We start from the raw sequence: 72,089 nt of genomic DNA on the forward strand, positions 1-72,089 counted from the left end.
TTGACTAGGGTGATCCGTAGAAGGTTCACAGAAGAATAAGAGTTTCGGTGTATCAGAAAGGAAGCAACAACATGAGAATATACTGGAAGAACTCTGACATTAAGTGAGAGTGAACTGCCAGGGACCCGCTGAGAGAGTGTTCTGGGCAAGAATATATGAACATGTCCTAGGGCTAGAAGTGAACGACCATAGAAAAACTTCAGAAATAAGAAAGCATTAGTTCCAAATATATCCAAATTGTTGAATAAACAAATATACTAACTACTGTGGGGGTGCAATGATAATAGGCAGTTTTTGTCTTCTATGAGCTTTTAAATTTGCTCATCCTATTTGGAAGAAAAATTAAAATATAAGACTACAATACAAATTTTGACATTAAAGAGAGGTTGATATGCCAAGTCCTTGTTGAGGAAATACAGAAGGTAAGGATTGGTTGAAGGAAGGCTTTGTAGAGGCCAGGGGCAAGCTGCCCCAAAACGTGCCACTTTGGCACACAGATTGAAACAATCAAGGTCCAAAAGACTCAGGAAGAAACTTTGACATTCCCTAGATAACTGCCTAAAAGGAATTTAGTTGGAGGGTCTGCTCCAGGAAGAGAGCCATTACCACAGATAACTACATTATAATGTAATCTGGGGTAGCAGACAGACAGGGATTTAGCAAAGTCTGTTAAAATTCTCCTGTCCCATTGTTTCTGTAAGGCCCAGAAAACAATTGTTTACCAAAGAATTCTCTTTCATATCCTTGTGAATTGCTTCCCTTTTCCTTCAAGTCCAAACCCTCAAGCATTCTCCTTAGCTCAAGACAACATTTATACATCATTGTCCCTGACTGTCTTTGGAATCTCTTGTCTACGTGGATTCCCTGCATGTATGTGATTAAATTGTGTTTTCCCTGTTAATTTGTCTGTCAACTTAATTCTTAGACTAGCTAGAAGAACTTTGAAAAGTAGAGGAAAATTTTTTCCTCCCTCCAGCTTGGATACAGATTAGTCTTGGAAAGGTGAAGAAATGAGGGAATATGAGGAAAATTATGCAAACCACTCTGAAAAATTTTTTTTTCTTTTAAGAAATTGTTGCTGGAGTAATTTCAGTCCAAATGGGTACTGTGTTCCCTTAAATTCCAGCAGCAATTTATGAAAACATTTTTATTTCATGCTATTTGGAATTCTTGCACAGCTTTATGCAATCGTCTGTTTCATGTACACATCTGGCTTTTCAATTTGACTGAAATTAGGAGCTAGGTTTTCTTAAGTGGTTTTTGTTAGGTAGGAAGATAGGAGCAGCCGGGGAAAGGAGAAGGTTAAGTTCAAGGAAAAACTGCCCAAACGGCCCAGGTAGAAGGTCCCACATGAAGACAACAAAGGCTTTACGGAGACAACTTAATTTGCCTATCAGGACCGGGCCAGCCTGATCCCAGCCAGATCCCGACATGGGCGCGACGGAACAAAACTAAGAACTGTCCAAACAACACCTCATTGTGGGAAAGGACATGTGCACTGAGAGGGATAGCTATACAGGTGGACCTGTCAATCAAATAGCCCCACCTTGTTAATCAAAGAGGCACCTCCTCACCAGACTGTAATATATAGGCCTCCCGCCTAACCAGTGGAGGACTTTGTCTACATTGACGCTGGCCCGCCCCTCCCTTGGAGTGTGTTGTAAACAAAACGTTCGCTCTGCTTCCCTCTTGTGTCTCTGCCTTTCAGTTCTTTGTTAACGGTGGGACAAGGACCAAGGAGAACAAACTCTACCTGTAACAGTTCCTCACAAATAACTGCTATGATTTTCTGAACATAGAGGAGTTGGGAATAATTGAGTTAGAGGGGTCTTCTGAAATAATTGAAACCACTAATTTCATTTTTCTAGGAGACCTTGGTTTTGTTCTTTCTTATTTTTAATTACAAAATTAAATTCATGTTTTAATTAAGAAGTAATTGATTCTTTTTCTAACCTAATCCTCATGACCTAACATTCACTTTTTTCAACTTTCAGGTCAGAAAATGATTGTCAATAGTTTTTATATGAATCCTTTCATACCTTTTCTTTTTTCTATTCTTTTAAAAAATTAAAAAAATTCCATAATATTTTATGTATGTGTGTGTGTGTGTGTGTGTGTGTGTGTGTGTGTGTGTGTGTGTATTCTATCCATCACCTGGATGACTAACATTTGTTATTAGAAATCAATGTTGCATTATGTGGTAGTGCTTTTATTTCTGTAGTATATATTTATAGAAGTAGCGTTGCTGAGTCAAAGGGTATATACATTAAAATATTAATTTTATCAACAATGTAAGCAAATGTCCTTTAAACTATGTTCTTACTACTTTGGATGTTATCAGCTGTTTTAAATATTGTTAAATGATGGCAGAAAATGTTATGTTATTGTTCACTGATTTTGTGACATTAAACTATCTTTTTTATGCATAGTTTTTTATATTTTCTCTTCAGTGAATTGCTTATTTTTATAATTTCCACATTAGAAAATCAGTATTTTTGTCTTTTTCTTAATAATGTATAAGATCTTACATTGCATATATCCTGTTATGATTAATGTTATTAGCTTTTGACTTTGTTCAGGTTTTTTTCCTTGAATACTGAAGCTTTTTAATATTTATATAATCATATCTGTCAATTTCTTCCTTTATGGTGTTGGAGAGGAAAAATTTTCTTTGCCCTTCAAGGTTCTTCTAACTGGTCTAAGAATCAAATTGACATGAGATAGATTAGCAGGAGAAAAAAGCAGTTTAATTATGTGCTCATGGAAGCCCAATAATGAAATTGAGACCCATAGAAATGACTAAGGCAGGCAGTTTTTATATACTGTGAACTAAAGAAAAGTTGATCACTATACTAGGGAACACCAAAAAGATTTCTAAGGCCTAAGTATTGAAGGTTTTGCTAATTCTGGGAGTCTCAAAATGGCCACCCATGAAAACTAAAAACCATCTGTTAACTGAGTTAAAAGAAACACAATTGACATCTGCATTCCTGTTAGAGGATTAGCAAAATGTTTACTTTTCCCTTCAATTTCTGTTAGCATCAGGCGCCCACTGGGATGTGTATTGTCCCCAGACTCTTCTTTGCACCGCATATCTTACAAAAGTGAAATGTACTCCTTTGAAGTTCTTTCTTGCTTGCCTCCTTGAGGACATAAAACTCTTATATGATTTGGGCCCTTGGGAACATTTTTTCCTACCCATCTGTGGGAATCAGTGTTTTGGGTTTATAAATCCTAAAAATTTGGCCCAAATAAAACTGTCTTTATTTCAAGGTGATTTTAATGAATTTTTGATCAACAACATTTTAGACAGACAATAAATCTATGAGGAATTGATAGGACAAAGAAAAGGTATATTTGGGAGCTTCAGTTAGTAAGGAATTCTAAGTAGCATTTAGGCTGGGGTAGTAAATTAATGAAGTAACAAGATTTTTAAAAATGGCCTCTCGGCTCTCATTTGTTTATCTCTGGTGGTAAGGTTGCTTTCTACTCTCCAGGTACAGGGAGGGTGCTTTCCAAAAGGAAGATTAATTTCCTGGTCTCAGGGGATAACAGAGGAAGGTCAGAATGTCTCTCTTGCTCTGGCTGTTTCTCCAGTCGCTTCAATTCAAAGTAATCAATATGCCATTGTGGCACATCCTGGAGTGGCCTGTCCTGGGCCCCTATAATAGCTATGCATTTCTTATATTGTTTCAGATGGTCATCTTTATTACAATATTATAAAACTCTTCACTATTTTCTTCTAGTATTTTACATTTGTATACTTAAACTCTCTGAAGCTGAGCATTTATTATGGTGTTATATGTGTAATATTTCTTCTACATAGTCAGTTTTTCCAGCACTGATATTGAATAATTTGTCTCCCGATGAATTGACATGCCACCTTTATGATAAATGTTCAATCTGTTTCTCTTGACTTTTGAATTTGTTTCACTAATGTATTCATTTATTCCTTTTCTTATATGATACTGTAGTTTCATAGTACACTTTAATAATACATAGGTATCCCCAGTCACTAATCCTCATCATCATAAAGTTCTTGATAGACATTACGCTTTTATTTTTCCATAAAAATGTTGGGCATACTTTGTCTAGTTAAAAAAAATTTAATAGGATTTTGTTTATAATTGTACTTAATTCATGTATTAATTTGGAACCAATTGTTTTCATTTTGCCTATATATTCAGGTTTAATGTTCTGTTCTTCAGTAAAACATGTATTTTTTTTAAGTTTTGATTTTGCTTATGCTTGGGTATATTTTATATATATATATATATATATATATACCATACATATATATACATATATATGTATGGTATATGTATAACCTTGGGTATATAAAACCAGTGCTAACTGGTTTTGTTAGGCAGAAAAAGATATGAGTGGGTGGAGAGAGAATAGGCCAGTAAAGCCCACTAAAAGGGACCCAAAGAGTTAACCAGATAAAACTAGAGAGCCAGAAAGGGCTCACAGAGTTAATGAGTTAATCAGTTGAAGTTCCAAAGGCCAGGAGTAACAGAATGTCCAGATATTCCCCAGATAAAGAAAAGCATCTGAGCACAGCCCATGTCTTCATTGTGTCAATCAGATCATGCCATTGTAAGATTTACTTTAGCCTGCTAAAAGGCCCAACTTATTCTTTAGTTTAATTTATATGCTGTTTTTTTTTCTTTTCCTCCAGACCCTATTCAAGTAACTTTGTAACCAGAGCAGGAGACAGACCTCGGAAATGTAAATAAATCTATGTGGACAAAGAATGCTGAAGTCCCAAACCAACATAGTCACCTAAATAGCCTTATTCTTAAGATAAAACTTCAAAGGAATTATGAATCACCTGTATATATCATTTCTTATGCTGCCCCTTACCCAGAAAAGTCCTGTAAAACCCTAGACCCCAAACCCTTACGTGCACCTCCTCTCTGAGGTTGCCCACACTTGCCTTCGAGTGTGTCACTCTCTCTGTCTTACTTCAGATAAGTAGGGAGGGGCTGCTGAGAGCTCTGATTTGGGCTTGCAAGTTCCTGTCACCTGGGTGACTCAGATGGGACTGCAGCTGTACAATCATGCTCCTTAGTAGCCTGCCTGAAAATCTCTTTTCTTTGCTTTTGGGAACTTCTCAGAAGCACTCCATCTATTGCTCTGCAACTCCCCCAAGTCCTGGGGTATTAGGGACTTAGTTCCCATGCTTTGCAGATCCAAGCAGGCACTGGATGCCAGGTGATGCTGGCTTTAGGAGTTGGCAAGGGATTATGCCCTTACATGAAGCTGCAGTTCAGTGAGCTTCCCTCTACTCCATTTTTCCTTCCTCTGCTTTATTCAAGTAAACCTGCCTTTATCTGCTTTGACTCTGGCCCACTCTTCTGGAGTGTATTCAAATAAAATTTAAACTCTGCTTCACTACTGTGTCTCTGCCCTTTAATTATTTTTTGTGGAGGAGACAAGACGGAGGAAAATTAACTCACCGCTCCCCGCCCCCCCCAAGAATTTGGTATTGAGTCTTTTGGATTTTCTATATATATACAAGCAATTCTATTTTCTTTTTCATTAGTAGATCTTTAAAAACATTGAATACTAGAAATTAAATAAGATGCCTCTATCTAATTCCTGATTCTAGGAGAGATATTCCTAATATTTCACAATTTAAATAATTTTAGTGATAGTTTGTGGTATTTGTTTCATGTATAGTGCATTCCTTTTGTTCATTTGCAGCTTAGTACTTTTTGAGGAATAGTGAGGAATTTGATTGCTTTTAGCATCTTTTAATGAAATTATTTTATACCTTTATTTTTTAATATGTTGATTATTTTGATAGGTGCACTAAAATTTACGTGTCCTTTCAGTTCTAAAGCAAGCTCTTCACAGTTGTCATGTATTATTGCTTAAAAACTATTGGCTTTTATTTGTTAATATTTTATTTAGTTGTGAAGTTGTGAGCATCAGTTGAAATTTACCTATTTTTTAATTTTCAGGTATATCTTTATCAGGCTATGCTTACTTTCTTAAATGAATTAGGAAGCTTTTTGTCTTTCTTTGTCTAAAGGAATAGTTTGAGAGAAATTGCAATTATTCATTCACTGACGGTGAGATGGATATTGGAGACTAAGGGAGACTGTCCGTTAAGTGCCTCCAGTGTTCTCTGCAGCCCAGTCCGCTGGCGCTGGGTTGGGAGGTTCTGTGGCTTCCAGGGTCTCTTGGATCCAGGATCTGGTTTTCCCAGCCTTCTCCTAATCTGCTTGTTGGTTCTGAGGTTCACACTGTTTGCAAACAAGTATTTTTGTTTGTTCTGAGTCTTGAAACACAGTTTTAATAAAAACTTAAGTTCTTAAACTTAAAACACAACCCCATTAAAAAAAAGGAGACCTAGCCAGATTGTTAGGAACAGGCTGATTGTATTATTTATTTAAAAATATCCAGCATTTGATTGATTTATCATTTTTGTTACCTTTTTAAATTTTTTTATTTAACAACATGTATATAACATTTGTCAGTCACAGTACAAAGTCTTTACAACTACTAACTCATTTAATTCTCTTAATAGCCTTATATATTAGGTATTATTTTGTTTCCAATTTATGGATGAAGGAAATGAGGTACAAGGCGATTGTAACTATTACCCAAGTTACTCAGCTAGTACCTGGCAGAGCTGTAATTCAACACCATCTGTTTGGCTCCAGAGTGTCTATATGCTGCTTTTCTGGCCCTATAATATCAATTTTAACTTTAATCTGTATTAAGTTCCTTTTGTTTTTCTTCACTATTTTTCTAATTTCTTGTTTTCTATTGATTATGTTATAATCAATCTTTCATTTTAAAATATAAAAGCAGATGAGATATGCATTTTCCTATGATTATGATTCTAGAACTTTTTCATTGGTTTTCATATGAAGTTCTCATCCTTGCTGGTTTTTAACTAGTCTGTGATTTCAATTCCATTCCTTTGTGAGACTGTTTATTTTGAACAGTGCATTGCTCAATTTGTTGTTTATTTCTTTTTGTTATCTTTTTCACTGCTAATTTTTAGTTTTATTTTATGATGTCTAGGAAATGTAAAAAAATTTTTATACATTTTTATTTGAGTAAAGTAAGGTTGTAAGATTGCTTTCACTGGTCCAACAAATGATCATACCTTGCAAATGTTCTGATAATGAAGGAAGACATTTATTTGCTACAGGGTAAAATATTCTTAAATATGTATTTATTAGCTCAACCTTCACAATTGTATTATTCACATCCCACATATGTTTACATAGTTTTTCCTCTATGTGAGCTACCAAATAGGGAAATGTACAAAAAGCCTCTCATAATTTATCAAGTGTACTACATTTAATATTTTAAAATATATTTGCTTTTATTTTTATCCATAAATATATATTGTTAATACATATTCTTCAGAGATTATACTTTTTCAAAGCATAAAATACTATTTTGCCCTTAAATTTCACTTTATCCTCTATTACTCTATCTATACATCTTGCATTTTTTTGATATACTTTGTCTATTTCCTTTATGTTCGACCATTTTTTCCTTGTTTTTGGTATTTCTTGCCATTACTGAAAATATCATTATTTTGTTTTGTATGCAAATATTATTTTGATTAGGACTAAGATACCCTGATAGTTGTTTTCTCTTGAAAGATCATAAGTTTGTTTCTCTGTCTCCCAACATCCAGGGTTTCAGTGAAAAGTCTGATTAGCTAGAGTGTTGAATTTTACTTTGAGAGCCACATTTTACTTTGGATGGGTCATTTAGTTTTCTCTTTACTATTAAAGCTTAGACACTTCACAAGGACGTATTTAGATGTAGATTTTTTTTCTTCTTAGACTTGGGGATACTAATGTACTCTGAATTCATTTTCTTCAATTCAGTAGAATGTCCTATTATTTCTTTAATTGCTTATCTCTCTTGTATTGTTCTCCCAAAAGTTGTTTTCTTTATATGTCTATAAAATTATTTTTTAACAAACTTTATGTTTTAGAGTAGGTTTAGGTTCACAGCAAAATTGAGCAGGAGGTGGAGGGATTTCCCATATTAATCCTGCCCCCACACATGCCTAGCCTCTCCAATTATCAACATCCCCCATCAGACTGGTGTATTTGTTATAATTGAGGAGCTTAAATCAACATGTCATTATCCCCCAAGATCCATAGTTTACATTATAGTCAATGCTTGGTGTTGTACATTTGTTGAGTTTGGACAAATATAGAATGACATGTTTTATATAGTATCATGCAGAGTATTTTTACTCCTAGAAATCCTCTGTGCTTTACCTATTCATGCCCCCCTTCCTTCCAACGTGCGGCAACCACTGACTTTATTGTTTCTGTAGTTCTGCTTTTACTAGCATGTCACATAGCTGGAATCATATAGTATGTATCCCTTTCAGATTGACTTCTTTTACTTAGTAATACACATTTAAGTTTATGTCTTCTCAAGACCTGATTACTTTTCAGCACTGAATAATATTCCATTCTCTGGATGTACCACAATTTATATATTTAACTACTGAAAGACATCTTGGTTGCTTCCAAGTTTTTGGTAATTATGAATAAAAGCTGCTACAAACATTCATGTGTAGTTTTGTTTGTGAACATACATTTTCAGTTCATTTGGATAAATACTAGGGGACATGATTGCTATATCATAACTTAAGAATATGTTTAATTTTATAACAAACTGCCAAACTGTCTTCCAAACTGTCTATACCATTATGCATTCCTACCAGCAATGATGAGAGTTCTTATTGCTCCATATCCTCTCTGAATTTGATGCCAGTGTTCTGGATTTAGAACATTCTAATAGATATAAATTGGTATCTCTCAACTTTTTGTTTATGATTTCCTTAAATTTTTAAAAATTGTATGTAATAAGACAGCTTCTCCAAATTACTTCATTTCTTGGTCTTCTTGACAATGCATTTTTCCTTTGCTTATTCTTATATTGTATTTTAGTATTCATATATTGGGGTTTTTCTTTTTAATTGTTATTTGATAATTTATCCATTTACTTCAGTCTTCATTAGCCATCTCTTCTGTTTCTTCCATTAACTGGCCCAGTTGAGATACCTGAATAGATTGGCTTGCCTAACCTCCCTCCTTTGGATTGCTGAGTCCCCTCAAGTGGCCTTTTCCCTTATTTATGTCAGTGAATCTTGGGAGTTTTCTGTCCCGGGGCAGGTGGAATGGATGTGGATAGTAGATGTCAAAAGTAAAACAGTTATTTTCCTGTTGGACAGCCAACCTCAGAGGACAGACAAGCTAGAATCTCTGTACTGAGGCAGGTGTCGGTAAGCTGCTCTGTTTTTGGGTTTCTACAGCTAGGAGGGAAACGGACAATCAGACTGTCACCATCTTGTTCTATTCTCATTGAATTAGCCCAAGATGGCCATTCTCCTTCAGCACTGCAGCCCCTGCAGTTGGCCAGTCTCTCTCAGGTCAGCACATGAGAGGGATCCATTTACTGGGGGATCCATGCTCAGCTGATTGGGCTGCCTCAGGATCTGCAGTCTTTACCAGGGACTGAAGAGATGAGGAAGCGGCTGGTCTTCTGTCTGTCCTCCACCCAACAACATTGTTCACAATGATATCTATGTCTGCATTTAATGAAAAATTCAATTCTTAGATATATTTGTGACCTCTCCAAGCTCCTCAAGTAAGACTTACTATTTTCTTAATTGAGATATAGTTGACATATAGCATTCTATAAATTAAAGGTGTATGTATTGATTTGATTTATTTATATATTGCAATATGTTTGCTATCAAAGCATTAGCTAACAGCTCAATCACATCACATAAATATAATTTCTTTTTGTATGGTAGGAACAATTCAGATCTAGTTTCTAGTATTTTTAAAGTAGAGTTTCCTCAACTGGGAAGAAAAGGGGGACATAATCTTGTGATTAGGCTGCTATTTTCTCATCTCTCCTTCCTTCCTCATCACCTCCAATTTCAGGAATGGGAATCTGAAGCTCAGAGAAGATAAGCAAAGTGCTCAGTACACAAGATGAGTAAGTTGTATTAGGAATTTTAAAATATACTGAATGAATGAAGAAATGTAATAGACATGGAAGTATACTTATTATGATTAGAAGCTAACCTTTAGTGGAATGTTCTAAGTGTCACTGGAAAGCTGGGGTAGATATAAAAGTCATCTTCAGCTGCATGAGCAATTTGTTTGGGGTTTACATTTGGTTTACTTTTAGAAGTTAAATGGACTGGACTACCCATGGTGTAAATATTCTGGGCTCTCATGAACTTCTAGATATATGGTTGATTTGCCCAGTACCATCTAAGCCAGTGTTATCCAATAAATTGTTTGCAATGATGGAAACATTCTGATGTCCAAAGTAGTAAAGCTATCACCTTAATAAGACACATTTTCCTAATGAAAAATGAGGGATATCAAGTTGACTTGAACCACTATGTAAGTGAGTAGCTGTTATCAGCTTAAGCAATTAGCATTAAACTTATTAGTGACAATTAGTATGCACAGTTTACTCATCATATTCAATTAGCACCTTAATTTATTTGGATTATATTAAGTGAGAGGATGATCTTTTAGTGTAATTAGGAAGTTAAGAGCGTAAAAAATTCATCTGAGACTCTCACTAGAAGGACCCTGTTAATTTGCTGAAGTAAAACTTAAAAATTCTCATGAACTTCTAGATATATGGTTGATTTGCCCAGTACCATCTAAGCCAGTGTTTTCCAATAAATTGTTTGCAATGACGGAAACATTCTGATGTCCAAAGTAGTAGCCACTAGCCACATGTAGTTAATGAACACTTTAAAAGAGTCCAGTGTTGAAGAACTAAAATTTCAATTTAAACTAATTTAATTAATTTAAATAGGCACTTGTGGACATTATAGACGAAATCATTCAAATTGGTGCTGCCAAATTAAGTCACTTATCAAGCGTAAGGAGGAAGGTGACTTTTCTTAGATAATATTTTACACTTGTATCTTAAAGTTCATAAAGTTTTCAAAATGACCTTGTGTTTTAGTATTATTTTCATTTTGCAGTTGATGTAATAAAGGCTCTGAAACATTTATAGCTCATACAAAGTCACCCAATTCATAAATATGCTTTAATTTTGGTTTTATTATTAATTTCTAGTTTTATTGCCTTGGATTCAGAGAATGTTGCCTGTATTATTTTAATACTTTGGAATTAACTGTGATCTTCATTGTGGCCTAATATACTGATCATTTTTATGATGGTTCTATGTAAATAAAGGTTGCAGTTTTATTTCAGGGAACAGAGTTTGACATTTATTTATTTAGTCACTTTATTATATCATTTAATTCTTCTATAATATTGCTTAGTATTTTTGGCAAGAACAAAAAGAGGTGAATAAAATTCTACTACTTTTGTGCTTTTCTTTTTGACTCCTATGTTTTTTGTTTTGTGAATATTGATGCTATATCTTTTGGTACATTGATAGTCTTGACTTTTTAAAATCTTCACAATGAATATCTCCTTTTAAACTATATAGTGACCTTCTGTCTCCTTTAATATTTTACAACATTGCTTAAAACTACCTGATATTAAGGTTGCAGCCTATTTCTTCCTTTCTTTCTCCTCCTCTCTCCCACCTTTCCTCTCTCCCTTCCTTCCCTCCATCTTACTGGATGAACAACTTAGGTTTGAAGGTTTGAATTTATGTTTTAAGATAATGCATCCAGAAAGAGTCTGTCATGTTTATTATTTTGATCTCAGTGGCTAAATATATTTTTTCCAAAGCTCCAATCAGTTTCACTCCACTCTTGTCCTTGCACAATGATCTCTTTGAGAGCAGGAATCCTATCTGTCCTGCTCACCTTTGTATGTTATGTCATGACACTTGTATGACTTGAATATCAGGACACTGGCTGGCACAGTGAATATACACAGAATATACTAATAAAGAAATAGAAGAACAGTTTAGCTGCAGCTCAAATGTCATGTGCTCAAAGAAGCCTGCCTGTCTTCCAATCTGAGTTAGACCCCTACTAGAGTTTCAGACCACTCTGTTCTTTTCCTTTGTGCCATTTTTGCAATTTCTGCATTGGTATATTTGCTCACTGTCTGTATTTGTAACCAGACTGTCAGCCCTCTGAGGACAGGGACTGATTTTGTTTTTTTCAGCACTGTAGCCTAGCATGTTGCCTGGAGTAAAGAAGGCATTTTGAATGAATAGGATGAATGAATGAAAGCAACTGTGTAGATTATATAAAGATGTAATATACATAGTTATGATGAAACAGGGAAGATACTGGTAATTCACTTGTTTTGCTTTATTGATTCTAATCAGTGGTTTGTTATTGTAGTTCTAAAATCTTTGAAAGATAATTTTTTGGAAATTTTTATTTTGTGTTTCATATCATATAGAAATTCAGAATATATTTAAAAATAATGGCAGCTAAAGTGTTTGTGTGCAGGAGCAATGGTCCCATGGTTGGAAGGGCTGGTTTTTCTTCATGCACCTGTATTTTCATTCATTAACTTTGTGCCAAGTGCCTGCTTGGATCTCCCTGTGTAAAAGGGCAGATCATTCAAACTCTTCCAGCCCCAGTATCTTCACCTACACAATGGATATGCCGATAATTGTGTTATGTCAACCTACAGGATAACTGTGAGAGGAAAATAAAACTAAGTAATACTACTTTATAAACTGTAGAGTTCAAATAGTAATTTAAAGGCTTATTATATTTATCAGGACATACCGTCTTATTTATTGTGAACATTACCTTTCACAAGAAAAATGTAAGCACATTTCTGATTTATAACCTGGCTAATATGAATGTATATGTGCACAAATGTTTATACATATATATCTATAGGGAACAATTGGATCACAGATGTATTCAAATACATTTTTTACTAGAAAGGAGGTTTTGTTCTCAACTAAAGTGGGGGGATCCTTTGGAGGGAAATTTTGTTTTGTTGAGTTTTGCTTGGTACCCTGAAATGATTATAAGGTAATAAAGAACAGATCTCTTGTTTACCTCCTATTAGACACTATTCTTTGGTATTAAATAACATCCTAAGGTTCCCCAAAACTTAATTTTGTTATTTATATTTTTTTGAGTCACTGTCTTTATTTCTCAGAGTTCTAGGGTTAGTTTGTTAAGAGGTTTATATGATGGTAATCGCTGATCATAGAAACAACTGGGAAGACCAAGCCTGCATTGTCATTTCCCCCATGAATGATTAGGCTTCTTGGGACTCATCCAATTTTTGGGTTATTGCAGTCTGTGAAAAGCACTTGTGTGTTTATTAGAAATAAAAAAGAATTCCCACTCTGCCCCACAACAGCAATACTGATGTTTGATCTAGATTTGCTACTTTGTTGCCTTTTAAGAACATATTAAAGCCTCCAGCTTATTTCATATCTATGTATTGTTGCCAAATTGTTTCAGGGTATCTGTGTAAACACTAGAACTGAGTTCTGCCTCTTTCCCATTTTCCCACTGAAGCCTTTCTGAAAATTTACAGCTAATTTCTTTATGTAGTTCAGCCAGAATTTTTGGATACTCATGTTTAGTGGGCACAGGAGGAAAATATTTATTAAAGAATTATGAGGCAAAGTCTTGATATTGGAGAATGTATGATCTCACTGGAGGAAGAAAACAGGCACCCAGAATGGGGGATGACAGAAGACCAGCACTGCTTGGCAGAGCAGTGGTCCTGGGAGGGCGCTTCCTGAGCGGACCCGAGAAGAGAGAGTACAAGCTGGCCTAGAGATTTTAGGAGTGTCTTTATACAGCAGTTAGGTTTGAAATGCTGAAGTTTGTAATTTCTTAATAGTTGAAAAAACATCTTAGTTTGGAAGGCAAGACTTCAGAAAGAGGAATGGGTAAGTGAAGTTTTAGGCATTGTGTTCCTGAATTAAATGTTTTTTTTTTTTTAATTTAGAATGTCATGGTAAATTTAGAGCTTTCTTATTACTTATAGGAATAAAACCATTTTTTTCCATTAAGGAAAATTATCATCACATATAAAATAGATAAAAATGGAACTAGAGTGGGAAGGTGGGGCACATATGGAAGGCCCAGAAACCCACCCATTCTTCTTATCCTCAGTGTTGCCCTTGAGCCACTCAAGGAACCCCAGTGCTCAGGAAGATATATTTATACAACCATTGCTCAGAATATTAAAGATACTAATATGTTCAGAAAGCAAAATTATAAATTACTGGACTAGTACTTACTGCTCAAACTAGCATCTGAATAATAAGTGGAATGTTTTATGTTCTAATTGCTTTCTAATTTTTATTTCAATATCTTAGGGGCTTGAAAATTATAAAGGAAGGATTTATATAAGGCCAAATTAACATAATTACTCAAACCCTCAGGCAATTGTTTGGACAGTTACAAAATAAAGAGTATATACATATTTTTTAAATAAGGTTTTTGGTCTCAGAAAGCTTTTAGACATTAAAGCAAGCAAAGAAAAAAACCCCTCTAGCTAGAGGTCCTAATTGTCTACCCCAGAATTCTAATCTGGAAACTATATCAAATTTGCAACATTTCCCTCTCTACATGGTCCGTCTGTGGAATTACATTTATTCATATCACTTCCTCTGCTACTCAATTTATATTTGTTAGAGAGTTTTTAATATTGAGTTAAGATTTCTTGTAGGTTGAAGTTCTGTCTAATAGTGAATGCTCAGTTAAACCACATTAGTCTCATGGGACCCAAACATTTACAGTTTAGGTTGATATGGTTATAGTGTTGACATTAATACCTAATCTTTACTGAAAGCTTGCCAAGTGTTAGTCCCTGGGCTAAGTTTTGTGCATACATTGGCTCATGAAATCCTCACAGCAACCTTACATGATATATATCTGTTTTATGGATGAGTAATTTGAGGCACAAAGAAATTTGAAAACTAGAACAAATTCACTTAGCATGTACACATCAGGCTGGGACAGACCTAGGTCTGTGGACTTCAACACCTGTGATCTCCCAAGAGACTGGAAAGGCTGGTCTTGTGACACACACTCAGCGGCTGATGAGACTGGCTCGTTTGTCCTGCTCTTTAAATGCAACTCTTCCATTTACATGCATGCCCTTACCTTGTTTTCCATTGAGAACATACAAGGTCTACTTTTTAACTGGATGTCTCAGCACACTGATTGCAAAACAGTGGCTATAAGGAAGATCAGGGAAATTATTCAATTATAAGAAACAGAATTGGGGTATATTTGAGTAGCTGCAGTTGAGAAATGAGTTCCATTAGGTTAGAAAAAAGTTACTTCTTATATAAAGGTGAAAGCATGTCTGGAAAGCTTGAGAGCATATTTAAAGTTTGGTTAGCTTATTTCAATTCTGTGTCTGTTAGCCATTTAGCTTCAGACGTCCCTGAATGTTGGTCATTTTCAGGATAGCCATGTTGCCCTAAATCAGGAAGGACATGAAACTTTCATCCATTCATTCAGCCTCCTGTTGGCTGTTGGAATATTTTACAACTTTGCTAATTACAGAAATCTGCATGGCACTCAGGCTTTGGCAATTAAACACAAATTGAGGCAATTTGATAAAACTCTGATGTTAAAAATTCATTTACCTATTCAAGTCTTTTTCTCAACTAGAATCTATAATATGCTTTGTGGCATGCTAGAGTCACATGAATGCTATAAATATTTGTGAGGAATTCTGGATAGAGAGTGCTTTGCCAGGCATTCATTCCATTTTCATGCTTTTTCTTACCTTTCCAAATATTTTTAAAACAAACTCAAAATTCTGAGATTAGTCCCTTGAAATCTGTTTCTGAGACTCAGCAAGAGTAATTACTCTTTAAAGGGACTTCTCTTGATTCTTTATACTTCTGATCCTTGAACCTATTTCTTTGACTCTCCAAGTGATGGCTTAGGAATGTGGAAGGTTGTAATTTAAATGTCAGAGTATTTTTTTTTATTCCAAATGTATACCACACTCCACTGTCATTATAAATATTATTTTCAACACATCTAACACTTTGGGGACAAAGTTAGACAGACTGATATTTTTTTTGAGACCAAAGAAAGAATGTTTTGAACTAGTTTAACTTCGTGATAGGGCCATGCCAATGAACTTTATTTGACTCAGAATCTGCAAAGAATGTAACAATATCTCCTCTATGACTCTCAGTATCATATAAAATGTTAGAATCAATATTTTATTGATCATTCAGAGTTTTCTATTTTAGGTTTCAGAGTGCACGTAGATCTCCATTGTCTGATTAGGTGACATCAACCTTTTTGTATTTCTCTGAAGAAAGTTGAGAACAGCGTTTTAATGAGATTTTTCTCCATTGCTGCAACTTGGGCTGTTTCTTATGTAGCGTTTCTTACAAAATATGGAGAAACACTGGTCTTGTAGGCTGATGAGGTGAATCCATGCTATTGCCCTTCCCAGAATGTTCTTGACTGTCTTGTTCTAGTTGATAGTTTCTTTCTTTTAAAATAAGCCCTATTACTTCTTATGTCAGCAGCACACCCTCTCAGTGTTCCCATCCGTGCTTCCGACATTTACCTTTTCCAACTCTGCTGTTCATCACTCTATTCCCTTTTTTTTTTTTTTTTTCCCACTGTTAATCTGTCTGTACTCTTCATGACTTTTTCCCCTTTTTTCTCTGTAGTTCAGGGTTTTGGTGCCAGCACAGTCTAACAGTCACAGATTCCTCTTGTCGATCTCAAGCACATTACATCTTAGGTGACCCTTTGCCATCAGTTAGTCTTGACTGTTTTCCTTTTTTTCAGAGACATTGCGTGTATTTGGCTTCCAAAGGCTCTGAGTACAGAAAGTCTGAAGACCAAAATATGGAAGTGCGAAAACCATTACGTTTTCAATTTTTTCTAAAAATGTCTTTAGGAGTGAGAATGCTCAGAATTCCCAACATAAAAGACCCATGGAAAATGGGGTGCAGGGAAGACAAACATCTCTGAGGCTTCCATTAATTTGGTTGGTTTTATTTGGAAATTATGGAATTTTTCAAACAGATTTAATGCAGGTTTTGTTGTTGTTGTTGTTTTTTGTTTTACCCAGAACTGTTAACTATCCATTTTTTTTTCCTTGTTTGAAGCTCTATTTTTGATACATATAAAACGTGGTATATCGGCAAGCCAATCACTCTTGAATGGAAACGCATGACCAGCGGAGATGAGAGAGCGAGACCGAGAGCTGGTGGCGGCGCTGTTCGCCCTGTCCTCCGGCCCAGCTGGAGTCCTGAGAACGGAGGCTTACCAGCTGGATTCCTGTTATTTCCTATGGGTGTTTAGGTATGTGTTTAGTCAGTCATACAGAATATTTTGCAAATCGTGCCATCTAATTGGGTATCTTTCTCTCTTAAAACGGTTTTTGTTTTTTTTTGTGTTTTCTGACATGGAGGAATGAAATCAAACAAAATGGAATAATATCCTGTTTTGACCAGATGAGAATCATCTGGGAATAAGAGCCAGACATAGAGCCACTTATATTTTATATCAGTTTCCCAGTCATAGTCTTGGGACCAACTGCATCAGGATCAGTTTGGAACTTTGTTACAATGTGGAGCCCTATTGCCACAGGTGAGACCTGCTCAAGTATCATCCTTGGGCATGTGGCCTGGGTGTATACGTTACATTGAAAAAACCCCGAACCTGCAGCTATATTCTTAACTATACTGTGGGTTAAGAACCACTGTACTACAGGGACCAGTAATAGGCCCATCTCAAACAAAAGTGCCAAGTAAGTGAAACTTAGTCTTCTTTTTATTAAATATTTGCTTAACTTAGTATGTCCCATTCTTTGGAATGCCCAATCCCCTTTGTTTTTACTTCTCTTTATAAGATCTATTCTCAAAAAAAGATTGTATTTGTTAGTGCTATGTTAAAACAAAATACAGGATATGAAGAAAATTATAAAAATCTTGTAAAATCTGGAGCAGAGTGAGGAATATTTGAAAATATGTTTCATTCACGAGGGTTATTTACCCAATCTCAGGGCTTCAAGAAGGGGAAGGTATGTTATGTGCAAATGGATTATGTATTTAGCAGACAACTTTCCCCAAAACTCTTAGCTTAGTAACCTCTTGCTCATTGAACAGTTAATTCCCTTAGCAGCAGTTTATGAAATCCTATATAATTTTTAATTTTTCAGCTTTAATGAGATATAATTGACATATAACATTGTGCAAATTTAAGGTGTAAAATGTGTTGACTTGATATACTTATCCATTGTAATAAGAGTACCACTGTAGTGTTAGCTAACATCTCCATCATATCACATAATTACCACTTCTTTTTGATTGTGAGGACATTTAAGATTTACTGTCTTAGTAATTTTCGAGTACACAATACAGTAGTGTTAACTAAAATCACAATGCTGGAATTAGATCCCCAGAACTTACTCATTTTCTAACTGGGAATTTGTCCTTTTGACCAACAGCTCTCGAGTTCCCTAGCTCCAGCCCCTGGTAACCATCATTCTACCCTTTATTTCTACGAATTCAGCTTGTTTAGATTCCACATAAAAATGGCATCATATGGTACTTGTCTTTCTCTGTCTGACTCATTTCACTTAGCCTAATTCCTTCAAGTTCCATCTGTATTGTTGGAAATGGCAGGATTTCCTCCCCTGCCATGGCTAAATAATATTCCATTGTGTGTGTTTGTTACATCTTATCTGTTCGTCTGCTGGCAGACATGTAAGTTGTTTCCGTATCTTGGCTGCTGTGAATAATGCAGCAATAAACATCTTCTGGACATCCTGTATTCCTCTCCTTTGGATATATACACAGGAGTGGGGTTGCTGGATCATATGGTAGGTCTATTTTTAATTTTTTTGAGGAACTGTTATGGAAAAAAACTGGAAAACCTGGACTGGATCGCTGACGGAAGAACCAAGTGGCACTCGGAGGTCTTGGGGTGTTGAGGTTTTATTTTACACCAGTGGGCGCAGAGGGGAGTAATCTCCCAAGGTCTGAGCCCTGAGCACAAGCAAGGGGAGCAATTTATATTATTCTGATATGTGGCATTTGGCATGAGCAGGGCAAGAGAGGAGCCCGGATGAGGGGAGGAGGGAGCTGGGAGTGCTCTTCTGACTTTGCCAGCCAGAGGGAAAAAGCGGTTTGCTGACCTTGATGGCTGTGTTGAATATTTTTCTTATCAGAACCTGCATACTGTTTTCCACAGTGTCTGTACTAATTTACATTCCTACCAACATTAAACAAGGATTCTCTTTTCTCCACATCCTTGCTAACACTTGTTACCTCTTGTCTCTGTGATGATAGCCATTCTATTAAGACCTACATTAAACTGAAAAGCTTCCACACAGCAAAAGAAACAGTCAACCAAATGAAAAGGCAACCTATAGAATGGGAGACATTATTTGCAGATCATATATCTGATAAAGGGTATTAACATATCCAAAACATATAAAGAACTCATATAATTCATTAACTCATTAGCTCACAACTCACAATACCCCAGACAATCCAATTAAAAAATGAGCAGAGGAATTAAATAGACATTTTCCCAAAGAAGACATACAAATGGTCATCAGGTATCTGAAAAGATGCTCAACATCACTAATTATCAGGGAAACAAAAATCAAAAACATAACGAGATATCACCTCACAGCTGTTAGAATAACTAGCATAATTTTTATTAATGCTTTCAGAGACGATAGAGATCTAAATAAATAGCCACCATGTTTTAAAGAGTATGGGTTTATTATCCTTTACTGTAAAATCAGCATTTTCCAAATTAAAGGACATCAAAATTTTAAAAGGTAAAATTAACTGAAAATGCTCACAGCTCCTGAAAATCAACACATTTTAATTTTTATGTGTTCCCTTCTAGAATTTTTCCAAATTTATATTTATGTTTTTACTTAGTATAGTAGCATTTTCTATTTGTATTATTCTATTGTCATTTAATGTTACATCACAAAAACTAGCATATTTTCCACGGTGCTACATAGTCTTTAAAGTAGTATTTTTAATAACTGCATAAGAGTCTGTTGGCTTTTTAAAACCATTCCCTAACTGCTCATCATTTAGATTCTTGCCACTTCTTTTGTGAGCTTAAAAAATTTATGTAATAAAATCCTCCAAACTTATAGCTTTTATATCCCAGCAGTGGGATCACTGAGTCATCAGATAGGAGCATTTTTATTCCTTTTGATAGGCATTGCCAAATGGGTCTCCAAAAGCACTGTACCAGTTTATATTGTCATTAGTGATGAATGAGTTTGACCTTAACTCCCTGGCATTAATATCCCATTATCTTCATCTACCCCTCTTGTTTTCATCTATAATCATACATGATAGGTTTTAGTCCATATTTGTCTTTGAAAGGCCCATGTATATAAATGACCTTTGAAGAAAATACAAACAACTCAAAAGGAGTGTATCATGGAAGTTTTATCTTTCAAAGAATTCATCTACTGTTATGTAACAGAGTCTATATAACTCCCTTTGATGTTGAATCTATTCTCAAATTGTCTCCCCCAGAAGGGAGCTTATCCCTATAACAACTTTTCCCCCATGGGAATAAAGCAGTGCACTTTTCCTTAATAGTTATTACTTACAATTATTTACCTAATACACACCTTATTTATTATTTGACAAAGGATAGAATTTCCTATACTCTTTCTTATTGTATTTGTCTAAGGGCATTAGTCTTCTATTTAAAATTCAAATATTGCTGGCTTGCATAGTGAAAGGTTGACCTTGCATCTATGAGATTCCAGGAAGTGATATGTTTAACTCATGAATACGCCAAATAAAAGTAAAATTATTGATTTTTGGAGACAAAAGAATTCACGTTCAAATGTCTGAGTAGTCTCTTAATATTTCCAAGGGGTAGGAGGTCCTAATAAAAGAAAACATTTTGGTCAAAGTCCCCTTCTATCTGTGAAATGCAACTTCATTTTCTTAACTTACAACTTTAGGAGGGGGTGTGAGAGAGAAAGTTGGGTATCTGTCTTTAAACACCCATATCAACCTAAATATAAGTGGAAATCATTGCTGTTACAGATGTCATAGCTGGATAACACTAACATCTAAGCTCTTATGGTCACTTACTGTTGTATAAAAATGATCCCCAAACTTATTGGCAAAAACCAACCATGAATTCTGTGGGTCAGCAATTTCAAGAGGGCACAATAAGTCCAGCTTGTCTCTGCTCCGTGATGTCTGGGGTCAGCTGGAGGACTGGAGGCTGGAATCTGGTTTTTGGTGTTCGATACTAGTTTTTGGGGGGCTCAGTTCCCCAGAGCTAACAGCCCAAGAAGAGGAAGCCATGTGGAAGTACATTCTCCTATGACTTAGCCTTGAGGTCAGATGACATCACGTCCACTGTACTCTACTGGTCAGAGCAGGCGCAGGCCCCCACCCAGATTCAAGGGGAATGTGGGGCATAGATGACAGCTTTTGGTGGGAGGAGTGCTAAATTCACTTTGGAAAAATGAGAAGGATCGGGGAGATGTTGCAGTCATTTAGAAAAACACAATTTGTTACACGGGTGATATGAAAAATAGATTTGACATATACAGATTTTTTTCTGAGCCTTTTAAAAACTCAGGAGAAAGTTTTGTATCCAGGAATGGCAGAGCACTTCTTGTTGGGCCAACCCTCCTACAGAAAATGGTTTTAAGCTCTCTTGAAAGTATAAAAACCAACTGTCTGAGCCCTTCGACTGCGTGCAGACTCCTGTCAGCATCATGTAGATACAGGGATCAAGGTCAGGTAGCCCCCAAATGTGCCATTTCAGTATATTGAGTCCTTTGGGTTGAAACAGCTATAGAAACAGCAGAAGCAGGAGAGATCCTCTGACCCTTCTCTTTGTCCCCATTGCCTTAAAATAAAGACCCAGATCTTCCATGGGAAAGGTGCCCTTCCTGTACCAGGAGGCAGAGAGACAGCCTTACTGTTAGAAGCTGGGAATTTACAGCAAAATAAGCCTATATATACACAAACTTTGCTACTTTTAACTAATTTACCACCCTAGCCCAAACGCTGTTTTAGAATTCCTTACTGATTGGAGCTCCCAAGCAAAGTTTTCTGTGTCCCGTCAATTTCACACTGATTGATGTTTCTTTGTCTAAAGGCATAAAAGCTGCCTACCTTGGTCATTTCTTTGGGTCTCAGTTATATTATTGGGCCTCTATTCATAATTCATTAAACTTGGTTTTTTCTCCTGTTTGGGTTTTTTTCATGTCAGTCTGTTTCTTAGATCAGCTAGGAAAACCTTGAAAGGTACAGGAAATTTCCTCCTCTCCACACAGGATAACAGAAACTGTGACAGAAGTGTGCAGTCTCACTGGCTTGAAAAACCAGAGGGCACAGTTGAGATAGTCCTCAGCAGATGGGGGTGACAGGGGATTTCAGTCCTAGGGAGAGGGCACCAGAGAGCCAAAGACTTATAATCTGCATGTAAACTCTTTTCAATACTCCAGTTTACCACCAAAGAATCTAGGTATTGGTGGATGCCGAATAACCCAGATAAGGATAAAAAAAACTTAACAGATTTTAGCTCCCACCTATGAAAGAGAAGACAGGTTTTGGGATTTTAGTCCATCTAAGCTCTCTGCTACAATGGACACACCAACCAACCATTACTCTTTTGAGTAAAATAACAGAATCCAGGGACTCCATAGGCATGGATTTATGCCTTTAGAAATGTAGACACATAGCTCTGGATTCATGTTAACTTTTCTAGGTATGCAGGTATAAACTACTTTGTAATAAATAACTCTTAGCTTAGGTGCTGAGTTTCAGCAAACTTCGTTCAGAAAGCCCTAACTGTACAGAAACACAAAATACACATCATCACACCATAGTTATGCTGTATGATTCCATTATATGAATTTTTAAAAGAGGGATAATGTGTCTCTGATAACAAAAAACTCTTAACTTGTTGCCTCCATGGGCAGGAGTGGACATTCACTGAGAAAGGGGCATGAGGGGACTTTTTGGGGGTTTGTTATATATTTTGCCAGAGGTTTGTGTTAAACAGATGCATGAATTTTTTAATAACTCACTAAGCATCCACTGAGGATTTATGCATTTTATTGTGTATAATTTTAACTCAAAAGTGGAATCACACTCAAAAGAAGTTGCACTCTGGTTAATAAAAAAGGTGAAGCGTGTTCGGAGATGAGATACACTTCACAGTACATCAAATAATAATAAAATATGGCAAAGATAAAAATGTGACAAAGCAAACACACTTAAGTTAATCATAGTATCTGGGTAGTGGAGATGTGCAGGCCTGGGCTAGGGAGAGGCAAAGAGGCCCTACAGTGCAAAACTTACAGAGGCACTCCCTCTAGACTTGTGCAAGCTCAGTGTTGGCCCCTGAGATAAGGACCTCTTTGAATTTTGCACCCCTGGTGCTTACGTGCCTCTTTCTAATCCCAGGCCTGTAACACTCTACCCACTGTCTGGCTGTGCTCTTCCCATTGTTACCAATGGGACCAAACATGTGCGGCAGCCACGGTGGAGTGCTTGCTGCTCAGGCTCCTCCAGAGAGAACTCGCTGAGGGGAGTGCAGTGAGCTGAGGTTCCCTGCCTGCCGGCATCTTCAGGATCTTCCTCTCCTTTTGAGTTGAAGGCTCGGCTTTCCAGGCAGCACTCCGTGAAGGGCCGAGCGTGCTGGCGATTTCTGCGGTGATACTGTTTCTGGCCAGTGAAGGGCTTCGCTGCGGACTGCCTTTGGGCTAGCCGAGACGTCCATAGCCTGCACTGCAGTCTGTGTCTTTTCCTACTGATCCTCCTGTCCGGTCATGGGTGTCACACCTGCATCATGGTCTAAAGGCTTTCTCTGCCCACACTGATCCCCTTTCCCTGTGTCTCACAGGCTCTACACCCAATATATATATGCTTCCAAGTCCACCCAAGTATATGCACTCTGGAGGCCCCATTGCCACCGTGCGGCGTCTGCCCAGTAGTTGGGCATCTGTCTAGTTCTGCGTCTCTGCCTTACTGCCTCTATAGCTCACACTTCTAATATAACGCTCAGTCCTCTGGCTTGCCTGGACCATTAGGGCAAGTTTCCCCCAAACTGGGTGTTTGTAGACCAGCTGAGGCACACGCCCTTGGGAAGATTTTTTTGTCATTGTCAGTTTGCATGTTACTATTGTTTTCTGTATCTGCTCCTTCTGAGCCGCTTGGAGTCCACTTTTCTCCTTTGAATAGTGAACCACATTTTACCAGTTAACTAGCACTAGTACTAAAGTTTCCATGCTCTAATGAACAGTGTGGCTTCTATTTCCTGGCCGTGAATAGGTATAGAGTGGATGAGGGGAGTGGTCCTAGGAGGAAGACCTTTAAAGATGGGATTTGAGGGGTTGATCTGGGCATGTCCTTGGGCTTCAGGCAGTGCTGCACATTTTGCCAAAGGAACTGAGATCATAATCCAGGACATACGGTGCCACCTCGGCTAACGAAATCATCACCTGCCATGGTGATGAAGCCCACTTTGGACCAAATGCCTTGGGAGCCCCAGTGGCTGCTGTAGTAACTGTTTTGGCAGCAAAATGACTACAAGAACCTTAGTATTTTTCTTAAGGGAATTGGAGGACTTGCAGAAAGAAAAATAAATGATAAGCTCATGACCTCAAATTCTCTGCCCATGTGTGATTGTGGAGCCAGAGAAATTTCATGGCTAAAAATCAAACACAACCCTTAATTATAAGCACGGTGAAATTACATCATCAGCTGAACTAACAGTCTCACCAGTTTCTCGTGTGAAAGTTAGAGAATGAGGAAACAAATAGGACCTTGAAAATTAGAGAATGAGGATCTCTGGTTGGCATCAGATGAAAAGAAATCTTGAACTCTGCAAGTCACTCTGAGTCTCTTGCCAGTAAAAATAGCTTTTCCTCTTGTGTATGAGGATATTATACACACACACACACACATATACACATACACATACATATATATACATTTTGCTGGAAACACCGCAATAAATTTACCTTGGGTAAATGCTTTGGAAAGGGGATATTCATGCTCTTTCGTATCCACCCTTTATTGTCTCTTGAGCCATAACTGGGTCAAATATCAGGGGGTCAGGTATAGGGTATGACTCAAGAGGAAATAGAATTGCAAAATGTGCTACTATATATAGTCCATGAACCATAGAATGTATATGGAAGTGGATTCTAAGGGCGTTAGACCAAGGAGGATGGAAATGACACTAGAGGTCAGGGTCAAATACACTGATATGAGTACAGTTACTGAAAATTCTGAATTTAATGTCTAGCTTATGGGTTGGAAGTGGCTTAACAACTTAATTGGTTGTTTGACCAAACCTTGAACTCAGTGGTGGCCTATGTTTAATGAGGCTGAAATATCAGAGCTTGCATGGCATGATGTGGAAAAATGAATGGAAAGACCCAGAGTTCAATTCCTTTACCAGTGTGGTGACAAATTCAGTAAGGGGGTACCACACATATCTTTGAAAAGATTTGGGGTTGCTCTCCTTTACAGTCAGGTATGTCTGTAGGTATTGCCACCAGTGATACAGATTTCTTGATTTTAATAGAGATGATGGGATGCTAGAGCAGCAGGGACCAAGTGGACAATTGACAAAGTAGGTGCATTTACTAGAAAGGCCAGCAGGGCCATAAAGTAATCAGAACACTTTGGTCCATAGGGACTTTTGACTACAGCTAATTGATCAGTGTCCCCAGCAATGAAACAGATGAAAAGTCTTTGAGAACAGTGCTTGAATTATAACAGAATACCCTCTGGGACTCATGATTAAAATCTCCAGGAGTGTCATGGCCTTTCACTAGATTTTCAGACATAAACCTGTTCACAGACCCAGAGCTCCTTGATTGAAGGGAAGTTCAGGTTCTCTTGAGCAAGAACCCTGCAGCACTGCCATCAGTATCTACTGTGAATCTGTCCTCAGGCCTGCATAAATATACTAGAGTGACTGTGCATTAGGGAAAAATGCCCAGAGCTTTGAGAATTACTAAACACTGGTTCTGAATTGTTGCTAATTCCTGGTGACCCAAAATACCACCTGGAGCCATGGTTAGGTGATACATGGAGACAGCCACAAAGTGACTCACAGTGTACCCAGCTATTTCATAGGCCCACTTTCTTGTCATATCATTAGATTCTGAATGTCTAATTGAATTAAAAATACTTGGCACCTAGAGGAATCCCTACATTAGCTTTTGACCTGTGGGATAAGGGTCATTATATTAGGAAGGCAGAATGGAAATTCAGAATTTTCCCCACCAAAGTAGCAAACCAGAAGCAAAACCACATCGCTTGGAGGGGGTGTATGTGGATTTCAGATATTAGGGTGACCATTGAAGATTTAAAAAGTGAGAGGTGATTAGTGATGTCTATTGCATTCTCCTTAACTCACCTGTTTGGCCTATGCAGAAGTTGGATGGGTTTTGGAGAATGCTATGGAACATTGTAAACTTTATCAGTTAGAGACTTTGCATTGATATTCAATATAGAATACCTTTTTTTCTCCATATTGTAAGAACTGCCAGAAGGTATTTGCTTTTAGTGGGCAGAGCCAATATTATACCTTCTCCATTTTGCCTGACTATGTCTATCTGGCACCACTATTCTCCAGAGGTCATGATTGCATTGATGTTTGACAAAACATCATTGTGGCCCGCTTCACTGAGGGCATTATGCTGATTGGATATAATGTGCAAGAAGTGGGAAAGTACTTTTTATGCCTTAATAAGACATTTGTGAACCAGAGGGTAGGAGATAAACCCCACAAACTTTCAGGGAAGTATCGTCTTAGTGAAGCTTCTGGGGATACAGTGATGAAGTGCATGTTGAGATATCCTCTCCAAGGTGGAGGACAAGTTGCTGTACCTTGTATTACCTACTTTTAAAAAGGGCATATTGATAGGCATCTTTCTTTTTAAATCAAAGTTTTAGATCTATAGAAAACATGAACAGACAGGACAGATAATTCCCACCTACTGCCTGCCCCTCCACCTCTACATCTAGTTTCCCCTGTTATTAATAACTTGCATTAGTATGGCACATTTGTTGCAATGAATGAACCAATACTGATACATAATTATTAACTAAAGTCCATAATTTATTCAGATTTCTTTAGTTTTAACCTAACGTCCTTTTTCTGTTCCAGAGTCCCATCCAGTATGACGTTAAATTTCATCGTCATATCTCCTTAGGCTCCTCTTGATTGCAACAGTTCTTCGGAATTCTCTTGTTTTCAATGACTTTGGCAGTTTTGAGGGGTACTGTTTAGATATTTTATATCATGTCCCTTTACTGGGATTTGCCTGAAGTTTTTCTTATTATTAGACTGGAATTTGGGGTTTCTGGGAGGAGGGCCACAGAGGTAAAAGTCCCTCCTCATCACATCATACCAAGAGTGCACACACCATCAACGTGACTCACTACCATTGATGCTGACCTCAATCGCCTGCCCAAGAAAGTGTTATCAGATGTTTCCACTGTAAAGTTACTCCTTTTCCCCCTTTTGATGTCCCCCCTGCAGTCTTCAAAAGGAAGTCACCAAGTGCAGCCTATGCTTTGGGATCAGGAGTTATGCTTCCTCTCCTCATGGGTGAAATATCTACATAAGCTATTTGGGATTCTGCACAGATTCATTTCTTCTCCATTATCATTTAAAAAATCTAATTAATTAGTTTCACTCTGGGCTTATAGATATTCTGTACCCTGGGTCATAATGTAATTCTACTTCATTTATTTTGATGCTCATATTGTTCCAGCTTTGGTCATTAGGAGTTCTTTCATTTGGCTCCTGTGTTCCTTTGACATACCCCCTCAGTCTGTGTGTATGTGTGTGCTTGTGTGTGTGTGTTTGGAGTACCTCCTTACATTCTGGCATTATGAGATGCTCCAGGCTCATTTTTGAGTTTAATATTTTATTCAAATCAGTATATTTGACAGTGTATCTGCCCAGTGCATATTAATATTTCAGTTAAAAGTATAGTAAACATTTATTTTATGTGTCAAGTACTTTGTTACATGCTGGGTTAATGTTACCTATTTTTGTCTATAAGCAGGTAATAATTATCCCCTCTTGGCTATCACTTATATTTTATGCTCCTTTGATTTTTTCTCCACCTCATCCATACATTAGCTCATTGTTTAATGTCACATAAATTTTCTGTGATATCTATGGTAGGAATTATGATTTCATGGATGAAGAATCTTATCTTGATTTTTAACAGTTTTTTTAACTCTATTGTAGTGAGTGCAGTCTCTCCTAAATATATGAAGCCATTTATTCAGATTCTCTCATAAAGAATTTAACAGAGAGTTTTCCTGATTATGGTGAATTGTGACCACAGGGACTGATGTTTTGTTCTCTCACAGATTTATTCTCCTCTCCTTTCCCCATTTCAAGCCATGAAAGTAATAGAAAATTTCAGTTACATAAATCCTTAGTATAATTCAACTTATGCCAGAATGTAATAATGTAAATTGAGGAAAACCCTATGGAATATATTACACTTGCTCCACATCCCTTTTCAAGCATAACATTTTCTAGGAAGTAAAATCAAATCCCCATATCACAATATGCAAAATATTGGATGTAGACTAAGAATGTCAATATAATTGTGAGTTATGGCATCAAATATGTTTTGACTTACACAATTGTGTTGAGACTTTAAAGACTTCAGTGCAGCCCTAATCTTGCAAAGTATGAATGCTTCACTCTATGGTGAACTAATGATGGTGCGATAATCTTCTTTCAAATGTCTTACTTGAAAGGTGTAAACTGAGCTTGATTCAATTTTATTGTTGTCTTCTTTTAACTATAGATCCTATAACTTCATGCATTGCTCATATATTTTTATAGGACTATGTTTGATGGACTTTGAAATTATAGATCATGATCTTCCCCTTCATTAGAAAGAAAACCTCCCTTTGCTCTGCAGTGCACTCTAGTGTTTGTTTGTTTATGTCAAGGCCAGCACCGAGGAGTGAGTTTTACTGCAGTGCCCTGTACAATTTATTAATAGCTCCAGTGAAGTTTTTGGGAACAGTCTGGGAAGAGAGCACAGCTAAATGCTGTGGGTCCCAGCTGAATTGTCCTACTGAGCTGTGGATAACAGATGACCACATTCAGGCACTTTAATTGAACTGCTTTTGGTTTTCCAGGTTTATGAGAAAAGGACCTTACAATTCTCAGAAGTGAAAACTAAACTGTCACCGTGTTGTCAGAATGCTGGAATTGAGCTTTACTCTCAAGTGAGAATATTTTTAAACTTCATTTAAGGTTGAATTGTCACCTCAAATAGGGTCTTCTGGAGTCCACTGTGTTTCGGAAACTCCATTCATTTCTCCTGCTCGTGATTGATCTGATTTAAGGTGAATAGCACCTTTACCCAAGTCCACTGCTCCATTGCCACTGCTCATTATTGGAGCATGGGTATGGGCTAGGTGGTTTTCACAGTTACACAATTTAGGGGATGCAGCTGACACTTTATGCTGGAGACAATCTTCTGCTGAAGATCCTGGGGCATGTTTGGATTGCATGTAGGAACTGATGAACCTAGAGCTAACAGTTATCCTATAGTCTGTCACATGTCAATAAATCAACCAATACATTGTGTTGATAAACTTGGAAACCTACTCTGTTTTTACCTATCACATTTATGGTTTGTCTAGGAAACAATATAAGATTTTTTCCCAGGGATCTTAGGTTCATCTTAAAATATAAGGCAATAGCATTCAGTGTCAGTAGTTTCAGGAGATTAATCAGTTTGTGGAAGCAGTAATCTATTTAAAGGATTTAATTCATCAAAATTTATTGGTCTCCAACTATGTGCAATACACCTTCCATGAGGTGGACGATGTGAATGGTCTCTGTTTCCAGAGCCTTGTCATAAAAAAGCATTAAATAATAGTTCAAGGGAGATTATTAGTACAATAATAATCAAGGCATACCTGTGAGGAGAGTGAATTTTTCCAACTGGTATTCAAAATGGCTTTAAGGAGCAGAGAAGTGTTATTTGTACAGGGACACTTTTGCAGTTCTCACACCAATGATATTATGCTAGTATGAGCCCCATGTTGCATGAAAGAAAATGAGGCTCAAAGAAATTAAGCACTTGCCTGATGTCATAAAATAGTGGCAAATATTTAAAAGACGGTCTCCTCAGATTCCCGAACTTGTTCTTCTCAATTAACCATTATCATGGTCCAAAATTAGAGATGGGACATCAATCTATAAAATTATTATTTCATCCTTTTTACAAAAATATGTGGGCTTAAAATGTGTGACTTTCTTAGTGTTAAACAAGCAACAAATGTTGGATCCAGGATTTGTATATAGGTCCATTTTAACCTTTTTTTTTTTTTAAATTCAGGTATAATTGATATACACTCTTAAGAAGGTTTCACAAGAAAAACAATGTGGTAATTACATTCACCCTTGTTATCGAGTACCCCCTCATACCCCACTGCAATCTTAACTTTTTTATTAAGGGCAATTTTTTTTCTCTTCCTTTTAAAAAAAAATTCTGTATCTTTAAAAAATTGTAACATGAACTCCACACTCTTAACAAAATTTTAAGGACCCAATACAGCATGGTTAACTACAGTCACAATGTTGTACAGCAGAGCTCTAGAGCATGTTCATTTTGTATAACTGAAACTTTACCTCACTAAACAGCAATCCCATTTCTCACTTCCCCTACTCCCCCGTAATCACCATTCTACTGTCTGTTTTTATGAGTTTGACTATTTTAGATAACCCACCTTGCTGGAATCATGTGGTATTTGTCCTTCTGCGACTGGTTTATTTCACTTAGCATAAGTCTTACTGGCTCATCCATATTATTGTATATAGTAGGAACTCATCCTTCTTTCTTCTTCTTTTTCTTCCTGTGGGACCGGAACGAGCTGGGAGGGATTTCCTTTTTTTTTAAAAAAGTTGAATAATGTTCCATTGTACATATATACCAAATTTTTTGATCTATTCATTTATCCATGGACATTTACATTACTTCCATCTTCTGGCTATTGTGAATAATTCCCATGTGAATAATGAACATGGGAATGCAGATAGCTCTTCAATATCTTGATTTCAATTCTTTTGGATAAATATCCAGAAGTGGGATTGCTGGATCACATTGTATTTCTATTTTTAATTTTTTGAGGAACCTTCATACTGTTTTCCATAACAGCTTCATCATTTCCCTTTCCCACCAGCAGGGTGTTACGGATAATTTTAAACATGCATTGTAGAGAGAGGTACAGTGTCTCTGCATGTACCCATTGTTCAGCTTTCACTTGCATTCATCTACACTTCCTTGACTGACTCTGTCCCCTGAATTGTTTCCAAACAAATCCCAGACATCATATTTCATCCATAAGTATATGAGTATGTTTCTTCAAAAGAAAAGGACTCTTGTTAAAGACCACATAGTGCAGTGTTTATACATTAAAAAAATCCTAGCAATGCCATAGCATCATCAAATATCCGCTCAGTGTTTTCTCACAGATGTTATGTTTGTTTGTTCGGTTATGGATTTTATGTTGCCCATTTGGGATCCCAATGGGGTGTACACACTGCATTCTGTTGGTAGGTTTTGTAGGGATTTTTCATAGGTTACCTTAACTTTGTATTTTTTATTTTTAGTGGCAATTAGTTTGTTGAAGAAACCGAGTAATTTGTCTTGTGCCCTTTCCTACTTTCTGGATATAGCTGATTGCATTCTCATTTAACAAAACCAAACAAACCTGTTCCTTGTGCCCATGTGTTTCCTGCGCCGGTGGCTAGGTGGTTATGACTACTTCACAAGTGTTCTGAACTCCCATCAAGAGAAGCATGATGTCCAGTTTTCACCTTCTATGACATTAGCTGCCATTGAAGGTCATTTCCCAGATTCAGGGGTTGTGTAGGGGTTTTCGAAATGGTAACATTCTTATTCTCTCATTACATCTGTATCTGCCAGCTGGAATACTTCCATACAAAGAATTCTTTATTCATCAGCTTTTTGAATACTCTGAGGTATAGTTTTTACTGGGAAAAACAAGTCATCTATGTGATTCTTTCCTTTCATTTACCAGTTTTTAGAATAATAAGTTGGGTTCCTGGCATCATCCAAAGGTGATCAACTTTTAAAAAAATAATCATTGCAAATTCCTGGATTTTTAACATAATTGGATTTGTTTCAATCCACTGATGTTATTATTCTTATTGGTGCTCCAAATGATTCATCTTTGTAAGTGGGAGTCATTTCAAGATCGTTCATGAGTCCTTTTGACAGTATTCCGATAGTTATTGATAACTTCCTTGCTTTCTGCAATGACAAAACATTCTGATTCATCTTGTAAATTTCCTGCCCCTTTTATATCTGTCTCTTCTATATACTCCCTCTTATAACATATGTGATAATTTTATTTAATTATTGTTTGTGCATGTACACACACACACACATACACCCTCCCTTTCTTAGATAAATGATAATACAGTGTGTGTGTATATATATACACACACACACACACACACATATTGTTTCTACAACTTGCTATTTTCATTTAATAGTATATCCTGGAAATCACATGTGAGAAATTACTCATTTTTTTAAACCATTCTATAGTGTTCCATTATACGTTTCTCAGAGTTAATTCAATTTATCCTGTATTGATGAAAATTTAGATTGTTTCTGGTTTTTAGTAAAAATTTGTTAACAATTCTTAAACTATGCACTAAAGAATATAAGCATGTATATACATGTTTTCACATTTTACTACTTTATCTTTGAGATTGATTCCTAGAGAAGGAGTAAACATAAATACAGATTTTCGTTAAATGGGGCCAAATGCCTCTCCATAGGGTTTGTAACATTTTGCATCCTTTTTAGTAAGTCACATGTACTTATTTTTCCTTATCCTTTCCAACTAAATATATGGTCAAACTCTTGCTTTTTTGTCAATTTGATAAATTATATCTGTAAATATTAATTTGTATTTTTATTATTTTGAGCTGGTCTTTTGATTATGATCCTTATATATATTTGGGTCCTAAACATATGAGGACCATTTGTACTGCCTTTTCTAAAAGCTCTCTCTTCACATTCCTAGACTGACTTTTTAAAAATAACATTGTTGATCTTTTAATTTTGCTTATGAAGTTATATTTGCCATGCATTTTTCAACACTTATGTGGTCAAATTTATTAATTATTTTCCTTATTGCTTTAAGATTTTGAGTGGAGAGTTTCCCTCACATTTACGTTATAGAGAAATTCACAAATGTGTTTACCATAAATTCTTTTTTTTAACATTTAAAATTATAATTCCTTTGGAATTTTCCCTGTTTTTGGTGTCAGAAATTAATTCAATTTTTATTATTTTTTGTTACTGTCCAGTTTTTCTAGTGTCATTTATTAAAATGTCCATATTTTTCACTTGATTTGTGGCTCTATTTTTATTGAATACTACAAACAGTTGTGTATATTTCTGGATTTTCTACTCTTTTTATTGATCTGCTTGCTACTCATATGCCAACACTACACAGTTTCAGTTATAGAGGCTGTTGAATATATTTATATATCTGGTTGGGCTAATAATTCCTTTTCCCCATTATTACTCTTCCTTTGCAAATGAGTCTACTTCTTTGAACAGCCTTCAATGAAAGGACCTTTCAGTGTCTTTTCACTAGGTCCTACTTCCTTTAGTAGGATGTCACAGGGACAGAAGGTTTAGATTCTTTTTAAAAGGAAAAAAGGAAAGTACAACTGTGAATAAATTTGATGTCAAAACAGGGTCAAAATAATTTTGTTTTTACTTTTTGTTAAATTAAAAGAATAAGAAGAACCAAGTATACTAAGTTCATTTACCTTTTTTTCATTATATAGATCCTTGGAAAAATGATGAATTATCCTGACTTAGCAATCAAAACTTCCATCATATGGATCACTTAATTAGCTCTGGTAGAATGTAGAGATACTTTGTGTTTGAACACACTTGAAGAATTAAGATTTACTGGTGATAACACCTGGCAGTAAAGCCCTGGATATTCCTGTGTAAGATCCAAGGCATGGTGACATGGTTGCTGTTTTGGAATGTTGTGTGTGTGTGTGTGTGTGTGTATACTCTTCATTAGAATATGGTGGAATTCCATGTTCATATTACCAGTCTCAAAAATCCTATAATATTTCTTAACATGGTAATCTGAGGGGAGAAAGCAGTAATCATAACCTGTGGAGCTCCTAAAGCCTGAAAATTTAAGCTGCAAAGAATTTTGCTAAGGAACTCTCTGAACAAAATATTGGGTTTTCAGGTTGGGATTCACTGTCATGGGTGATCCTGTTTTCAAACTCTTGATTGTATTTCAGCACAACATCTATTCGATATAATTATTTTTGTAATAAGTGGGAGGAAGCGCCTTTGCAGTTAAAAAAAATACCAATGACTAGAATGCTTGGAAAAAAAAACACATCTCCTATTATTTTGGAATTTAATGTTGAAGCATAGAAGTGGTGACATAATTTTGGCATTTTACCAAAGCCTTTGTGATACTAAATATTTATTATTAAGAGACCTTTCCACATGTCAAGTACTACATATGTCTCTATGGATATAGGTCAAACTAAGCTAGGGAGACAGAGGCAGACAGGGATAGAGTGTAAAGTGGTGATGCAGGGAAGTATAGTATGGGTGGATGCTGATTGTGCTTGCTGATCTAGGAAGGACCTCAAAGTAAAGTGAATGTCTGACTTGGAAACTTCAGAAGCATTAACTTGAAATTTCTTGCATTTAAGAGGCATTGCTAAATCATCTGGGGTTATTCTACTATACTTTTTAGCTTTTTTTAATTGTGAGATTTTTTCCCCTTTTTTCTCAAAGTGATGGTCACCTCTTTGTTTTTTTAAACCAATGGTTATAAAACCAGCAGGTGAGTCTTTTTCTTCCAGAAGGAACTGATCTGCCTGTGTTCAATCTGCCCCCTTCCCTCTATTTCCTATTTCGGTTAACAGTCACCATTTAAGATGTGGTTAAGCAAGACATCTCAGATTGAACCTGCAGTGAATCCTCCTCTGCCTCCTACATTCAAAGTCTTGAAGTCTTGCTAATTCTCTCTGAAATATTTGTTCAATATGTCCTGTTTTTTCAACTCCAGTGGCCACTGCTCTGAATTGGACTCTTATCTTTCATCTGTATTATCACAATCTAATGAACTGTTCACCCTATTTTCACTGCTGCTAGAATTATATCTAACTTTTAGTTGGGATCAAATCATTCCACATCCTGAACCCTTTTGCATAGATTCCAGTAATGTCCTTCAAAACCTGGCCAATCTCCAGCCACTTAACTGTACTTCATGATGGCCTCCATCCACCTCATTGCATTTCCAATCTTAGCAGTACGTTCTCCTTACCCTAAATGACTTTGCTGTTCACTAAACATGCTGAGTATCTTTGGGTCATCATGATTTTAAGCATTCTCTTCTATGCCTGAAATATGACTTTCTCATGATTCTGCCACTTAAATTCTTCTTCTTGAGGTCAAACTAAAATATTTTCCTGATTATTATCTACTTCCCTTCCTGACTGCCTTCTGCCCCCACAAATAAGTTAGGATATAAATCTTCATGTACCCATATACTCTGTACATACACATACCACATCTATTACACTGGAATATGATTTTTATACAGATACAGCCCCTTGTGAACCTTGAAGTTGAAGAGAAAGGCTGTGGCTTGTGCTCACACATACATGTAAAGATATAGATCTATTGTTCTTTCTTTGCATTTTGCATTTGGCCCAATGTTTAGTACATAGTAAGGACTCACTAGAGAATTTAAAAATGAGCATTAACCTTGTTGGCTGCAGGACAATATTTTGAGCATAACAGCCACATCACTCATGGTCCCAAGGGGAAACAGAGGCATACTTAGATGAAATTCTGGGGAGAATTTAATGAAGGGGCTATTTATAAAGTTTGGGTAAGCAAACCAGTGAGAAATGTTCAGGCTCCAGGTATACTAAGAGAAGAAACTAACACCACCCCTAGCCCTGAAGAGACAAGAGGAAGGAAGCAGGGTTGTCAACAGAGTGTGCTCCACACTGCAGCTGTGTGGGCTCCCAGTGGACGCTGCTGAGGAGTCTCACCACTGCCCTGACTATGGCCCCAAAGCAGGGTGATAGTGAAGGAAGACATTCTTGACCTGTCTTCTCACTCTCAGATTTCCTATTGGCTGGACCTAATCCAAAGCCAGAGGGCAGGAGAGCTCAGGTGATGGAGACTTTGTGGGTCAGCCCCCCCCCCGGGACACAAAACAGAGCAAGGAAGGGCAGAGAACAGAAAGGGTGGCACAATCAGAGAACAGCAGAACAGGCAACCTGCTCTAACCTTAATACTAAATGGATAGGTGCCATCAGTCTAGGGAGCAAGATGCTTATGATACAGGCCTTCAGTAACTAAGTTGCCTGGAACATATTCCTTAATTGAAACCTCTGAATATTTTCCTTATCTATATCTTGGTGAGAACAACAGCAAAAATGACAATAGCAAAAATCAGAATGACCACTTTTTATGTGCCAGATGCTGTGTTAAACATTTCACATGTTTTGCTGTTTATTCCCCGTAAGTTCACATTTTACAAAAGTCAAACTGTCACAGAGGTCAGGTAATTTGCCAGAGGTGCAACTAGTCAGTGGTAGAGCTGGCATTGACACCAGGTTGGCATTGACACCAAGCTGGCATCTGACTCCAAAGCCTCTTAATTCCTAAACTACATGGTGCAGGGAGACTCAGTATTCTATTCAGTTCAAAGCTACAGCATCCTCCAGCAGACCTGCGCAAGGTGAAATTTTCCCCTGAGGCCACCTGTGGGAAATTGTGGTTGAATAGTGTCTGTGCAAAGAAGACTTTGGGAAAAGGCTGCAATTTTTGACTTAAATACAAAACTAGGTTGTTTTACTTTCAATGAGAAAAATAAAGATAAAAAATGCTTATCAAATCTACTGAGCAATGGGTTACCTGGCAGGGTTTTAATCAGAAAACCCCTGTGTATGTGCCTAATGAAATGATAGTACTATAATTGAATATAGAGAAAAATTGGTAATTAAATGATAATGTAGAACAAATCCTTTTCTTAACAGGTGTAATTCTTTCTTACTTTATGCATTAATGGAGCAACACCCCTAATGTATTAGTGCATAGCATAGATAGATACTTCACCTACTTGACCTATTAAAGATTTGATTTGGTACCATAGAATGGTGACTTTGCTTCCTTTTTTCCTCACTTAGGAGTTGGAACTATGTAGGTGTGTTTTGTTTCATTGATTAGGATAATCTAAGCAAAAGCAGATGAATTTGCTCTTCTCACTTCTTCAAGCTCCTACGGTTTGGATCCATATTTTGTTTTCATAGAGAGGAAATGGGGCCTCACAATTGACTGTCCATCTGGGTACCTGTTTCATCCAGGTCCCTTTGGAGGAGAAGAGGCATTGAGAGACTGTAGAGGAGCCCGGGGTGCTAGATCATCTGTGCAGGACTCAGGGCGGCCCTGTGACATCCCAAACACCAACACAGGGGCCCTAAGTCGCTGAGCAGGGCCCTGGGCCACCCTCACATCTCGTCCTTGCTTCTGGTCCTGAGCGGCCTGGCTACCCAAGGTTCCAGGTTCAATTACTTTTGATGATAAACTTCTGAGTCCTTGGCACTTTCAAATCTTGGGGGAGCTGAAAGAAATTATTGGACTTACTGCTTAGTTATTTTTCTAGGAATTGAAAGGCATGGATCATTGCTTAAGATGGCTGTCAGCCAGTTTCTGAATTTTACAGGGGGCATTATGAGATTTAGGCTATTCGTTTGGTCTAATCTATGCTTTTCCATTTACATTCTGAACATTTTGTTATTAGATGTGTTTATTTCCATATTTTATTTAAAAATGGATAGAATGATAACTCAGATATATTGGTGCATAAATTGTTAAAGTTCTAGAATTATTCATTTAAAAAATCTTTGTTTTCTTTAAAAACAATAATTTAGGAAATAAAGACTTTGGTGTAAAGGCCATTATTGTAGTTTTTATTCTCAGTACAATGGCCCATTAATTATTTTAGTGTGAAAAGCTCTGGTGAACTTATTACAATTGACACATTTTCAAGGAGAAGATGAATAATTCAAATATTCTGGGATTGCAGAAGTGCCATCTCTTGACCTCTCTGCTTCTGTCAAATCATTTTCACTGAATATTCTTTCATGTTTTTTTTTCCACTTTTTTTCATTGTTGTTGTTATGGTACAGATACATGACTCATGTCTCTTACTTGATTTCTAGTTGAAAACCTTTCCTTTTACAGCTGTTTGTTTAGAAAACTGGAATAAGGATACAAACTCAACTCCCATCACTTGTCTTCCTTCTTGATCCTGCTGATGTGGATAATTTGACCTCTCCATCCTTCTTCTTCATAGAAAACTTAGGCTTTTTTAGCATTTTGTTCATTAATCATCTTGTAGTTTAGTATAGTTGGATCCTCAAACAGTAAGAAGAAAACCATTGCAATGTTCCAATCATTTTTATTTAAACTAAGGTTGACACAAATGGCTACATTTTCAAATTGAGCTCCTGCCTCCAACAGATGGTTTCATACACCTGATTTCAGCCATGTGGTGACCGCATGTGGGAGCAACAGAGGAGAGAGTCACCACTCTGAAAAACAGGGCAACTAGGAAAACAAACCACAGGGCCCAGGACATTCTGCAGGGAGATGCTCTAAAACATGGAATGTTTTACTAAGAAGATAAGCTTTTACCTGACTGCATCTACAACATCTTGATGCTGCTCTTAAAGTGAAAAGAAATCACTGAAAAGATTTCTCAACTCCTTGGATAGTAGAATTCTAGATATTTGGAAAAAATCTAGCTTTGTGCCAGTAGATAAATCATTGAAGAACTGATTAATTTGTTTTCTATCAGGATATTTTGGTTTCAAAATGATCTCCTTTTGCTTCTGCTCCAAAGGTAGGCAGTTCACTTTGAAAGCAGTTTCTAAAAAATACCTCTCAATTTTAGGGAAGGAGGGGCCTTTAGGATATCTCTGCCTTGAATTTTCTCAAGTGGTCTTTCATCTACATCATTTGAACATAAGTATGGTGATTGTGAGGTCTAATAAAATGTCTAGGAATTGACTTGAATTGGTAGTTACTTTAGAAGACAAGTTTTGAACTTTTTAAAGTTCTGTTTAAACCAGTTCCAAGTGCAATGATGGCAGTATACTGCAATTCTAGGTTGGCGTGTTTGGATATATGAGAGATGTGGGTAAAATTGCAATATTTCCAGAATCTCTCACCTGGCCTTAGTGCATCTCCATATCAGTAGGTATGGAGAGAAGTTGTCCATCTCCATAGCAATAGGTGATTACAAGGGGTGTGGGGAGTGAGTGCACACTTGGACTGGAGAGGTTTGGTGGGGCCTTTTTGCAGCTGGGTCTTGAGAGACACAGGTGGGCAGAAGTAGGCAACTGCTTATAAGGAATAAATGGGTTTCTCTCACTTTATTTCTCCCTTTGACTGATTTTGATTTCAAAGGTTTATTTGCCCTGGGCTGGCAATATATTTTTCTCCCAGAGTTATACTTGGCAGTAGGTAGTCAGCAAGACTTCTGAACCCAAAATCTGATTACAAGGGGTGTGGGGAAGCTTGGGAGGGCTGCCCCTAGAGATGGTAGGGAGATATCTAGAAATCCCCCTGTGGATAGTGGGGAGGCCCTGGTGGCTGCTGCAGTGGTGGGGTGGTGGTTGACAACTCACCCTTTCCTCCAGCAGTGCAGGATGGTGTGGCTTCACCCAGGAACTCCCATCCATGGTCTAGGGTAAAGCACCTTCCAAACAGGTGGGCCCTTCCCCCAGTACTGGGGAAGGGTGGAGACACCAGAAGCTGTGGAATTAGCTCTCGCCAGATAGAAGACTGCTTAGAGGCCCTGAATGGCTGTGTGGTGGCCGGGATTGTGGGATGTCTGTTTCTCAAGATATTGGAAAGAGTTACCAAGGAGAGAGACAGTTCAGGAGCTGCGTGATGACCTATGGGGTGTCCTTAAGAAAGAGAAACAGTACTGCGGGAGGAGGCAGGAGAAACCGCATTGCAGGAGGCTGTGGGGGAGGGGGAGGAAAGAGAGGTGCCTTCAGCCTCAGGGATGGTAGAGGAGACGTTGGGAGAAGATGAGGGGGTGGGGCCAAAGGTGGAATTGTTGCCCTGACCAACCCCCTGCGGCCCCCCCCACCCCCCCACCACTACAGGCACCAGGTTCTCCCATATTAAAGGCCCTCCAGGTTGTAATTAAAAAAATAAAAATGCATCCACTGTGGGCTCCTCAAGGGGAGTGGAGTATCAGCCCCCTCCCCAGGGTGTGGAGCACTCCATGCTCCAGCCTTATATCCAGGATGAGCTGGTGGCCATGAGCGCCCGGTATCCACAGAAATCATCAGAACCTCCCCTCACATGGCTTTTGCATCTTTGGGATATGAGGGTGGAAAAATTGTTATGTCAGGTTCTGAAATGAGTAGACTGGCTTCCCTGAAGACTCACCTTTCCCTCTGGCAGTGGTTGCAAAGTGCCCATCACACCTCAGGGAATCAGGTGCTTCTGGATTGGCTGACGGCAGCCATCAGGGAAGTTTGGCCTAATTAGGGTGATTTACCATACTTTCCCACAGAAGTTATTCCACATCAAAAGGCAGTTGGTGGAACTGTTCAGGCTTCAGTGCCTTTTATAGTTAGTGCCTGTAGCCCTGAGGAACTCAGGGACTCAGGAGCACTGCAGGGGCTGCTGGGAGTCACGAGCCTTGGTGGACTACTGGTAGCGTAAGAGGAGTGCTGCTAGACGCGGCTGCTGCTTTTGTTCTCCTGCCCCTGCAGAAGTGACTGCTGCTTTCAATAAGAGCTACTTTCCTTTTTTAGTGACTCCTTTCTGTAAGTAGCAGTTGGACTGTCAACTTTTTGAGTATTGATCCTGGGTCAAAAGCTCAGAAACTTCTTTGGAGAATCACATTTAATTTAAGCCTCCCATTCCAGTTAGGTTTTAAAAAAATAATTTTTATCAAGGTATGATTTATGTAACATAAATCTATTTAAAGTTTATGATTTGATGAGTTTTTAGAGATGTATATACCCATGAAATCATTGAGGCAATTATGAAGCAAAACATTCACATCATGACAGATTTCTATGCCCCTTTGCAGTCTGTCTTCCCCTTCATCCCATTGACCTCAGGCAAACACTGATCTCTTTTTATCACTCTAGATTAATTTACAACTTTCTAGAATGTTATATAAGTGAAAAAATACACTGTATTTTCTATGTCTGACTTCTTTCACTCAGCACGTTTTTTTACCCCCATTTTTAATTGCTGAGTAATACTCCACTGTATAAATTCACTAAATTTTGTTTGTCTATTCATTTGGTGAAAGATAATTGGCTAGTGGGAACACAAAATATTCCCAACACAAAGTGTGAGCTCCAGGCTTTGGTCCCCTAGTTCTTTTGGGGAACTCTTTCCAAACTTTCAGTTGTTTTCTCACATGAAGTCATTCATCAATGCTCAGCTGAGACTGAAGGGGTCCTTCTGTAGATCTCTAGAACTCTCAGGACAGCTCTTTCGTATTTGCACTTTGCTCTGTGAACTCCAGCAACCTTAGGCTCCCTGTATTCTCCCAACTTTGTCTCTGGAAGAATGCTGGGTGCCACCCAGTTTCCATCTCCTTGCACAGTGGCCTGGAAACTCCCTCCAGATAGCAACCAGAGAAATTATAGGGTACAGTCTGCTTGTTTCCTTCTCTGCTTGATTCCTCTCCTATGCTAGCTATTGCATAATCTCTGAAAACTATTGTTTCACATATTTTGTCAGTAGTGTTAGGTGGGAGGGTAAACCTGGATCCTGCTGTTCTTTCTTGGCTGGAAGCAGGAGTCATTTGTCACTCTGAAGTTTGTTCCCCTTGTACCTTACAACCTCAACTAGCTGATGGGTTAGGAAAAGTTATAAACTTGTAGATTATTCAGCTTTTACATGTTTTAGGATGAGAGTGATTTTATCCTGTGGCTTTCTACATTCTAAACAGGAGTGAAACCTTTAATAAATACACACTTCGGTTCTATGCAATTAAAAATAAGTCTGTATTATGCTATGGCTTTGTTGGCATAAGGGATGGATGGCATCATCATAATATTTAAACATGTGTTCTTGTGTAGGAACATAGTTATACATATATAGCTAAGTCAGAAAATGTTAGAATTGACACTTAAAATCAGAAAGAATGTACAATAAAGTTATTTAGGGCATTTCTAATTGAGAAGTTAAGGCAAAGTATTGTTGGTCAATAACATTTCAGGTAACATAAGAAAAGAAAAGGTATGAGATCTGAGATTTTCTCAGTTTTATACCTTGCTTTTTGACTCACTCTAAACTATCTTAGTTTTAAACAATTTAATGTTGCTTGATACCACAATTAAGATATCAAGTGGCAAGCATGGGGTAGGTTCAAATTCTGTCTTATTTCCAAAATGGGAAAATGGGATCAGTTTTATTGACATTTTTAGAGATCATTCTGAAAGGAGTAGAAAAACAGACTTCTGATAGGCACAGCTATGTTTATTTCTAAGGTTAGAAATTTCATTCTTTGTCTCAACTCTATTTTCTCTTCCTCACCTGGCCTGACTGGCATTTTAAAACTGCTCCCTACCTTGGCATTACATTTTCTTGGAAACTTTCTCATCCCATGGTATCCATTTCTTACATTTGGTTCTGTTTAAAGGTATATTAATGAGACTGTCTTATTAGGACATTTTAGGAAAAAAAAAAAATTTGTCCCTGACCTCATGCAAGCATTCAAAATTTCTGAGGGAAGTGGGTTAAATTTTCCTAAGGAGGTAAATATTGCTCCTTGGTCTGTTGAGTTAGGGACAGGTGATGCCTAAGGATTGTGCTGCGTTAATAAGACTCATTCCCTTCAAATTCTGCCCTCCTGGGAAGGAAGACAGTAGCTGGTTAGCAGAGCACAATTGCACTACTTAATTTACCTTCTTAAAGCAGGAAAAGCAGAACAGATCTAATGCATTTAAAACCACAGGGGGCGGTGGAGGGAGGAAGAATGTAATTTCCCCAGTTGCCTTGTGGCCATTCCTAATCCTGTGAAAATTGCCGGGAGGATCCTTAATGGGCACTATGGTTTGAATTCTGAATTCCACATGCCTCACAAGACTGAGCTTGCTTCAGAGAGTGTCAGGACTAGGCAGGCCTAAGCAGCCTTCCTGGGGGTTTTAATGACACCACAAGCTTTCTGATGTTTTGAAAAGAAAATGGCCCCTGAAATTGGAAGGATCAGCTGTAGTGGAGAAGGACAAAGCACTGAAACCGCATCTGGTTGTCTCACAAGTACTTTAGAATCAATTTCCTGTACCATCATTTATCACAGGTAGAAAGACTCCATCCAAACAATGATGACTACACCTGGCTTGTCCAATTTGATGAGGTCACCAGCCGAAGATATATGGTGATGAGCAAGTCAGGGCTTTCTACTGGAGTGATTGAGTGAGTCAACCAAACTAAATATTTAATGTGAGCTGGGTGGGTCTTGTGCATGTTGTATATTTTAAGGTATGTTTTTTGAATAACCAGGTTATTCCTGTAAAACCTTTTTGACAATGGTGACTTTAGGCATGCTTTTAAAATGATTTTGTTTTCCAAAATGATTCCTATTTGACATCATAAATTTGTCAGAAATTTTTTTGCATTCTAGACCTTTGGGTTTTATTAGACATCTCCTTTATTTATTCTTCCCTTAGATCTAAGAAACAAATTGGCAAGCAAAACCAGGTTCCCTGGTTCTTACCTATTATTGGTAATACACCTTATCACAACAGTTATTTTTTACATGTCTTTTGCATAATTATAATGTACAGGTTAGTGTTATCTTTTGAAACAGGAACTTTAAATGCAAAATGAATATAAAATAATGGAATTTAAGAACAACAACTTTAGAAGGCTTTTTTAGCAAAAACAAAATATTTGAAATCAGAATGTCAATTTATTATTGTCCAATGAGAAAACAGCTGTCAAAACAGTCAGATACTTATTTGTTTCAGTGCCTCCACAACTATATGGGTAAGCAGATCACCAGTAGGCTGATAGTAAGTGCACAGGTGCTGGGCCTGTGTGCCCTCACACCAGTTTCTTGGCCTGCCCTTCCTCTTCTCTGTGTCAGGGAGCTGACTCCTGCAATCTATGCCCCTCAGGTTAGCAAACAGGATGGACAAAGCTGTGGTTATGTTTTCTCATCTGTCTCTGCTGTAGGTGGCTTCTTTGGCGCTCACTGAGTCTCCTGCCTGATTTAATGAGTTTACATCAAACTCCCTGGGCTCTTAGGCTGCGGTAAGGCCTGCTCTTCCCCTCATCCTTCTAACCCAGTGGTGTTTGTAGCTTCCTGCTGATGCTTATCTATTGGTTTGCCTCCCCAACTTCTACTTGACTTCCCAGTAATTTCAATACCTGTGTAACCAGTTTCCTGCATGTAAGACTGGAGGGAGCAGAGAAAGGGATGGGTCTTACTGGAGCCAAGTAAGGAAGAGAACAGGGAATGTCACTGAAATGATTCAACGGAAGGGCCCTAGCCACAGCTCCCGCCTAGAACACGCGTCGCAGTACTGCCTCCCCAGCAACTCAGCATGACTAATCATCGGTGATTATAACACCCACACCAGCCAATTAGTTCTGTTCACAATACCCTCAGGGATCTCCCAGCTCCCTTGATAAGCCTGTCGCCCATCCTGCTGGGCACGACTTCCATGGCCCGTGGATACGTGGACCGGTGAACCTCGCCTGGGATTGCGCTAATAAATTTTATTCGGCTCCTTTGTTGCCGCTTGCCTGGTCTGGTTTCGTTTACCTTACACAGCATTGTTATGTATTCCTTGTTTTTTAAATACCTTGAACTGTTTTCTGTTTTCAAGGTTGGACCTTGAATGGTTTGGTGGACAGGGAATAAGAGAAAATGAAGTTGATTGTCCGATTCAGATATTTAATGCCACTTGGTTTTCTCTAGTTAAAACATGGAGCTTGGGAAATACTGAAGTATGTTCAGATTCATTCTACTTAACTCAAGGGTAATTTTTAGAAGCCATCCTTTTAGCAGCTCTGTGTGTGTGCATGTGTATGTGTACGTCTGTTGGTCTTTTGAAGACATATCTGAAAAGGTAAGTCTAGTCTACATATCTGGTCTTTTGATATTTATAAATATTGAATCAAGTACATGGAGTGCTTTATCTTAACCAGAGTAGCAATCCCAGGTCAGTAAGGTTTTCTAAAGAGCAAAATTTATTTTGCTCAAGAAAGGCCCTGCCTTTCTTGGGTGTGTGTGTGTGTGCTGGGGGGATGCTAATATTGCCAAATCTAGGTCATTGAAAAAATAATAGTCTTTAGAAAACTCAGTCATTCATTGTTTTTTAAATATTAATGATCACCTGCTATGTGCTAGGCCTTGGAGCCACAGCGGTGAGCAAGACAGATGGTGTTCATCTCAGTAAACTTAAAATCTGGTGGAGAAGGCGGATGTCCATAGGCAATCACAATAATGAACTGGAAGTTATAGGGATATATAGCAAAGGGACTTGACCTGTCCCAGAAGTTTGGGAAAGTAAAGAAGTGATCAGGAGAAGATCAATATCACTAGACTGGATTAGATGGGTTCTTTACCAGGCAAAGAAGTTTTATCCATCTAGGATGTTCTTATAATGGCTAGCACAGAGACATGGACATAGTGGGTGTTCTACAAATATTTTTCAAATTAAACTGAGAGGCAAACAAAGATAGGCAAGGTTCAGAAGCAAACACACACTTGTCACGTTGCTAAGGCATGCGAATGGGTACTAAGAAGCTGCAGTTCCTATCTTGAGCAATAACCCCAAATCTGGGCAAACTGGGTTCTCTCTAGAAGGTGCTGGGCCCCATGTGAGCTTAAGGGAGTTGTTTCTTTAAGATTCTTCAGGTTTTTTAACCTCTTGTGTGGCTCTACATGCTCTCCAAGTTAGTCTGGAAATCTGGGAAAGGGGAGCCTATGACCTTGATATGAAATTTTCTTTTGTGCTCATTCAGAAGCAGTCACTGTATGATGCCAGGCTGCTTCACAGCTTCTATTTTATTCCTGGACCTGTGCCACCAACCCAGTTTTCATACCTCAAGGGCCTCATGCGGTGCACCCCTAGCATGGCCCTGCCTTTCTTGGGTGTGTGTGTGTGTTGAGGGGATGCTAATATTGCCAAGGCCCAGCCTCCAGTATTTTGGTTCCCCTTGCTTTTAAGTGCTGAATGTTTTTGGGGCCACCAAATGCTCTCTGGCTCTGCCTGCTGCTGGCTGAGATTACTCACTAAATGCAGCACTAAACAGGAAATGGTTTTCCTGGAAACGGAAGATTTTTCTGTAGTCAGTAGGACAAAAATTATGACACTCAAACACTGGGATAGTTACACAGCCCCTTTGCATTCTGATGTAAATAACATTCAGTTATGGAAGTCACATGTTATGCTTTGACAGAGCCGTTTGTGAAAAGCCAGCAGAGGTAAAATCTGTACAAATATGCCACAGGGCCTCAAGCCCACAATGATGTCTGTAAGAGATGTAATACGGTGGTAAGTGTATGTTACAATCATACATTCCTAAATTATAATGGATAGCTAGTAATAAATGCTCTGGATTTCCACTGAAAAAATTTTATCCTCAAAAATATATCCAAAGAAAATGAGTCTAATTATTAGATGCAATATATTGCAATAAATGAAGAGACTATTTCATATGTTTGGAAATAGAGATGTTTGCTACGTGTTAGGGAAATAAGAAAAGTCTGTTTCCTTTGAGATGTTTAATTCCACTTGATAGATTATATCAGAATGGTCTGGCAGAAATAACATTTGCATATTGGCAAACCTTGATAATGTCTTCTCCATTTAGCTGTCATGATAATCACATATATGAACGACTTCTTTGAGTAAACCTATTTCTGAGAACATAATTATAGTGCGTTTGTGGTAATAACTGTACTCTTTGAGAGCATCTTACATTGTGTGTCCTTTGATTTGTTGTTTTAAGACTTTTTATTTCATGCTTTCACTTGGAAAATTACTGAACTAGGGCTTTTGTCCAAATGCAAATGGGGCTTCCAGTTGATAAAAATGCCCAGCTCTGGCCATGCAGGCTGCAGGCTGTGAGATGGCAGACTTACTCCTCTTTCCCATTTTGTCTTCTTTCCCTCTTTATCTTTGTTCAGATGATACTGATGACTTGAGGATCACTCACTGTGAGGAAATTCATGGGTTCTGTGGAAAAATGAATCCACAAAAACTTGAGAACAAGAAACAGTGTGGTGACTTCTTTCAAAAGTCTTCTGAGTCTTTTCATTGTAGCACCTACTTTGGGAAGCAGCTTGACCTTGGATGGCTCGGAGTCACAGATTACAGTGCTGATGACATAAGAACCAAGAATGTTATGAGGAAGCTTAAAGTTCTCTCTTTCAGTTCAGGAGATGGAAACCCCCTAGTGAAGAAGAATGAAGAATAAAAGACACGACTGTAGCAAGAGTGCACAAATGTTTAGGAGCATTTTGTCTGGGGTTCTTTATAAAAAACACCATTGCTTTTACATGCCTCCACCCTCTCCTGTGTATGATAGCTTTTACCTCCTGGGTTTCTGGCTTAGTTCAAATGGACTATCTGGTGGTGAATTGTAGATCCCTCAGCCCCCCATGGACTCCCAAGGCCCTCTGCACATCTGCCTTATTTCTATCCATTCCAGCTTGATTTATGTTTGCCACCTGGCTTCTATCTCTGGCATCACTTATAACTTATCTTTATCTGCTCATGCCTGTGCTAGTGCGATGTAGTGAAAGACGGTAAACTGTGGGATTTAAAATCCCAGCAACCAGTAACTGCCTGTGTGACCTGGGATATGTAATCTCTTTGTGACTCAGTTTTGTTTTTATTAAATATGAGAAGAGAGTATTGATACTTTCCTATTAGGATAGAAGTGAAGAATGAATGAGTTAACAGATATATAAAGTGCTTACTGCAGTGGCTGGCATCTAGCACACACTCAATGCCTATATAGTACCTTCTTTCTCCTGACTCTTTCCCACAGACATGCCTGCTTCATCCTGCACTGCCCAGTTTCATTGATTTTCAGGCACTGGAGACCCGCATCTTTGTCTCTGCCTGTTTGACTCTATCCCTTTCTCCACCCTCTCCGTGAAGAATATGTGCTTGTGGGTCATGACCTTTATGACAAGGAGGTCCCGTGTGGGGCAGCCTCCTAATCTACACCCTTCAAGCTGTCTTCTTCTTCCACACTCCTTTCCAACACCTGTCTACCTGTTATTGGTCAACTCTGTTAGTGATTATTAGTCACCCATCTGTCGTCTCTACTGTCATCCCTCACGATAGAACACTAAAGAAGGAAAGGAAAGTGTCAATAACAATATAATCTAAGGTTGCTTGGGGCCGGGGGGTCACTGAAATAATTTAAATCTTCAAAAACGGCCTCATCTTAAGTTTAACAACAATAACAACACCATTATAAATGTATGCCGTGTACTTTGTCTTTACCTGTTTAGAGAATCCCTATTAACGATGCTTTTCTCTCGTTTCACCAAACCAGGAAATCAGTAGTCTTCAATTTCTTCTAATTCTTTGAAGTATCCTTTTCCAAACTTTTTGGTTTTTCTTCTATGGCCTTACTTTGATCAATTTTGTCAGGATCTGTAATATAAACTCTGATTCTATCATAAATAGGAAATTTGGGCTTTTTCCTATTTAATGGCTCAGGGATTGTCCTCAAAGAATGGCTATGGCCAGTATTTCTGCAAGCACATTCATGTTCCCAGGGCACTCTATGTTTTTTTTTTTTTTTTTTTTATATACTTGTGAGATTCTTCCTGTTGGGTATAGCAGTAGTTTATTCTTTTTTTTAAAAAAAATATATATATATTTTTGATATCATTAATGTACAATTACTTGAATGACATTATGGTTGCTAGACTCCCCCTATTATCAAGTCCCCCCCCCACATACCCCATTACAGTCACTGTCCATCAGCGTAGTAAGATGCTATAGAATCATTGCTTGTCTTCTCTGTATATACTGCCTTCCCCATGTCCCTAACCCCTTACATGATGTGTGCTAATCATAATGCCCCATTTTCCCCCTTATCCCCCCCTTATCCCCCATCCTTCCCAGTCCCTTTCCCTATGGTAACTCTTAGTCCATTCTTGGGTTCTGTGAATCTGCTGCTGTTTTGTTCCTTCAGTTTTTGCTTTGTTCTTATACTCCACAGATGAGTGAAATCATTTGATACTTGTCTTTTTCCGCCTGGCTTATTTCACTGAGTATAATACCCTCTAGCTCCATCCATGTTGTTGCAAATGATAGGATTTGTTTTCTACTTATGGCTGAATAATATTCCATTGTGTATATGTACCACATCTTCTTTATCCATTCATCTACTGATGGACACTTAGCTTGCTTCCATTTCTTGGCTATTGTAAATAGTGCTGCAATAAACATAGGAGTGCATATGTCTTTTTCAAACTGGGCTGCTGCATTCTTAGGGTAAATTCCTAAGAGTGGAATTCCTGGGTCAAATGGTATTTTTATTTTGAGTTTTTTGAGGAACCTCCATACTGCTTTCCACAATGGTTGAACTAATTTACATTCCCACCAGCAGTGTAGGAGGGTTCCCATTTCTCCACAACCTCGCCAACATTTGTTGTTGTTTGTCTTTTGGATGTTGGCCATCCTAACTGGTGTGAGGTGATATCTCATTGTGGTTTTAATTTGCATTTCTCTGATGATTAGCAATGTGGAGCATCTTTTCATGTGTCTGTTGGCCATCTGAGTTTCTTTGAAGAACTGTCTGTTCAGATCCTGTGCCCATTTTTTAACTGGATTATTTGTTTTTTGTTTGTTGAGGTGTGTGAGCTCTTTATATATTTTGGATTTCAACCCTTTATCAGATCTGTCATTTATGAATATATTCTCCCATACTGTAGGATGTCTTTTTGTTCTACTGATGGTATCCTTTGCCATATAGAAACTTTTTAGTTTGATGAAGTCCCATGAGTTCATTTTTGCTTTTGTTTCCCTTGCTCGAGGAAATGCATTCAGGAAGAAGTTGCTCATGCCTATATTCAGGAGATTTTTGCCAATGTTTTTTTCTAAGAGTTTTATGGTTTCATGACTTACATTCAGGTCTTTGATCCATTTTGAGTTTACTTTTGTGTATGGGGTTAAACAATAATCCAGTTTCATTCTCTCACATATTGCTGTCCAGTTTTACCAACACCAGCTGTTGAAGAGGCTGTCATTTCCCCATTGTATATCCATGGCTCCTTTATCATATATTAATTGACCATATATGCTTGGGTTTATAGCTGGACTCTCTATTCTGTTCCACTGGTCTATGCGTCTGTTCTTGTGCCAGTACCAAATTGTCTTGATTACTGTAGCTTTTTAGTAGAGCTTGAAGTCAGGGAGCATAATTACCCCAACTTTATTCTTCCTTCTCAGGATTGGTTTGGCTATTCAGGGTCTTTTGTGGTTCCATATGAATTTTAGAACTATTTGCTCTAGTGCATTGAAGAATGCTGTAGGTATTTTGATAGGGATTGCATTGAATCTGTAGATTGCTTTAGGCAGGATGGCCATTTTGACAATATTAATTCTTCCTAGCCAAGAGCATGGGATGAATTTCCATTTATTAGTGTCCTCTTTAATTTTTTTTATGAGTGTCCTGTAGTTTTCAGCATAAAGGTCTTTCACTTCCTTGGCTAGGTTTATTCCTAGGTATTTTATTCTTTTTGATGTAATTGTGAATGGAATTGTTTTCCTGATTTTTCTTTCTGTTAGTTCATCAGGGCCGTTTGTCTTTTATCAATAACTTTAACTTCTGTGGCTCTCAGCTTAGAAGATTTTAAGAAGTATAGAAGCTCAGAATGTTGGAGACAAGATTAATATCCTTAAGTGATTGCATCCTTGAGAAGTGGTCACCTGGCCCACCTGGAATAATCCCAATTATGTTATAATAATTGAACCTCAAGGCATCAACCCTCTCCATATTTAGTCAGTGTTGGTTATTAGAAAGGTAAACCAAACTGAATTTCCCATTTACTCTTTCTTTAATCTTAATTTTACCTCTTGGAGTCTTAGGGAAGAAACTTGATTTCTACTTCTAAACCATTCACACATTTGAAGGCAGCTATGCTGTTCCCCCAAACATACTCTTCCCACCCCTAATATTTCCTTTGCCAGGATAAATATTTCCATTTGCTCCAAATATCTGTAAAACAAATGTTTGTTAACATACAAGTTTATCATGGTTGTCATAAAGTTAGAAACTTGTCTTTCTTCATTTTAATGTCACAGAAATGATGGTCATCAAAGTAATCTCCAATAGATGTCACATGTCAGAAATGACAAGAAAAAATGTGTTTCAAAAATGCTCTGTAACAGAATTTTATATGAAATGATAGCTCTGCATATCCATCTATATTGGCTTAAACATGCAATATTTAAGCATATGGAAACAATCAACTATATATATATATGGGGGGGGGGTGAGTGGTCTGATCTTGGAAATTACTAATGTGTCTTTAGCATTTAGAGTCCATTATCTTTGCCCCAGTCAACCTCAGACAGCCATCTACCTGACGGGGGAAGAAAATTTGTTATAAAAAATGATGAAGAGAAAAACAGAATAATATACAACTTCAGACATGAGAAACAGGGCTAGAGCAAAATAAAAGCATTATAAACCAGGCTTTGATCCTGAGAGATAATTTTCCTGAATCCCCTTGTTTTCCTCATCTAACACATTAGGTACTGAACTTGGAGGTTCCCATAGCCAAGAAGGTACCCTTCCATCCATGACAGCATGAGAGAGATGGAATGCAGAGAAGGGAAAGCAGAGCCCACCTCTTTTACATCCTAGGGTGGGGGTGAGGGGAATAATGGGAAAGGGACAGGGAAGAAGAGAAGGACTGCACACATGGGTCAAGTGTGCTTCCATTTCCCCCCCTCTGGGCTGCGGGGTAGATACAGGTTGTGGCTTGAGACAGAGGTGAAGGGAGGGGGCTGAGGGTCCTGACTGCCTTTGGGAGATCTGTGGAGAGAGAGCTTGTCAGCTTCATGCACACCAATCATTCCTTCATGCCTTTGACGGTGCAGTGCTGTCAGGGAGCCAGAGATTTTCCTGAACCACCTTCAGCTCCCAAGGGGTTGCGGGCTGAGCTGGACTCAGCCTTGGAGTTTGCTGAGGCATGGGGAAATCTAAGCAGCAGAGGCTGGCTGGGAATCTCAGTGTTTTGGAGCAGCAAGTGCCCAAGTTAGACAGAATTGGCCAGAGCAAACTGGGCTGTGAGCAAACTGGGAGAATGAGACCAGTTACAGACTCCAGCCATGAATGCCAAGACAGGGAGCAGCCAGATGGGCAGGCCAACATCATCTAAGAGACCAGAACACCAGGCTCAAGGTCAAGTGGTGCCTTGCCATTTCACACTCCTCTCCTTCTCTCTTTGCCCATATACTCCATTGCTTTCTTTGAGAGCTGAGTAGGAAGAGGCAGAAGAAATCTGAGACTTGAGTTTCCTTCCCACTCCTAGGAAGAAAATTGCCTGAAGGGACTGTTTATGTTATCAGATCAGGCTGGGTTTAAACTGGGTGAGAGTTTCACTAAAAAATTTTCCCTCTAACCCAAGGATGGGAGTTTATAAGGAAAATGATAAACAAACAACAAATGTTTTCTCTGAAAACAATATCCAAGCTGTGGGAATTAAAATTGTTGACCCTTGTCATGCATCCATTGTCCCTCAAAAACCTCTAATCATATTTGAAAGGGGGAGAGAAATTGTCACTGGTGATTTCTCACCTGAAGTTTACTGATGCGTGAAGTTAATCTTAACTCTCTATTCCTGTTGGGGTTTATTTGCACACAGTGTGCTACATTAATTTTTCAGCACAGTTTTTATATATTTTTATTAAAGTGTACTTTTCATTTGACATTTTAAAAGCCCTATTGATATTGCAGTAACCACTGCATGCATTCACCAGTTTGATTCATGCCGGCCTCTCCGCTACTGTTTGTGTTTGTCCTCACTACGAGAAAAGCAGAAAGTCCTGTTTATCCTTTGCTGTTCATTCAATATTAGTCCAGATTTTTACATATTCCCAGGGTGTAGTATTTTTTATGCTTAGATGCCACAGATGTAGAGGACCTGACAAATTCAGTAATTTCAGTGAAAACAATTTTTAATATTTTACTACTGAAAGCACAGTTAAGATAAACAAGCTGTTTTCCTCTATGATATTGATTTCAGGTGCTCATTATTTTCCAAACGATTCAGATCTGCGGAGATTTAAGAGATTTTCCTGAGGTTACGTTTTATTTTACCATTGGAGTTACAGGAAATGATACTATTCATGGCTTATTTATTTATTTATTAATTTATTTTGGAGGAGAAGGGAGATTATGTCACCGGATCAAAAAGTTCTTGAAAATTTTTTTAACTAGAAAAAATTCCAGATACTGATTGAACCTTTCCTCCATGCTAGTCATTTTGCCTGTTCTTTCATTCTTAAGCAATGGTCCTGTCTCACAGAAGTCTCAGTTAAGGGAGCCCAACTGAATGAATGGGTTAATGTCTGGTCTCATTTCACCAAGGTCCTTGGGAGACTTTGCCTAAACTTAGAGAAATGTCTCTAAGGCAGGGTATTCTGGAACTGAAGAAAGCCTGGAAAGAAACATTTTGGGAGGGAAGATCTTTCACTGCCTCTTAAGCCCTAGGGAACAGTTTGCTCCACCTGGAAGCAGGTCAAAGAGGTAGTAAAGGAACAGGGAGACCCGCTGAGCCCTGGGTCAGCCGCCTTCTAATGCCTGTGTGTTCTTGGGTGACTTACAGAACCTCTCAGAGCCTTGGTGCCCTGCACCTGCAGCTTGGAGATGGTGATGGGAATTGCAGTTATGAAGATGAATGAAGTTCTGTAGGGCCTTTTATACACTATAAGGCATGGCGCTGGTTGTTATAACATTTCTTCTCAGAACAGGTAAGAAAGGGCTGGGGAGGAGGGAGGGTGGGGAGTGACTGGAGAGGAGGGGTAAGGTTCTTAGGGATGCTGCTCTGGGGAGAATGGAGCTCATTCTTTTGAGATCCTGCTCCGACTAGCAGGTGGCTTTCCATAAATGTCCCCTTATCAGATCACTATGTGTCTGGGCCACCAACGTCCTTCTTTCTCTCTGACTTACTCTCTCCTGGTATGTGACGTAGTATATATTTAGTATTTAGTCCACATGGAATAAGTTAGATGGGAACTGGGCAAATTCTCAGGACATGGAGAGTGTTACTACAGCTGGTGGTCTTCTAAGGCTGTTACCAGATGATAGTCCCATAGAAGGCCAATAAGAAGGTCAGTTATTTGTTCCATTCACACTCACTGGAGTAGTGACTAGAAGCATAGATATGACAATGAACTCGTCCTGCACATCTCTTGCTTGCTTAGATGAACAGGCCATTCTGAGCAGCTGTTTACTTCAGTGACTCCTCTAGTCCCTCCAGTTTCTCCAGTATATTCATTTCTGGTGCTTCCCTTCCTGTTGCTTTCCCCCATTCCCTCCCCAGCCTGAGAAAACACTGTGGAAACTTCCACGGTAAGTCTCACTCTCTGTAATACTCACTTTTTTTTCAAAAATTTGGTTTAAGTCCAAACCCCAAGTCAAAAGTGTGGCTTAAGTTCTTTCCTTTTTCCTTTTTCCTTTGGGAAGTCAAAGACAAAAAGTCTAAAGATTCATTCAGACTGTTTGCCTGGACATACTTCTCTTCTGAGACATGGGCTGAAAGTTTGTGGCCCCCTAAACTCAAATGTGGAAATCCTAACAGTCAGTGTGATGGTATTAGGGGGTGGGGCCTTTGTGAGGTGATTAGGTCGTCAGGATGGAGCCCTTGTAAATGGGATTAGTGCCCTTATAAATGAGACTCCAGAGAGCAACCTTGCTCCTCCCACCATGGGAGGTTACAGTGAGAAGGCATCATCTATGAAATGAGAGAGGTTTCCCCAGACTCCTAATCTGCTGGTGCCTTGATGGACTTCCCAGACTTCAGAACTGTGAGAAATAGATTTCTGCTGTTTATAAGCTCTTCAGTTTGTGGTATTCTGTTATAGCAGCCTTGACAGACGAAGACAATCATGAAGTAGCCAAACTGCTTGAAAGTGTGTGGGGTGTGGGGGAGTTTGAAGGTCAAATGGGAGAATACACTTGGGAAGATATATGTTAATATTTAAAAAAATGATCCTGCCATGCACATAGTTGGAATTGTGTACTGTGGCAGGATGCTAGAATAAATCCACATTAACTGTCTCTCTTCTTCTAAGAGAGCTTTTTATCATGTGTGTTAGGGGTAGAACCTAGCCCTTAGCTTTATCAATGTCTAAGGTCCAGACTTCAACAAAAACTGAAAAAATGGTGCCCAAAGATAAATCATGAACTTAGTGTACAGATAATGCTTGTTTTGGGATTAAGTAGTCTAGAAGATTTTGTTTAGAATATGTACAATTTATAAAAGAACACATCTTTCCAGGCCCATTCTAGGCATAATCTGCTATGGTATACCAAGTAGGGACATCGAAATGTCTTATTTATTGACTTTCACAGAATTATGACACTTATTGGTTCATCATTCACTCTGTTTCTTGATTTGGTTCTATGTTGCTAAGCATGAACAGAAATTAATATATAAAAAAATCTTAAAAATAAAACAAACCCAAATTCTTTAAGTACCTTTACTACTTTATTTGCAAAAAGAATTCAACATCTTGAGTTTGATTTCAAGCCCTGTTCCCACATGTTTTATTAGCTTTCTTCTCATTATCAATTTCACACTGCTTAGCAGTGTGGGGCTGACAATAATAGACAGGAGAACAGAGATAATAAAAGTACACTTCTCAACTATATTTAGAAATTAGGGCAAAAAAATTTGTGTGCATAAAAATAGGATACTAAGTGTTTGATGCTTTGAAACCCAGCCTTTTGTAGTTCAGTGACTCTTAACCATGTTAGTGCTGATAAACATGGAAGGATAAATGTCTTATTAAATGCTTTAAAATGAGGAAATACTTGGAAATTTCTCAAATCCCTCCCCTTCTCCTGCGTCTTGTGGGAAGCCAAGAAAGCCAAGGAGACAAGGTTTCTGTTGAGGTTTCAGAAATGTAGAGGAATCACAAGGTGCTTGGGTGCTTGATAGTGAAATAATGTAACAATGTATCACCCCCGACACACAGGGACTCAGTGGTATGGAACAGCTTGCTGATCACAGTCAGGGAAGCCCATTAGTTTATAATATGGTATCCAGGTAACCTTTTCAGAAATAAATTAAAATATAACTAGTATCCTGAATACACCTATAGTGACTAATAGCTCCCACTGCAACAGTTCCTGGGTGCTGACTCTCCCCTAGCTTTGTAATAAGTGTATAAAAGGCATGGCCCTGCTGTATTCAGGGCTCAGAACTTTAGAAATCACTCTTCTCTGAGCCCACTGTGATATAAACCTCCATCCTCCAAGACCTCCAAGTGCCACTTGGTTTTTCCATTGGGCGATTCAGTCCAGATTCTGTAACAAAAAATGTATTTTAACTTTCTGTAAAATAAGCTTAAATATATGCTGGTTTTGCAGAGGCTGGAAGAACAAACTATTTTTGAAATTGGAACATCCTTGCATATCTTAATTTTTGTCCTCTCTCCCCTCCCCCCACCAAGTTCCTGCTCACCGTCTGAAGTGTATTCTTGGGTTCCGTCCTCCATCACTCACATCAGCCTTACTTGTAATGCTCTTCAAACATCTCCCGACTTGTCTGTTTTCAGGGAGTCTTTTGTAGAACTCTCAAAGTTGCTGCATTTGCATGATCTGTTTTTTCAATGGATTTCTATTTATTCTTTCTGTCTAGGTCCATGTTGTAGCACAGGACAAAGCCTGGCTGGTTGTCAGACTGCTTGTAAAATTCATGAAATAGGTCTTGTCTCAAATCTGAGAAATATTTTGGAGCCATTTAAAATAATTAGATTCTTGATTCTGACATTTTATCTGTAAAACTCTTCCAAAAATGACCCATTTGTTTTGTAAGTCTAACATGATAAGAGTTAATCTCTGTAGGATGAGGCTGATTTGTGCACAGGCAGAAAAATCAGTGATTCGGATATGAGTCTGTTCTACAGACTGGCTTGTAGCTTCCAGAAAGTCATTTAATACTTTTAAGTACAGTTTTTCCATTAGACAATTTGCAGGTGCTTTTTAATGTCTTAATGTGATGTATATTAGACATAAACACACACACATATATAGTGTGAAATCAGAGTTTAGCCAGCAACAACAATAATAAAAAAGAATGAATATATTTCAATCATCTATTTTTAAAAAAGAACCTTGCCAGTTCCTTTGAAGCCACTGGTCCATTCTGATGCATCTGAATGTTCTACTCAGAATGAGCAACCTTCCTAAATTTTGCATTAAACATGCTATTTATTTTCCTTTTTATTTTACCACATATGTTTATGTCTTTGATTAAGTTGTTTTGTTTGTCCATTTTTATTGAGCTTTATATGCATTGCATCATATTATATCTGTTCTCTTGGAATTTGCTTTCTTTAAACTCTGTATATACTTTTTTTCCTTTAGACTCAACCCTTTTGATACATGTAGATAAAATTACATGTATAAAATTTGTGGCCATATGTTATGTTGTGTGAATATTCTGCAGTCTTCTACCTAATCTACTATTATTTTATACATGTCCATGAGAATAATTTTGTCAATTGAAAAAAATCTCATTATCCTTATACATATCTGTTTGCATAGTTTGTCATATGCTGACAGGGCTGGGTTAAAACAGTCACTACTGTGAATTTTTTCCTTTCCTTATCGTTTTGTGGCTTCTTGCTTTACAGGGCTAGATGTTAATTTTCAAATTTATATATTTTTACATATTTCCTGTAAACTGAGCCTCAATCTTTTTGGGAAGAGTCAGTTTTAAAAACAGAGATATAGCTAAGTCAGCTTTATTCTCAAACTTTTTTTACCATCCTTTTTCTTTCATATTTTCTATGTTCTTTCTGTTAGGTGTGTCTCCTGTAATAGGTATAGAGCTAGACTGTGTTTAAAATATTCTGATGGTCTTTATAGTTAGAGAATTTAATCCATTTTAACTTAATGCAATTATTGACGTATTCGGATTCATGTCAAAAATCATATTTTGTTCCTTTTGCCCCACATTTCCTGTGTGGGTATTTTCTTTTAAACTGCATTTCTTCCTTATTTTAAATTGATTGAGTTTCTATGCTTCACTTATCCCTTCTGCCTAACTGTGTATTAGTTTAAAATTATCACTCTATTTCCTTATGTGTTAGTAACTTCCCTAGAAATTGTGACATTAATATTTTATGGACATGGTTAAAGGTTAATCAGCCACTTTTGTGTCCTTCAGAACAATGCCAGTACTCCTAGGTTGCTTTACTCCTTCATCATGATTTAACTTATGTTACTGTTGTTACTCCAGATTTTAATTTTTTCTTTCTTTCTTTTTCTTCCTTTCTCTTTCTTTCTTTCTTTCTTTCTTTCTTTCTTTCTTTCTTTCTTTCTTTCTTTCTTTCTTTCTTTCTTTCTTTCTTTCTTTCTTTCTTTCTTTCTTTCTTTCTTTCTTTCTTTCTTTCTTTCTTTCTTTCTTTCTTTCTTTCTTTCTTTCTTTCTTTCTTTCTTTCTTTCTTTCTTTCTTTCTTTCTTTCTTTCTTTCTTTCTTTCTTTCTTTCTTTCTTTCTTTCTTTCTTTCTTTCTTTCTTTCTTTCTTTCTTTCTTTCTTTCTTTCTTTCTTTCTTTCTTTCTTTCTTTCTTTCTTTCTTTCTTTCTTTCTTTCTTTCTTTCTTTCTTTCTTTCTTTCTTTCTTTCTTTCTTTCTTTCTTTCTTTCTTTCTTTCTTCTTCCTTCCTTCCTTCCTCCTTCTTTCCTTCCTTCCTTCCTTCCTTCTTCCTTCCTTTCTTTTTTTTTGGACACTCCTCCTCTAAATGAAAAGTAATTTTATTGTTTTATGTTGATATTTGTTTGGATTTATCTAACAGATTGATATTTTCTTTTTCCACCATTCCTTCTTGCTTCTTAGAATCTCCTGGCATCATTTTTCTTCCTGAGGAACATTCTATAGACTTAGAAATTCCATTGTTGAAGGTGGATGAATTTTATACTTTCTTAGTTTTTGTTTTTCAAAATATGTCTCTCTTTTACCCTTATTGTTGAAAGATGGTTTTATTGTCTGTGTAATTCTGGATGACAGTTGTTTTATTTTCTCTGTTTCTGGGACCATATTTCCCCATTGTCTACTGGCTTACATTTTTGAGGGTGAGAAGTCATTTCTCAGTTCTTTGTAGGGAATATCTCTTTTCTCTGTGACTGCTTTAAATATCCTTTCCATGTCTTTGGTGTTTGCTACCACAAACGTCTAGGTGTGGATTACTTTTTATTTATCCAGTTTATTATTCCTAGGACTTCCAGTCTGTTAGGATCGGTTTCTTTTATCATTTCTGAAAAATTCACAGCTATTACCTCTCCACTATTCTTTCTTTGCTTTCCATCTCAAAATCTCATTAAACAAGGGTTGGGCCTTCTCTATCTTCTGTCTTTAATCTTTCTATCATGTTCTATATCTCTTTGTCTCTGTATTATATTCTGAGCAGTTTCTTTAGAAATATTTTCTAGTTCAGAAATTCTGCCTCTGGCTTCTAAAGTACTGTTTAAGTGATCCTTTGAACTTTTAATTCCAAGTATTGTTTTTTTTTTTAATGATATAGTTAGCTTTATTTAAAATTGCTAAATCAATGCAATAGTTGATTTCTAACCACACTTTCAGTTCCTCTTTTTATTTCTGTAAACATATTAAATATGCTTAATTTAGATTATATATCTGATGTGGCCACTAACTGTAGTCTTTGCAAGTCTGATCCTGCATGTGCTATTCCCCCAGACTTTTTCACAGTGGTTTCTTGTGTGTATTTGCTGAGTTCTGATTGTGGGCTTATATCCCTTTTAACTTTATAAGAGAATTCTTTGAGATTTGCAATTGAAGGTAGATTCCATTTTGAGAGATGAAGATTCTTGCTGCTTGTATGTGCTGAAAGGACACAACAATCTAGGATCACTTCTAAACAATTTTTAGGTTGGAGTATTTTGTGTCACACCTGCAGTGTGATTATAGTGTCATAGCAAAGTATTGTCAGAGGGGAATTCTTTTACTTTCTTTCCTTTTTGTTTTTTTTTTTTGCCATTAGACCTACAGTCAAGGCCAAGACAGATTAGTCTCTGCAGGGTGGAATTTTCAGATTCATTCACTGACATGTCACCCTTTGGAAATGTTAATTGATGTGTGGGGTCCTACATCAGCCCCCAGGCTGTTACTCTGGTCTGATGTGCACAATTGCTATTAAAATTCAGGCTCTAAGCTGTCAAGAATTATCAGATGTCCCCAGGGCAAATGCTGTCTTCAGGGCTAGCTTCTCCCTTTAATTGCTTGCTCAGTATGTACTCAAATTATTTTCTCAGTGTGCTTTAGTTTTCAAAACTATGTTTTAAAGATTTTTTTTTTAAAAAGCCTCTTATAAGCATTTTTTGGTGGTCTGTACTATTGTTACTCTAACATCTAGGATGTATGGCTGGAAATGGAATTCCCACAAGGACATCTGTACTAGGTTTGAATGAAGACCTACAAAGACTCAGAAGATATATTTTAGGTAATACTGCTTTGAATTGCAAAGTGCCATAATAATGAGGACAGAATCACATATTATATTTATTCTTTGTCCTCACTTTACCCATTAATTTCACCATTTGATACATATAACTCTTCACTGTCTACTGGATGAAAATCAAATATATTTCTACAGTTTCTAAATGAGTATTTATGTGTGACTATGTGTGTGTGTGTGGCAGATTAATACTATATAGCCTCTCCAAATAAATTACATACAGACTTTGTGTGTGTGTGTGTGTGTGTGTGTGTGTGTGTGTGTGTGTGTGTGTATGTGTGTGAGTATATAATTGTTTGTTAATTGTTCGTAGTTATTTACTGTTTTGGGGATATACTTTTTTTTTTTTTTTTTGTCATGACACATTTCTAAATCTTGCCTGAAGTGGTCTTTTCCCACCTCTGTTTGCACTTGCTGTTCTTTTGTTTGAAATGTTTTCCCTGCTAATATTCACATAATTTACTCTCTCATCTATGTTATGCTTGAATGTCACCATCCTAATGAGGTCTTCCTTGAGTACTGTTTCTAAAATTGCAATAATTTTCCCAACTTTTTCCCTGCTTAATTTTCTCTTTAGCATGTACCAGCATCTCACATATTACATGGTTTACATCTTTACCTTGTTTATGTTCTGACTTCCCCACTGAAATGTGAGCTCCATGATGGCCAAGATTTGCCTAGAACAGTGCCTAGCACATAATACGTGCTTAATAAACATTTGTTGTAGGAATTAAATGAATGAGTATGTGTCTGAAGACACAGAGCCTAGTACTGCCTGCAGGTCTACCTTGTAATTCTTCAACTCAAAATAGGTATGCTTTACTCTGAAGCCCTACATCAGCAATCTTGAACTCAAATGCTTTTTCACAGTCACAGCTTTTAGTTTGAGCCTACTATATTTGTATTTCTTATTTTATTCTGATGTTCAATGTGCTCTTCAAGATTCCTTCTGCCCATATTGCAGACACATTACTCTTTTTGTCCCCAAATGATGCCAAACTACTTGGGAACTTAATTGTCCTTCATTTAACTCTCGAAGGAACGTGGAATTGAATGATACAATGTTCCTTCCTTGTTGGGGTGTGGAGAGGTATGACTAGTTGGTAATATCTAATGTCACTGTTAGTCAGCAGACTGACTCATTATGACAATTAGCAGTTAGTGTCATCTCACAGATGAAGCTAGAATGGTAGAACATCTCTAAGGCCAATAAAGCATTAGATAGCAAAGATCAACAGCTATGTCATGAATTGTGCAGAGCTTCAGGCACGTTACTATGCCAAGGAAACTCTCTTTCCAGGACCCTCTCACAGTAATTCCAATAAGCTTAAGCAAAAAGGAATTCATTGCTCTTAGAATTTGGGTCTGAGAGAATGGTCCATCCAGGTTTGGGTTTGATTAGATCGGGTTCAGATGGTATTACTGAGACTTCATCTGACTCAGTACTGCTTGTCTCTGTTTGGCTTTATTCTGCGTGGAGGTTTGTGGCACACAGTAGGCAAAATGACCACTAGTAGCTTCAGACTCTCATCCTCTTCTCTTAGCAACTCAGAAAGGGAGCTTTCCTCCCAAAGTTCATATAGAAATCCACAAAGAGATGACTTACTGGTTCAATTATGTGTATTTCCACTCCTATGGTCAGGGGAAGTCAGGAAGCTGTGAGGGAAAGCCTCTCTAGAAGGTCAAGGAATGGGGATGAGTGGTTTCCTCAAAGACAGGATGCTAGTGGGTAAAACCAATATACTCTCAACACCTAGTTTTAGTATGTCTAGAATGGAGCTAACATCTAACCTAGTGTTGTTGGTAGGATTAAATGATATAATGTAGATTGCTGGTTATTTGATTGGCAGTCAGCAAATGGTAGTCATCATTATTATTTGAGCTGTGTTAATTGTGCAATCTTTCTTCATCAATGAATTGCTGTCCTTATTTTTATAATCCCATATTACTCTTACGTTATGCTATCTAAGCTTACTGTCCATTACTGTGAGTGATGAAATAGTGAGAACAAGTGATAATTTTCAGCTTCAAAATATTGAACATTGTAATTGTCTGCTATTTTATCATTTAAAAATGCTTTTACATGCATTATCATTTAAAATGCAACCAACAACTCTGGGAGCTAAGCGTGATTATCACTGCTACTTTACAAAGAAAGAAATTTAGATTTATAGAAATTAATTATTATCTGATATTGCACAGTTGGTGCACAGCAAACTCAGGACTCAGGTGAGTTCTTCCAATTCTAAATCTTGTTTCTTGTTTCTAAATCTTTCTAGGATACCATGTAATTATGGATTTAATTGTAGAAGATACTAAATATTCCATAGAACATTTTGAATTTGAACACTTTTTTTCTCTAAAAATCAACCTATAGAAAACATTTTATAGAGTAAGAGGAACTATGCCATTATAAAAATTTTTGGTTTGACAGTGAGGGTGTTTTAAGCTAATATAAAAATGGCCATGCTAGTAAGTAGGAAGATAGGAAGGTAAAGAAGATAAAATTTGCCTTTCTCTCAGTTTTGCTCATCTGCAGAGACATACCAAATGAAGATCAGAGCTCTCAATATTAGGTTTCTTACAAAAGTCAGACTTTACAACTATTATTTTTTTTTCTGAGGTTGTGAGCTTCATGCCATTGAATGTTCATAAAGAGGTCACAAACCACATTTTTATGATTTGACATGGATATATTTGTGTTTAGGAAGAGTGACAATGTCAGCAGTTTCAAAACTGGGCCTCTTAATGATACACATGATTGGGCTCTTATCTGGAATCAAGGAGGTCATTGGACCCTAATTTGAGAGTTGCTTTTAAGGATTCTTTTAATTATAAGTCTATGGCTCACTGTCTCTGTATTCATTATTAATCTATTTCTTATATTGTCAATAAAGTATATACTCTATGATTTTCATTCATGTTACCTTTTTTGACTTAGTGAGTAAATACAGAGAGAATCCAGACCTGATTTTTCCCATCAAACTAATATAATGCATATTCTGATAACCATATATTTAGGGGAAAATGGTTTATTGTTTCAGCTACTGTTCACTATATAATTACTACCCCTAACTTCAAGACTTACTGTTTATTTAATTTTGATATGCCTTGAGGGGGCGTGGGTAGGGTGGGAGCGTCTAGGACACTATCAAGCCCTCATCCTTTGCCCAGGGTTTCTTAAATTACCTGCCTGTAAATCTCAATGTGCAGCTGTGTTCAGTTACCATGGCAACCTACTGGCTGTCAGTTTATGTTTGAACATATTCAGGTCATATGAAAACTAAAAGATGTGCCCCAAAATGCAATAAATAAAGCAAATGCAAAATGGATGCTTGAACATTATTATTTATTTATTGGTAGGTTTATAGACTATAAGAGAAAAGCAACTGACAGCAGGCTTTAAGATGTCTGCAAAGGTCTGAGCTCAGGTTTACAAGCCTTAGAATGAGAAAGTAGACTTTTGATCTCTGAGATAACTAAATAGTTGAGTCAACTGCTCCTGGAGTAAGAAAATCTTTAGTTGTCTATGACTTACTGAGTTTGTCTGACTTTGGGATGAGTTATGTTCAATAAACCAAAGGCCAAAGAACAAAGAATAGGCTGGGCTCTGCTAGTGAGGCTTTGGAGACCGTAGAATCAGGGGGAGGCAGGGTCTTGATTTCTACCATGTAACTTGATAATAGGGTATTCCATAATGAACGTCTTATGAGGATATTTGGATATGGGTGGGCAGGGGCACATGCATCTAGAGCTTCTGTCATTTCAGGTACAGAGAAGAAAAGCACATTTAGAATACACCTTTACACACATGGGCTCTTTTTTATCCCTCCAGAACTTTTTTTCCCTTAAATAAAGTGATGATTAACCCACAGTGAAATGCACATAATGATAAATGTAGTTCAGTGATTTTTGACAAAAGCATCTACCCATAAACACATTGCCTCAAACAAGATACAAAGCATTTGCATTGTTGCAGAAAATTCACCCATGTCCCTTTCCAGTAAATGTCCTCCTTCCAGAGCCATAGATTAGTTTTGCCTTTCCTACAACTTCATATAAATGAAATCATGCAGTGTTTATTCTTTAGGTATGGCTCTTTATCTCAGTAAAAGGCTTTGAGATACATCTGTGTTGTTCTGTGTACAAACAACTTGCTTCATTTAATTGCTGAATAGTATTTCATTGTATGGACATAACAAAATCGGATTCTTTTTCTTCTATTGAAGGATATTCAGGTTGTTTCCAGCTTGCAGCTCACAAATAATAAAATTGCTAAGGAGCATTTGTGTGCCAGTATTATTCGTAAATGCACTTTTTTTTCTCTTTTGCTTAGGTTGAATTGCCAAGCCTTAGTAATTTTCTAGCATAAACATATATCTGTATGTTTAAATTTATAAGTGTAACTTTGTAAGGCACTACCAAAGAGTTTCCTAAAATAATTGTGCCATTTTACACTCAACAGCAATATTTGAAAGTTCTGACTGCCTCCCGTGTTCATCAGGTGTGCCATTCTTTGTAAATTTAGCCACAGTAGCAGGTATCTGGTGATGTCTTTGTGGTTTTCATTTGCATTTGTCTGTTGACTGGTGATATTGAACAATTTCTTGCATGCTTATTGGTCCTTTGTATATTTGCCTCTGTGAATTATCTGTTCAAACAATCCATTTTTATTGGCTTGTTTGCCTTTTTAAAAATAGAATTGTAGGAGTTCTTTTGATATTCTGTATATAGAACCCTTTTCCTGATATATGTTATGAATATTTTTTGTGTTTTGCTTATTCATTTTCTTAATAGTGTCTTTTGATGAACAGATGTTTTAGTTTTGATAAAGTTCATTTTATCGATTTTTAAATTTTGTTGTTGGTGATTTCTGTGTCCTTTTTAAGAAATCTTTGTTTGCCCCCACGCTTATAAACACATTTTTCTATGTTGTCTTCTAGAATAGCACTTTCCAGTAGAATTTCTACTTGCCTGTAGCCTTTAGTTGCATTGGTTAATAAACATTTGAAATATGGCTAGTGTCACTGGGCAATTACACTTTAATTTTATTTAATTTTAATGAACTTAAATTTAATTTTGCATGGCCACATGTGACTAGTGGCTATTGGATTGGACAACATAGTTTTAAAAACTTTGTAGTTTTAACTTCTACATTTACATCTACAGTCCATCTCAAATTATTATATTGTTAATTTTGTTATTTGAGGTAGTGGTAGAAATTCATTTTTCTTCTCACTTGTTTAGCAATTAAATTGCACTATTAAAAACAATTGACTATTTGTGTATTAGGCTATTTCTGGACCCTCATTCTGTCCCATTGCCTTTATATTCAAATACATTGTTGACTTGATTACTGTCATTTTACCTCTCTGCCTTAGAATCTAGTAGTTTAAGTCCATCAAATTATTTTTCTAAGGTTGTTTGAGCTTTTCTAGTCCTTTGCAATTTTATATAAATTTGAGAATCAATTTTTCAATTTCTGCAAAAGAGTCCTTCTGGAATTTAGGGGAAGTTTGCATTCATAGACACCCCCCCAAAAAAAACAATTCAGAGAAACCCTTTTTTATAGCCTCCATTTCAATTACTTAATTCGCCATTTTGTAATCAAAGAGATGCTAAGTAAAATTCTCAAGGCCACAGACAGGGCTAGGATTTTAACCTAGATTTATCTAATTCCTCAACTTGCACTTCTAATCACATTTTTATTTGCCTGTTCATAAGAGATAATTTATTATAAATGATCAATTTGCTCAGAAGAATAAAGATAGCTATTATATATATATACACATATACACACACATACCCATATACATATATGTCAGTTATTATTCTCAAGATGTTTATAATTTTATCCCACATCCGTCTCCCATTTCACATAGCAGCATAATTTCATATCCTATTTCATAGAGACAATTTAGGCTATAATTCATGTTGCTTTAGTTTCGTTTCCTATACCTACATACAATTATATAAAATTACCATCATTTTCACCATTTTCTCTCCTGAGCCAATGAAGGGATTATCCTGCCTCACTCCTACTCACCATACAGAACATACACACACACATACACACACACACACACATTAGATTTCATCAACATTCAAAGCATTTTCTTACCAAAACATACTGTTAAAAAAATAGAAAAGCAAACCACAGAATGGGAAAAATATTTGCAAAATGTATGCAATAGACATATCTAGAATATGCAAAATATGCTTAACTGCTCATTAATAAGAGGACGACAACTATCCCAAGAAACAAAGGCTTGATAAACACAAAGGCAAAGACTTGAATAGTTGCTTTCTTAAACGTATGTATATATGTATATACATACATACATATAATATGTGCCTGATAAATACATTATATGTATTAATTTTGTGGTGTACATATAAATTCTATGATATGTAATAATAAATTCTACAATATATGTAATAAATACTTAAAAAATGTGCAGCATCTTTAGGAGATTTCATAAGGAAGATACCAGTATACACTGAAATTAAAAAGACTGACAATACCAAGTGTTGAGGAGAATGTGGAACAACTTGAACTCTTATACACTGTTGGTGGCAATGTAAAATGTTATGAACACTTTCAGAGACAGGCTGTCAGTTTCTTAAAAAGTCAAGCATATGCTCAGTCATGCCATCCCTATGATTTACCCAAGAGAAATTCATATACTCCTTCAAAGACTTGCACATGCCTATAGAAGCTTTATTTATTATAGAAAAAGTGGAAACAACCCTAATGTTCATCAATATATGAATGGAGAAACACATAGTGGTATATTCATGCATTTCCCACTAAAGTAATTTCATAACTCACAATTTAAAAAACATAGACTTGTGTGACTTGGTCAAAACAAAGCCAAAGGTGAGAGTTTAAGTTTAGGATATTTTTTCTGCAGCTGCGGGGTATGCTTCTGCAGCATGGCACACTGTTAATGCATATTTTAAATGGTGATTTGGCCTCTCCCTTTGGCAATGTCCTTGATTCTATAACAAAGTTTATTACTGCCTGCTTTGGACCACTATTAAAGTGCCCATTTATTAAATTGAGTAATAATTTTGTAACAAAGGCCATATTTTATTCAGCTTTGCCTCCATTTCTCCAACTACAAGAATAAATAGATAAATGTCTGAATGTTTATTTAAAAAATTATCCCAAATGTTCTATATGTAACTGAGCTGCCCCTCCTGGTCTGCTTAGGTAGAATAAGTTTGGTTTAAATTTTGCAGCAAAGTCATGGATTTAACTTTAAACAAAAGATTTTCTAGAATGAAAGAGTTTGTTTCCTTAAAATAGGACAAAACCCTGAGTAGGTCAAAGTAATAAAGAATTCTGAAATGCAAGAGTGGCCTTGCATAAAATCCAAGGTGGTAAATGTCATTAAAAATCCAACTTGTTCTTCCAGCCTGGCCTCCAGTTTGTCTTGTCAATATAACCTGTTAAGTCAAGAACTCCAGTTCTTTGCCAGTGGTACAGTGGGTAACTACTAATATTTAGCTTAGTGATTTGACTTTGAATCTATTGGGTTACAGACTGTTTTGAGAATCTGAAGAAAATTACGGAGCCTCTTCTCAGAAAAATATTTACTCAGGTATACCCACAATTTTATATGCAAATATCATGGACTTTGCTCTTCTACAAGCCATTATGATAAAAGCCCTGCATGAAATATTAGCAAGATAATGCTCATCAAGATAATTGGGAAAAATGTAGAAGAATTTCTTTACCAAGGATATTGTATTCCAGTGACTGATGTAACAAATTGCCACAAAGTTGGTGGCTTAAAACCAAAGAAAGGTATTCTCATAATTCTAGGAGTCGGAAGTCCAAAATTAATATCCCTGGACCAGAATCAAGGTGTGGGCAGGGCTGCTGTCCCTCTGAGAGCTTTAAGAGGGAATCTGTTCCTTGCTTTTCCCAGCCGTTGGTGGCTGCTGGCACTCCTTGACTTACAGCCACATCACTGTCATCTCTACCTCCATGGCCACACTGTCTCCTCTTCTTCTGTCTGTTATAAGGACACTTGTTATTGTCCAGAGCCCACCTAGATAATCCAGGATAATCTTTCCATCTCAAGATCCTTAACTTAATCACATTTGCAGATACTTTTTCCTTGTAAGGAAATATTTACAGGTTTCAGGGGTATCTTTGGATAGCCATCATTCAACCCACCACTTAAGGGAACTATTTACAAAACAGATAAGGTCTAGTAGTAAAACCACATGGGGCAGTATGGAAATCTTTAGATAGGAATAGAGGCTCTGCTTCAACCCTCAGGCCTGAATGGAGGTGGTTACTGAGACCTGGAAAGAGTCATGAAAAGAAGCCTCCTTGAGAGGAACAGAGTACCTGTTTTTCGAGAAATGCCACCAACTTGAGGCAAGTTTAAAGGGAAAGAGTCAGGGGAATAAATACTCTAACCCCACTCTCTTGCTTCTCTTCCATCTAATTTCCCATAGCTGATGCCAACTGGAAGCCACAGGACACAGGTACCCATTGATTGGCAGCAGCGTCAAGCAGGGTGGAGACCCAATCTAGAAGGGCAAATGGAAGATACTCAGCACTCAGTAATTGCTTCACAGGGGAGCACCACGCATGAAACATTTTCAGGCAATTTCTTTGCGTGTCAGCTTTGAGCATCTGAGCACTTGAAGAACCATTACTCTCTAGGTGGTCCCTCAAAGCACCTGCCACTGTTGCCAAGACAACCTGGAGCTCTGTGAGGGCAGGGGTTTTGCCTATGTTGTAACTGATGTATCCCTAGACCTACAACAATTCCTGGAATATATTTTATTGTCTATAAGTATTTGTTGCATAAATGGAACTGAAACATAGTGTACAAATACCTGAGGGTCATCTTCCACATCATTTCACAGTCCCTACCAGGTATTTGTTTCTCTTCCTGCCTCCCTGGCCTAACACAGCTGCATAAGACTTAGCTGCTCTACCCTTTGAGGAGGCAGTGCTTTGGTAATGGCACAATCCCCCTCCACACTCATATTCTTACTGTGGGCCTGGTTCTTTTATCTTCATTGAGCTCAGCTGCCTAAACCAGGCAGATTCAGGTTCTTTTAGAAAGCTTTCACAGTTAGAATTGGTCCCATTAAATGAAACCTTTGAAAGCAGCAGAGAGAAGGCAACTTCAGTGATAGGGGTTTGTGTCACCATCTTCTCCTTGGAATTTCTGCAAGGACCGAATATGGGAATTGGATTTGTTTGGAAGAAGCCTGTGGAGGGAGCTACCGAAGGTACCACAGTCCAGAAAGGGACTTAGTACAGGACCTGCCTCTGAAGATACAGTGCTGAGGAGGTTGAGCGGCATACAAGGCTCCTGAAGGCAGCTGCAGGATGAGAGGAAGGCCAGGTGTCACAGGGGCTCAGTGATGCTGCCTGGTCTCTTCAGGTACCTGGACGATTAGAGATCAGCTGCCTCCATTGCCCACTTTGGGTTCCAAGGGGCTGCAGGCTCCCAGAGTTAGGAGATGGTGAACCCTTTTCAGTGACCCTCACTGTCTTCACCATCAAAACAAACATCTTCAGAATATTGAAGATTTTGTGATCCACCCCCTTTCTGCCTGCCTGGCCTCCACATTTATCCTGTTCTCCAGCCGTAGTATACTTCTCAGAGTAAGGCCCATTATTTGTGTCACTCATCACTGGTGTCTTTGTGTTGCTTTTCCCTTCTGCCTCAAATGAGGGATCTGGCAATCTAACTGGGATGATTTGACATCCAAAGCATCTGGCAGTCCCCCTTTTTTCTTGATCTAAATTAATGAATAAACTCCTACCTTTATACGTTACCAACTAGTATATTGCACAGACACACAGACTCACATCTGAGTTTCACCTAACACTGAAATTTATCCCATCCTTAAACATAATCCACCTTTCTGAGGCTTATCAAGTCTCTTAAATTTTATTATCACCTATGACCTGTCCTCATCCCTGACCCTCACCCAAATCCCAGCCTCAGTCTGTTCCTGAGTGAGTAAATGGATTGAGGCAGAAATGGGTGAACTGATGGCTAAGCCTAAAATTCTACAGGGGATTTGACCATCATTCTCAGTAGTACTGTTTAGCTGAGTTCATAGACATGGATTTTGACAACAAGTTTTTGAAGGACAAAGGTATGGACTTAGCATTCAATGAAGTAATTTATAGATTTAAAAGAATGTTTTCCTCCAAACAGGACAAAGTGCAGGAAGAGTCAGGCAGTAATACATTCCTTAAACAGAAAAGTAGTCTGGTAGACAAATCCAGGATGATAAATGTCTCTCAGAGGTTAACTTAATTGCTCTTTCAGCCTGCCCTTGACATCTTTTTCTGCCCAGCATTGCCCTTGATTCAAGAAGACTTGTTTTTCCCATTTGGTGTTTAGTATCTCAAATACGTGTATAAATTACTAAACTGCAAACCAAACCTCATTATTATAGGACTTTTTGAATCTGAGGAGAGATGTTTTCTCTCCAGAGAAGTGCACATAAATTCACATAATACAATTTTGCATATATTATACAGATACACACATATCACCAGCACTATGTTCTGAGGTGCCCTTATTTGAAAAGAGATACTTTAGACTCATTTATGCTGCATCATGCACTCCACTAAAATAGATAAGATAGTGATTATACTCATAACTCAGAAAATGGAAGCATTAATCATACAGTGAATTTCTTAAAAATGTACCACAAATCTATGAATCTATGATAGGTAAGATTAAGACCCAGCTTCCTGGCAATTTAGAATCATTACCATTTTCACCAGTATTCTTAGCTAAGATTTGGGCCTATGGTTCTTTACCACTCAGCCCAACTAAGTCCCGGTGGGCATCACAATTCCTCACCATTATGTCCTCTGAAAAGAGGTCATTTCAACAATGTCTCCATCACAACCCATCTAAAGGCATGATACGGGGCTGCCTTTTTTATCTCACTGGGATTGGGAAGCAGGTCAATCGTACAGGTTTTAAATCCCTTCAGCTTTCTTGCACAATTATAATATTTTTCCTTTCTTTGGATCTCAGGAGCAGAGTTACACTCCTCGGCTGGTACCTCAGGGGGTACTTCATCATCACTGGTCTCTGCAAATACATGTGATTTTCATCCCGTCATCTCTTCTTCTCCTAGGCAACCATTCTATTTAGTATGTGTCTAGCTTTTTGTTTGTATGTGTTCTATAAAATGTAAATTGTTTTGTGCATGTGTTTTTAATGCATGTAATTAGTAGCATATTATTATTATGCTAAGTTAAAGTAATTTAGCTGCAATGACAGATGACCCCCAAATTTTAGTGACTGAGCACAACAAAT

Source organism: Manis pentadactyla, chromosome 3 (assembly GCF_030020395.1).
Source record: "Manis pentadactyla isolate mManPen7 chromosome 3, mManPen7.hap1, whole genome shotgun sequence".
Taxonomy (NCBI): Eukaryota; Metazoa; Chordata; class Mammalia; order Pholidota; family Manidae; genus Manis; species Manis pentadactyla.